The following is a 72089-nucleotide window of genomic DNA, read 5'->3' as shown; positions in this document are numbered from 1 at the left end:
TTCCCCTTGCTCCCAGGGAAGAGTTCAAAGTTGCCCCACAGCACCCCCAGTATCCCTGAGGCCATTTGTCTGGCAGGGACTGCCTGGGGCTGTCAGCCCCTTTCCCGGTGGCACTCACAGAGCTGGACCTCAGACAGGCTGGGCAATGGGCACTTGGCCACGGGGTGTCTGGCAAACCCAGCTCAGCCCTGCTCAGGCCAAGGGCAGCCCAGCCACACCTGGGATCTCCATGGGCAAGGCAGCCCACAGCCCGTGGCCTTCTGCTAGCAATGGCAAAAAATGAGTTCAACATCACAGTAGCTAGCAAATTAATTAACATTGATCAAATCTGGTTTCTGTTCACAATCTTTGTGACCAAAAAAAAAGCAACACCAAACAGAAAACCTACATCTTGTCCTACGAATAAAAATAACAACTGTATATTTTTGCGTAATGTAATGACTCCTGAATGAATAGCTAGGGCGGCTATTTCCTTGGCGTCTCCTAAGAATCAGTTAGAATATATTAAAACTATGTTTATAATACAAGCCATTTGAGTTACTTTTTAAAGAATTTATGATGTTTTTAGGCCTTTAGTAGAGACTGGTAGAACACTGCAGTAGAATCTAGTCATAAAGTGTGAGCTACCAATGATAATTTAAAATTAAAAACAATAAGTTATCCATCCCTTTGTAATTCTTATCTGTGCTACATTACTACTTGAATTAAAACTGTAGTGAAATACACATCCTGCGCTATGTTTTCCAAATTTGTTAGAGGGGAGTAAGCCTGGTTCTGATAATTACAGGCAAAGCTGATGCCTTTATGAGGCTAACAAGGGAGTTGTTGAATATTTGCTTAAGTGCCAATTAATTAGCATTGAAGTTAGATTTTGTACTCTGATGACCTAGTTAAAGAAACATTAATTATAACCAACAAACCTCTTTTTGGTATTGTCACATGAGACTAAAAGCTGCAGACGTCCTATGGAAACTAAATCAATATGCTTCTACAGTCACAGACTTGTACAAAGGGTCAACTATTAACATTTCTTCTGCAACTCTCAAGATAAGATAGAATAAACATTTCCAAATAGGAAAGTATATAGTTCAGATGTACCAACAGAAGGATAGAGAATTCAACTGCAATAACAAATGCAGACTGATGAAGCTTTTAAAAAGTCCCAGCAAAAGATAAGCTCCTTTAGACCATAAACACAAAAGAGTAGGAAAAGGTGCCAAGGGAGCAGTGGGAATCATTCAACTTCCAGTCTTAGAGAAGTGAAGGACATTTGAGTGGATGAGAAAGCTGAAAATTATAGAAAGAAAACAAGGCTGGTGAAAAGTTCAGTCTCTTCTGACAGTCAAATAAGTGAAAGTGTGTTTGTCACGGTTTAAAGCTGGGCCGGCTATTAAACCTGCGGCAGACGCTCTCTGTTAACCCTCCCCCCCTACACCCGAAGGGAAAAGGAAAAGGGAGAGAGGCTTATGGGTTGGAAAGTTAAAACAGTTTTAATAAACTATAGTAATGAAAAAGAGTATAATAAGAATAATAGAAATAATCAAATATATACAAAACCAAGATCAAGAGCTTGGAAATCCTCCTCAGGCAGAGTTGCTCCCCCCAGCACAGGCAGAGGGGAAAATGCAGTAGCTCCACTGCCATCACACCTGCAGGCTTTTAACTGGAGAATTGGCAAAGCTGGTACCAATCAGTGGGAGACAGGAGGGCCCCTCCCTCCTGGGCCCCACCTCCAGGAGGCAGTGGGTTAGTGATAAATAGGAAAGTGAGAATGACATGTATGGGATGGAATACCTCGTTGGTCAATCTTGGGTCACCTGCCCTGGCTGCTCCTCCCTGCAGGTGTGACCCCCTTTCTGCTCTTCACTCGTAAGCAGTGAGGAATTTAGCAGTGACCTTGGTTTCTCTAAGACTAATTGGCCTGGTTTGGGCCAAACCAGGACAGTGTTTCCTACAGAGGAAGCATTCAGCATATTACCAAGCACAGCAGCGATCATTGGGCATTCTTCTGAAGTGTTGCTTCTAGGAGCTGTTGTGAATAAATACTTCCTCTATGTGTAGTCTACCACTGGTGCAGGTTATTAAACTTTTTCCAGGTTAGGATGATTTTTGTTTATAAATGAATATTTCACACTTACTCGTTAATTCATTCATTGTGCACCTTTTCTCAGAAAACAAAGTAGCCTCATTCTTTCCCTTCCCACCACCATAAAGGAAGAAACAAATACCAAATACTGCAAGCTCAACTCTGACACAGGGAAGACAAGACTTTTGAATGACACTTGGTTTAGATCCATACTTACAACCTTCTCACACATTGCTGACACTTCCTTAGTTTTTATATTTTTAATATCAGAATCCTAGAATCCCAGAAACAAAACTACCTACTTTGATATAGACATTAACTTGTGGAATAGGATTTTATGCATTTAAAATTAAGCTCACATTGATTTTCTGCATTTAAGTTAAAAATGCTATTTATGTTAATAGTTTTAGTTTTTCTGATGTTGTCAGAAAATCTTATTTTTCCATATATTTTATTTCTCATCTGGGGTTTAAAAAAAGTAAAAAATTAAAATCCCATAAGATATGAAGAAATACAGCTCCTACATTTTTAAGTATGTAGAATTAAAACCTCAATACATCATAATAAGCACTAACACTGCTGTATTCTTTAAAGATGGGGAAGTTTCAACACTTTTTTAAAATGAGGAATTTACATCAGTTAGCAAACTTGAAAATGAAATTATTTTAGTAAGGGTGTAAGATAAAATACTGACGTGTATTTATACTCCAACATAATATACTGCTGCTTCTAATAACACATCTTACATTTGAGTTTTATTCTGTGATTTCACTGGATAATATTTGACAAAATTTTCAGTGTTTCTTGGCAAAAACTTGAACAGATCAAAACTAGGATATTAAGTATTTTGCTGTCTTCACTGTGTGTATATACAACTCCCGTGAACTCTAATGGTACTTATTACAGGCTGAATGAAAATAAATAATATAAATCTTTGCAAAATTGAGATTAGTAGTTTTTTGATCATACAAAATATGTATTTAGGCAGCCACACAGGCATAATGAAAGGGAAAAAACAATCTCAATTAATTCAACATATTTACTTAGACTACATCTATTAGTTTTAGTAAATACTGAAATTATATTAATTGCCACGGAGACCAGCTTCAGGGCAGGTAAGACTGCACTGGGGAGGGGACCTGCAGCAAAAAGGGCTGACGAAAAGCTCTATTTGGGGCTTTTTTGAAGCATGGAAAAGCCCTTTGCCTTTCCTGGGGGCTGTCTGTCGGTGGGCGGGCTGCTAAGATAGCCCGGGCGGAGACAGCATCACCCACCGTTGATCAGGTGATAAGAAGCCTCCGGGAGGGCAGTCACTGCCCACGGGGCACAGGGTAAGCAAACAGTGATTGTGTGTGGGCGGAGCGGATTGGATTTACCAAGGGGAAATCATGCTTGACTAACCTGATAGCATTCCATGATGTCGTGACTAAATGGGTAGATGCAGGGAGACCAGTGGATGTAGTCTACCTTGACCTTAGCAAAGCGTTTGACACAGTTTCCCATAACATCCTCGTGAGTAAGCTTGGGAAGTGTGAGGCAGAAGAACAGACAGTGAGATGGATTAAGAACTGACTACGCAATAGAGCCCAAAGAGTGGTAATCAATGGTGCCAAGTCCAGCTGGAGACCTGTAACTAGTAGAGTCCCCCAAGGATCAGTGCTGGGTCCAGTCCTGTTCAACATCTTCATCAACGACCTTGATGAAGGGACAGAGTGTCTTCTCAGCAAGTTTGCTGATGATACGAAGCTGGGAGGTTTGGCTGATACACCTGAAGGCCGTGCAGCCATTCAGCATGATTTGGACAGACTGGAGAGCTGGGCAAAAGGAACCTAATGAGGTTCAACAAGTGCAGAGTCCTGCACCTGGGAAGGAGTAATAAAATGCACCAGTACAGGCTAGGAGGCGATCTACTAGAGAGCAGCTCTGTGGAGAAGGACCTTGGAGTCCTGGTGGACAAGAAGTCATCCTTGGGACAGCGATGTACCCTTGTGGCCAAGAAGGCCAATGGTATCCTGGGGTGCATAAAGAATAGTGTGTCCAACAGATCGAGGGAGGACCTCCTCCCCCTCTACTCTACCCTGGTGAGACCTCACCTGGAGTATTGTGTTCAGTTCTGGGCTCCCCAGTTCAAGAGGGACAGAGATCTACTGGAGAGAGTCCAACGGAGGGCTATGAGGATGATGAAGGGACTGGAACACCTGCTTTATGAGGAAAGGTTGAGAGCCCTGGGGCTTTTTAGTCTGGAGAAGAGAAGACTGAGAGGGGATCTAATTAATGTGTATAAATATATGAGGGCTGGGTGTCAAGAGGCAAGGTGCAACCTCTTTTCACTTGTGCCCTGCGATAGGACAAGGGGCAATGGATGCAAGCTAGAGCACAGGAAGTTCAACCTCAACATGAGGAAGAACTTCTTTACTGTAAGTGTTACAGAGCACTGGAACAAGCTCCCCAGAGAGGCTGTGGAGTCTCCTTCTCTGGAGACTTTCAAGACCCATCTGGATGCATTCCTGTGTAACCTGCCCTAGAGTGGTCCTGCTCTGGCAGGGGGGTTGGACTCGATGATCTCCAGAGGTCCCTTCTAACTCCTAACATTCTAACACCGCCATTCTAACATCATCATTTTAACAATGATTCTATGATTCTATATTAATGTTCATCTCACGTTCATTAGGAAAAAAAGTTACATTATTCCCACAGACTCACTTGGTAGTTTACCTTTGATATTTATGGGAAAGAGATCACATTAATGTTGAATAATGTGGAACTGCAAGTGGGTTCTACCTTGATTATGAGCTTTCCATAAAACTAAACCACCTGGTTTAAAAATTAAAATGTACAACAAAGTAGTTCTCATGTGCTCTAGTTATTAGGTATTCAGAAATGTACCTAACTTTAAATGTGAGAGCAATGAGATAAACTATGTATTTAATTGCACTTTGTATTTGTGCTCTTCCCAATGTAGGATGTTACCATATAATTTATCTGTAGCTTCTTTTCCATCTTTGGTATGCAGAACAAGAGCTAAAAATACTCTACCTTTTGACCTTGAACATGAGGAACAGGGAAAAGCCTCAGGGAGTAACGCAGCTAAAAACTCTACTGTCATTTGTCCATAACCCTGGCTTTTCACTAGCAGCCATTCCTCATGGGAATGTAAAACTATATCTATATATCACTAGCAACCTAAAAGTCTTCTGATCATGTGTGCAAAAATATGTTAAATCATTGGTGGTAGTACTACCTTGGGTTGCTGGATGCTGTTAGTGTAACATATAAGACCGTCGCGGTACCTCACAAGACAAAGCCAGACTAACAAACTAGAAATGGGATTTATTTTTACAAAATGGTAACAAAATCAAACTAAGTTTTATTCGAACCGAAACCTCTTTGAGACTCCAACAAATGTTAAAAATCCACCGGTTCAGAATGTCATTCAGGAGCTAATATTACACAAATGACTTAAGAATTCTTGAGGTTTGTGGCCGATGACCCAAAATGTATAATCACTCACCTAATAAAGAAAGGGCTCTCAGCCTCGAGAAGTTTCCTTGGGCACCGTCCCGACTGATGTGGAGAGTCCCCAGCTGCAGATCTGCTGCTCCGAGGAGGACGGACTCAAAATGGCTCTCGGTGGGGCTCCATTTGTACCCTATTTGAATCTGATCTGTGGTCAAAGATGGTCATGTAACCCCCCACTGGCTGAGAACCCCAACTTCCTCACTGTCACGGTTTAAAGCTGGGCCGGCTATTAAACCTGCGGCAGACGCTCTCTGTTAACCCTCCCCCCCGCCACCTGAAGGGAAAGGGAAAAGGGAGAAAGACTTATGGGTTGGAAAGTTAAAGCAGTTTTAATAAACTATAGTAATGAAAAAGAGTATAATAAGAATAATAGAAATAATCAAATATATACAAATATATACAAAACTAAGATCAAGAGCTTGGAAATCCTCCTCAGGCAAAGTTGCTCCCCCAGCATGGGTAGAGGGGAAAATGCGGTAGCTCCCCCTGCCATCACACCTGCAGGTTTTTAACTGGAGAATTGGCAAAGCTGGTACCAATCAGTGGGAGACAGGAGGGCCCCTCCCTCCTGGGCCCCACCTCCAGGAGGCAGTGGGTTAGTGATAAATAGGAAAGTGAGAATGACATGTATGGGATGGAATACCTTGTTGGTTAATTCTGGGCCACCTGCCCCATCTGTTCCTCACTCGTAAGCAGTGAGGAATTTAGCAGTGACCTTGCTTCCTCTAAGACTAATTGGCCTTGTTTGGGCCAAACCAGGACACTCACCTTTTGACTGAAATGAATATGTGGCGGGAAGTTTTCACAGGCTTTTGTTGGGTCTTTGCTAGGTCTTTGTCAGGTCTTTTTCAGGGTGAGTGCATCTGCCACAAAGTCCCCCAAAGTTTTCACACTTTTGATTGCAAGAAAACTTCAATATTTGTACTCAGTAATTGAAAGCCTAAAGATTAAAAAGAAAAGGTCTGCAACATGATTAAACAGAAGCATACTTTGCTTTCATCTTCAACTTAAAAGTGTTTGTTTTGATGGCCAAAATAATAAAGGAGGTGAGAAATGGCTTTAAAGGATGCCTTTTTTTGTATATTAATTTCATATTGAAGATGCTGAAAAAAACTGACCAACCTTTTCTTACTGGAGGAAGTTAATGGTTATCACTACTTTTGATGGCATCAGATTTCAGACCAATTATAATTTTTGCCTGCCCAAAAAGCATCAGACACAGAAATGGCAGTAGAATTTAACATCCCTCTTAAAACTCCATTCTACAATATGTTTCTACTAAGTTACTAAACACTAATTTGTGGAGCTCCACCAGTTCAACTGAATATAATAAATATAATTTTCTTTAAAAAAAAAGAGGAGTAAATGAGTAATTTTGATCAAATGGGAAAAAGCAGAGGGAGCAAATGGAACTGATCCTCCATATGCAGTTTCAGAGTCATAATCTGGTGAAACACAAGGGCAAAAAATTTGTACCACAAAGGGACACAGAAGAATAGTCGCATAGTGTATTCACTTCACTCTTATCCTCCAGGAATTCTTCCTTGGAAATGGTAGAAATTATTTATAATACTAGACCATACATGGCCAGAACAAATTAACAACTTGCCACGCAGCTATTATTCCCTAGTCTCTAAATTTAGTACAGTAACAGTGAATCATTTGGAAATTTTTTTCTGTTATATACTGTAAAAACCTATTTGTTGTCTAACTCCTTACAGATACTCTATTTAACCTATGTCCTGATGGTCTTCCAAACCTGGGACAACATTCAGATTGCATGTTCATTAGCTGGTAAGTACTTTAACTTCAGTGTCATCCAAATTATTTTAAGTAGTTCGAAATGTATCTACTTAAAGCTAAAAGTATTTGCTCCTTTTATTGAATGCAAACATGTTAAAGAACTTTATTGGCCAATATAATTCCCTAGGATTTGGAAAAAGTGTAATTTGTAAGTAGAAAGCAGTAAGATTGATAACAAAGTAAATCAGATTTAGAAAAAAATAAGGACTAAAACCTGAATAAGATTAAACAATAATCAGGAAAAATAAAATCAGACCTTCAGTTCTGCACAGCAGAGAGAATATGATGTGCATGTAGCTACAATCGCACAAGTTCACAATAAGCCAATCATTTCCCGCTAAAAAGAAAGTACTTTTTTATCTCGATGGAGCTAATTATCCAGAAACATCACACTGGGGAAAGATTTGAAGAGAAAAACCCTGTTAGATGTCTTTAGATCTCATTTTATCTACATTGCAATCTCATTTTAAGCAATTCTCAATGAGAATAATATATTAAGGTAGTTTTTATTTGCACGTCACTTCCATTTCATTTTTATCATTACTGGGGCTATATTATTATTATTGCAATTTAAACTTGCATTCTGTTATTAATCAAGACCAGTTCTATGACAGAGTTCAAATATCCTGTCTGAACAAAAATATCATGTTTCTTTTTTCTAACTTTTCTGAGTGAAGGGTCATGTAAAATAACACTCATAAAATAACAGGAACAAGTAATATTCAAATGCTAAAGTAGGCTAAAAACTGTGATTCTTACATATGTCTCTGCCCTAACATTGTCTTATATGAAAAGTTCAGGTTATAGGCACGTGAGTCTCATCAAAATAAATTGTGTACTGCGAAATTTGAAGTAAAAGCCATTAAACATATGCTTTAAAATGTCATATGCATCTAGTGATCTTCTTATAACCTGCAATGATTCATCGGAAAAAAAAATCTGATTAAATATCATGCTTCTGAATTTGAAAATCAGTCTGAAATTCTTCAAAGGAGACAAATATAGGGAAAAAACAGGTCTTGTAAAGACCATTTTGTACAGAGCTTTGCTAAATTCCAGGAAAAGAAGTGATTCAGTTTATTGAGCTAGTCTACAAAAAAGGTTGTACTTCTTTCCTCTGCACCATAAGAAAGAAAGAGAACGAGAGGAAAAAAAAAAAATATTAGTGAGCGAAAGAAAGGAAAAAGGAGAACAAAAAGTAGCCCCCTTCTCCCCAGCAAACCCTCCCTTTTATAGTGAACTTGATGTTAATGATATAGAATACACCTGTGGGCCAGCCTGGGTCAGCTGCCCTGCATTTAGGTGCTAATTGCCCTCATCAGCATGGCTGGCCACAAACTGAAACAAAATCCCAATGAAACCAGGACACAGGGGCAGGCAAATAGTACACGTTTAAATGATGGAAGATTTTATGCAGAGACCCAATGATACAAGGATCCTTGTTTTTTTAGCTCTTATCAGACAAGTTGTTTGAAGATGGAATTGCACCAGTTCTTCAGCAAATGAAGAACATGATTAAACATTTTGTTATGTATTTAAATTAATGTAACAGAGCAGCACTTCTGCAAAGACACCTAGTAAATTATGCTCTTTTTAATTGCATATTTTTTCCACATCTTGTGACAAAAACAGTTGAGGAAAGAATGGAGATAAAGTCCAGACATATCTCCAATTCTTTGTGAGGATTGTTATCACATAATTGAAGGTGTATTGAATGGATCCACCATCCCAGTGAAGGATGCAAGGAGACAGTAAAACAGTAATCTTCCATCACTTCCATGGATATGACCTTTTGTTTTCTTTCCTGGTCTGCTAGCACGTTGGTTACTGATGCAGATCATGACATGAGGTTTAACACAGCACCCCTCTGAGAGTTTGTCAACAAGTTTCTGCAATGCGACCTATTTGTCAGCCTTTCCCCCTCCTCTCCTGATCGAGTATTCATTCTTCACAGTAGTGATGACAGATGTAAAGAGGAAGAATGTGTGGGGAATATTATGTTGCTGTTACTAATGTTGGGCACCATGTCGTGCCTGAGAGATACATGTTATGCTACGTTATGAGTAAACCTTGCACCCAGGTTTTTTAGCAGTTGTAAGTTTGCTTTTTTTAATAAAAATTATCAATCCTATTAAAAAACCTAATATATGAAAAGGGATGGTGTACAGAACTTCCTGAATTCTATCATTATTTCAGATATGGGTCAAATGAGGAGTATTAACTGAAATGGAATACAAAATGATGATACACTCTTTCCCATAACACACAAAATATTAGGATAGGAAATGAACTTATTGAATAGAAGTTATAAAACAAACACAAGAAATTTTTTTTTCATGCAGTGTACACCTATATTGTCAAATTCATTGCTCAGATTCAGATTTTTGCAAATGCCAGGGGCTTATCTGCAGTCAAAAAACACTAGACTAAATTCATTGAAGAAAAAATCCATCAAAATCTCATTTCTACACCAGTTTAGAATACCCAGGAGATTGCTAAAGAAAAAAATAATGAGGAGGACGGTGTCTGAAGGGCGGGCTTTCATTATTAGTCTAGAACATTGTCTCCAACTTTCTACAAACCAAAAGCTAGGAAGAAAACAATGCAGTGTTCAAGAGTTTGGAGTTTTTAAGTTAGTGTCACAGATATGTTTATTGTGAATACTATTACTAGTATATCAAATAATACATTGCAGCCACACAAATACATTTCCACTTGTTATGGTTTGGGTATTTTTTTTCCATTAAAGGGATTAATAATTATTATCTTCATTCCCAATAAAAGAAAACAAGAGCTTTAAATTTGGTTGTGTATCATTTTGTGTTGCCACAATAATATGACGGTATATAACAAAGAATAAAGATAAAATATTTTGTCAAATTATTCTACAGATAACATTGGTTTTGATAAACAAAATGAATACTAAAATTGTAGTTGTTCTTTTGCTTTCTCCATTGTCTTACTGCCCCTTAGAAACACACTTTGCCAGGTGTGGATGTGAGTTAGCTACTATTGATTTCCTGGGCATCCAAGGGCTACAGACATTCTGGAATACTTCTCCTTCTCTTCCATAGCAGTTGTATGTTGAGAATTTCAGCAGGAGCTGCATTTACAGCTTGGAGAGCTGCATAAAGTTTGGGAATAGTCATTTGACTGGATCCAGTATAGATACTAGTTAAAGCGTGAAGGTTTGAAGTTATATAGATCATGGCTTTTCAATTTGTGGCTGCTACTAGGTTTAACAAGATGAAAGAATCTTGTTCTTTTCTTTATTAGAATAATATTAGAAGATTTTAATAATCTAATTTGTTAGATTATTAGAAGAAAGGGGGAAAACAGGGTTTTTTTTTCTTTTTCAGTTGCAATATGAGGTTACAATGTAAAGAAAGCTATAGGGAAAACTATCAAGAACAGCATAACTCCCCCATAGAAGCATCAGTCAGATTTTCAGCTCTTCCCATGGAGGTTGTCAGAAAATCATAGCAATTTTCATGTCTGTTTAATGATGATGAAATGTGATGTGCTACTCTGAAATTCCTAGACGATTCCTTTTCGCTTGTCCATTGCTCCATTTCTGAACAGTAAAAGGAGGCTGCGCAAGTGTTATTCTTTTTACTTTGTTTTCTTCTTTTATTTTGTCAGGATAGTCCTTGCTAACCTAAAATTGAATGCAATGATTATCAGTAGGCTACTGAATAATTGCTACAATATATTGCTCTTGTTTATCTCACCCTCTAACCTCTCTTCTATCTGCATGATAGTTTTAGGTTAAAACATTCCTAATGCCTCCATAGAAGGTACAACAAGGGCCAATCTCAGAGAATTAACCCTGGCATTTAGGAAGAGTTTGCATCAAAGGTACTCAGCAAAGAGAACATATCTTCACTTCTCTCCAGATTCTAAAGTACTTGGTAAGGACACTGTAACATCACCCAGTATACAAGACCTGTTAATTATATTATTAAAAGAATCCCACTTTAATTTGCAAAGAGAGACTATATCTCACAGTTTATCCTGATGGTACTTCAGGCTTTGAATTTAACTTTAGCCACAGATAAAAGACAGAAAGCAAAATAATGAAATGAGCATTCAGCTCAACATTACATAAGAAGATCATTAGCTATCTGCACATATGATCCTATTTCAATCCAGTCCTTCAACACCCACTCACACTATTCTTTGTAAGAAAGCCAGTCAAGCCAGCCATTGAAGTGGAAAAAAGTGTATACTTTTTTGTAAGACTAAGGCCTGTAAGTACTTACTAAAACTAAATGTTTCATAATTAATCACACCTCAAGTGTTAGTCAGTAGCTCTGTCATAAATGCAAGAATCCTTCCTATTTATTGTATTTCCTTTTCTTCATATTTAAGTGCTGTTGTCTTGAATTACTGTAACTTATAGGGATGGTTAATAACACACTTTGCCTTTGCCTACTCCTCTACCTGACTGACTACAAACAATAAGATTATTAATTTTTCTGTGGGCCTGAATCTAAGCACAAAAGTCACAACCAAAAACAGAAGCAAGTGCCAGTATTCTGCTTGTATTCTCCATACTGCTTGATGTAGGAAGCTTGATGGAATTGGCTTTGTTATACAGTTACACTTGTTATGGGTATATATGCCACTTACATATTTGAATATACGCTTTTTTGTTTATAGTTCTTCAGACAAACTTGCCATGGAAATGAGCCATTTTCAAAGTGTGCTAAGTAGACTACTTTCTTTCCCAGTAATCATTTATGTAGTTAATTTCCTAAGATGGATTCCTGAGGCAACAAATGTAAGCATGATTTACTTTCAATACAATATACAGGGATATCGTATATCTAAAATATACAATATTCTAGGTACTACCAAGTCATTTATCAACAACCCAATAATTTGGTGTTACTTATCCTGGATTTCTTTGATTCAATAATATTCTATTTAGTCATTACAAAAAGGTAATTTGGAAGTAAACAGATAACTGTGACAGTTTCACTGACATATCATGTATTCTTCATAAAACATCCACAGTAACTGTATAGCAATTGTCATTTCATTGTTTTTATGCTTACAAAATACTATTGTGTAGAAGTCTTCCTGTTTGAAATACGTATTCCTAAGAACAAGAACAACAGAAGTTCCTTCATTTATACTTTTCACCTAACATCTAGTTAGAAAAAATTATTTCCCATTTATTTCTGCATGCTCACAGCTCAAAAATTATTTCACATTTATTTCTGCATGCTCACAGCTCACAGCAAACGACTTCTGAAAACAGAATCACTAATGCAAGGTTTAAAATAGATATGCTTCCCCTTAACTTAAGGAACACCAAGAATGTTTCTATGTAAATAAAAGTATTTTTTTAATATTCCTGTTTTCAATACTTTCTGTTCAAAATGTGTACAAAATACTGACTCAAAACTCAGCTCTAAGAGAAAAATGGTAGCCGAAGATCTACAGAAATTCATGAACTTGCTGTGCATATGTGATGCGATATATTTCAATATAGATGTGGCTTTATCAACTAATCTTTACATAATCTTCATTAGCCTGGTCTCCTGATAATTAAGCTTGAGAATTGAACATCTGCTCTACTGAAGACTGGTACATTATGGTACACTGAATTTAGCTCCTTCAATTTGCATTACTCTCCTCCTTCACGTTAAGACAAGTGTCAGAGAAGTTACTTGGGCAACGGTTTGCCACTGAAAACCGATAACCGTTTTGCTGGTTATATTGCTATAAAGACAACTTTTGTTTTATGAATGACTTAACACACATATATGCACCATAGAATTCATGGGGAAAAAAAAATTCCAGAACTCCCTATTATGCCATAAAAGCCAACAGAAGAAAGGCTTTTGAAAACTTTGTGAGGTGCTTCCCATTTTATCTGTTTGCTCAGTACTCCTTCACACATTTAAAACTGAATGCCGTTGCAACTTCTCTGGTACAAGCGGCTTTCCTGCTGTTTTGCTCTCTGAGCACAACTCCAAGAGACAACTGCCCTGGTGCCAATACCTCCTTCTGGGCAGATCAGAGTTTGTACACTTACTTTGAGAAAGCCTTGTCCCTCTTACTGTCATAGAATGTATTTTTAATGATTTAATGGCACTCTGCTGTAAAATATCTTCTATTCCTAATGCTAGCTCTCCAAATCTTACCATAACTTTTACGGGTATTTTCAATCGAACCAAAATGTTAAAAACTAGATTGCTGCAGCCATAGCCTTTTACACGTGCAAGTACTGAAATACTCTGTGATACACAGTTTTTCGTTTTCATTTACAAGCCAACTACAAGTGAGCTATTGACTATTTATGTAGCTTTTTATAATTTACATTCCATACTGTACTAGAGCGTACCACTGATCATAGAGTTGCTTTTTTTTTTTAAACCTGTCCTTTCTTACAGCACATAGTTCTAGAATATTTAGAGGAAAAAGGAGAGGACCATCCATTAAAGGATGGGATGGCAAATGTCTGATCTTTTGGGCTGCAACTTTTGAGTCCGAATATGATGAAGATAACAATGAAAAAGACAAATGTAGGAATTGTGCCAGCAGCCTGGGGGAGGGATTGATGAGAACCTGACCTGTTCTCTCCCAGAAAATTTATGGAAATAAAGCCTTTTTAATTCTATAACTGTCTAGAAACTAACTTTAGCTAGTGGTAGGAAAAGTGCCTAAGAACAGTCAAGAAGAAATTTAAATGCTTAGATTGAGTTTACTGATATCTCCTCAGTTAAGAAGGAAGGTAACCAATACCTTAGGAAATTAATTGGATGCCACTAAGAGGGACTAGAAAAACTGAAGAACTGTATTTTTGATTTTTTCCTAACACATTTTGTACAATGTACCATGCTGTTCTATGTGCTTTGTTGATCTGTGATGTAGAAAATCTTATGTTATCAATAAATTAGAATTTTAATAATGTATGTAGACTCAACTACAATCTATGTTCCCTAAATATTGGACTGAAGCACAAGCTCTTGCTGTTGGAAAAATATTTCATTAATACCTATGATTCCACTTCAAAAAGAAATGGACATAGCTCTGCAGCTGGAGCAGAAGTGAAACTAGAGAGCTATTCTGGAGAGTATTCCTGGATCCACATTCTGGATGCTACTTCTCATTTTCTCAAACTGAGAATGATTATGTGTCAATTTGGCACATGCTTCTTCCTCTTCTCTTCTAGCTAGAGTGTTCTGGCCATTCCAGTGGATTGACAGAGCCAAGATACAATCCACTCTCCACCTCTGCTGGTAACACTGCTCCCTTCAAATGGAATACTTATGTCTACTGCTCTTTATTGTTGTTTTGAACAATATACACCAGTACAACTTTATACCTACACACACGGAAAGAATGTCAGAGAGCATTTTTTTCTTTTTTTTTTTAAACGGAAGGAAATAAAATATTTCAGCAAGAGTGCCTACACTAGATTTAATATCTTCTCCTGTGAGAAACAAAAGCACAATAAAAGGAAAGAAGGATTATGATATACTGTGTCACAAGCAACTTTTGTTTGATCAAAAGATAGCAGGCCATAGCATTATGATTGACATAGCCTGCTAATGATGCATTTTCTTCACTTATGGTTTTCAAATATAATTTTAACTTTTTAGTTGGTGGTGGTGGTATTTAATAAGCTTTTTAAATAAATATAATTTAGCACAATCAGGAAAGAAATTAAAAACATAGTTGTCTGTTAGGTGTTAAAAAATGAAAAGTAAATGTTTTCCAAGATATTGTAATTCTTACTGATAAATTTCATCATAATCTGTACTAACAATAGATTTGTAGAAGCCATGTACCAGTAACCTAGTCACATATTTGACATAATGTACTTAGCATTTGAGAACTTAATTAGCATGGCACTCAAATTCAGTTATTTTCTTACAACTATTTGAATAATTTTTCTTGATGCTAAACATTCTATAGCCTTGGTTTTAGACTTCACTGTGCATTTATTTAAACTTTAGGTCAAAATAAGTTCACCACTGACAACAAGCTAAAGTTGAAGGTGCATGCATTAGACAAACCCCAGTTTCGATTTATGATCATGGACAGCAGTAAGTTACTGAATCTAGGATCCTGGAAGTCATTGATGTAGAACCTGGACAAAACCACACCAGAATTAGCATGACTTTTTATGAATTATTTCCTGGGGATGTCTTTTACATTATTTCTCATTTTTTTCCTGCATGATTTAAATCAGAAATTTTTCCATTGTTCATATTCTGATAGAACTATGTTGTCTACATTTGCCTTCTCCAATATCTAAAATATACACATTTATTCTTTCTCGCCTTGCACCTTATATTTATACTGCAAAAAGAGTTGAAGCACTTACATTGAATAGCAGAAATTCATGCAAGCTGAAGAACAAAAAGGTATAAATAACAAATACATGCTATTTGGCTGAAAAGCCAGTGCTACCTCTGGTTGTGAATGAATGAAAGATAGAATATGTCTAGAACTGTAGACAGTAGTTCTTCTTCCTTACACACTAAAAAACTTGAAGAGAAAGATTTATGACTTGAAAATGGAGTAACTAGCGGCTTTCCAAATATTTTCCTTCTCATATGAGTCAAATGCGATACATTTGTTACTTGTCTATGATATACACTTCCATACTAAAGCATTTACTGTATATTATTACTACCTGTTGTTAACTCCTGTACCATTGGAGAAACATAATAGAGTGACAAGAAAACAAAAAGCAGACAGTTTACTTGTGAGCAGAAAGAAACAATGTTTTCAGAATGAAGATCCTGTCAAATGGCATGCACGTTCAGTGCAAGCTTTGAAGGATCTGGCCCATTAAGTTTTAAAAAATGGTGCTCAGTATAGATTTGATAACTGAATTACCCAGGTTTGGAAATTGCCTGTCACTTCAAAACACTTCTTTGTCTGACGAAAATAGATAGTCTGCAAAACAGCTCTATGCTGGTAACATTCAGGGAGACAGCTCTGTATCACTTATATTGGGAACATCTTTGGAAGGACAACTTTGCGTACATAAAGATTAGAATCAGTTTTATAATAAAAAAATAAAAACTAAAATAAATCCGTGACAAAATGGCAGTAATAAGGGGCAGCAGTCGCACATTGTGACTTGGTAAGTTCAGACTGGGCATCATAAAGGCTTTTTTACCAGCAGAGTGACAGTGGAACTGGTTATGCAGAGTGCATGAGGAACTTGCATCCCTGGTGCCTTTCAAGGCTCACTAGACAAAGGTACAGCTGGTCTGATCTAGTGTTGGTAATAGACCTGATCTGAACAGGAGGTTTGGATAGATGACCTCCGCAGGTAGCATTCGATCAACATTTCTATGACTCTACTGTTATTTAAATTATGATAACTTTAAGTGTATCCTTCATAGCTGTATATTGCTTAGCATGTTTACTTTCCTTTTATAGTCAATGAGAAAAAATGGTTCTTCAAAATAAGATCTATCTGATTTCTTTTATCTGTTTAACAAGAGATGAATTGTGCACTAGACTGTACTGACTATTAAAATATCTTAGACTGAGAACTTGAGATGTAGCTGTTCAATTTTAGTCAAATTAGCCCCACCTTCTCTGATTATAAAGAAGACATACTGTTGATTTAGTTAGGAGCTGATGGCGTGTTTATGAAATGTATTCAGTGATTGTTTCAGGTAAACTTCATAAGCAGTCTGGAAGGAGATGGAGCTTTAACAACATAGTAGCTGTTCCTAATGAGTTTCGCTCTAATACTGCTTTAATGTTAAGAGTAATAGCAACAATACACATCCCAAGAAAATGAAGATGAAAGCCCTTTTGCTCTTGTTCAGCAGTTGTATTTCCTACAAATTTTCAAGAAATTCCAGCCTAAGAGGTAAACTAAGAAATATTTCTTTAACCCATTCATCATTGACTTTGCCTTTAGTATCCTAACCAATATCTATGCCTCGATGTGAGTATGACCTCTATTTTTGCATACTCAAATCTTCAAAACTAAATCACTAGATATTGAAAAATAAGAAATCAAAGTCTAGACCCAAACCTGTTAATCTGGATTCTATTCCATGTTCAAAGCTACAGAAAACTTACTTGGTCCTCAGCAAAGACAGTAAAACAACATTAATGACTGTTATTTTTTAGCAAGTAGAAATATTAAAGAGACTCAAGAAAGAATTTTCAAACAAAAAACTCCACTTTAGCTAAAATTGGCTTACATGTTGTTTTTCCCTGCAGATTGAATACTGACTCTGAAAAACAAAATGTGTGTTTTTCATCCAGGAGGATGTTGTCAAATCTCATTGACCAAATGACTTCTGAAGTGCAAATGAAATAATGAAGAATAGCATTGGTCTTTCAATGTTTCTTATGGGTTTCAACGTGCTTTTAGAATTATTTTTCACTGCTTGAATTTGTAAGATTTTTTTTTTACCATCTTACTGATACTCATTTAATTTAGCTTTGCTCCAAGGTACTTATTTTAGATTAGGTTGATTTAAATTGGCTTGGTTTATGGTCTGATTTTCAAAAGTCTCTGCTTATGTAGAAGCTTTAAAAGCATGTTCATGACAATGTGCTGCAAGTTAAGGATATGAATGAGTTACCAACTCACATTTCAGAGGCGTATTTTCCAGAATATGCATACGCAGCTATGGAACCAAAAGGAACAATTGTGGTTAGAGCTGGTCACCAGAAAGAATAGCAGGTCTACATCTGCAAACAAAGGGCACTCAAATGAAAAAATATAACTGAAAAATTGAGAAAAATTAGAGGCATTTGGATACTGAGTCCGGCATGAGAAGAAATGGCATCTTAACATAGGAAGTTAAAGAAGGTGAATCTGAAGTCAGTGAAACCCTGCTGATTAAAGGGACAGATTCTCAACCAATACATCTTCATTGTTCCCTTCAAAATGTAGTTGTTTTTTATTATTATTATTACTATTAGCGAAGAACTTCTGGATTCCTCATGTCCATGTCCCGATACCATGACTTAGTCATCTGTAAATGTTATTATATTAAGTTGAGAAGTATTATAATATTTTTCAATTTTATATTGTCTTCCAGTGAACTTGTTCCCCTCAATGCATTTTACTGATCAGGTTGTGATGGCTTATTTAATCAGGAGTAACTTTAGATAATGTGGTACCTTCAGAATATTGATAATTTTTAGATTATTTTGCTTGGAATGCACTGTTTCTGTTTCTCTATGTTCACATTTCCTTGTCCTCCATTGTATAAATAATAGCTAAATAATTACAGAAGCTAAATACATTTATTTGTGAAAGATAACATCTCTATTGCCTTCTTATCCGGATTTGAGGCAGACTGAGTTAATGAGACATGCACTTCAGCCTTGTTTTTCTGCCGTGTATCTAAATGGTAACCATTATAGATCTGTTTACTTCCTTTCTTCTTTAGCAGTGGCTCACCTTTGACATATCTTTCAAATTACACTGCTTATCTTTAGAATCTTCCATGTTGCTGTTCATTTCGAAGCCTCATTTATTTTTAAAGCCCTATTTTGACAGGTTTCTTGTTTTTAAAAGAATTAGCTGCATGAGAAATTGATTCAATTAACATTAATTCTTACACTCACCGAAATGCTTCTGCAACTGATAGGTTACATTATATAGCTGTATTTTTTTACTTGTTTTATGTTTCCTTCAGCTATTTAAAGCCATTCCTCCTCCAGTCTAGACTAACAAGTGTTTTGGTCTTTGTAGTATTCACCTTGATGTAAGAGAATTTTGTTCAAGTTTTTGTTTTAACTGATCAGGTCAGAGACTCAAAACTAGTATCTCACATATGGCAAATAAATTCCTTGGATAATAAACCAGTTTGGGTTGGAACGTACTTACTTTCTTTCTCTGTCACTCTCCATTTTGCACCAAAAGTGTATTAACCAAAGAATGAGAAAATAAAAATCTATAATACATACAAAAAGAGATTGGACTAAGTCCTGAAAAAATCTCTCAGAATATGAGTACATTTGATAGCTGTAGTAGGTGTTCGCAAGATGTCTTTTACAACTACCAGAATGTAAGACTTTTAGATTTCTTTGTTGTTTAGTAATGTTCAATTTAACCACCCTTTGAAAGCTGTGCTCCTTAGAGAAAAATCTGAGCTTCCTAAATAACTATAGAATTCCTGATTATCCAAGATTTTGGTACAGCTAATTAGGATAATGAGAATATTTTGAGGTGGGAAAAGAAACGCACAAAAGTGTGAAGAGGCACTCGGCAAATGATGCTGCTGGCTGAAAATTAACCTTACTTAAGTTAAAATCCTGATATTCCTTTGTTTTGTTTTTTTATTATGTTTTGGCTTTGTGCCCCTTCGGTGTTCCTGATTCTTGGTTGTACCAGAAACTAAAGAACTGAAAGCAGAACTGAAGTCCAGTTTGTTTTTATAAATCCAACCATCTAAAATTAATGTAACAATTCTCACATGGAAATCTAATCCTTTATTCCACTACAAAGCTGAACTCCTATATGTATACCTTCTCATGCAAGCAATTTTTAAATGTATAGAGACTACTGTCAAGATCATGGACCAGACATAAATGGTTCAAAAGGCTTATCAAGAAGATAAGGTTTTAGGTACCTGTATAAACAGTTCTCAACATTTCCTCTGAGTCCTTAAAATTTGGTAGTCTCTGTTTTGAAGAAATCTCTTAATTCTCATTTTTCAAAAGGTTTAGGTGGACAACCTGTGCTCTAAACAGAACACATTGCCAATTAGTAACTGTAGAGAAACATTACAACACATAAACAAAAGAAAAAAGTCTTTTTTCTTTTCCTCTTACTTTATAGAGAACCTCTGTGACTAATGTTACTCTCACTACCCAGAGCTACCCAAATCAAGGGGCAAAAAAAAACAATCAGATATTCTTCCACTAGCAGAATTGTTTTCCCATTTATTTTCTGGAAAACAAATTTTCTTTTACAAATTGCCTTTCAAGAGCTACCTTGCCCCACTAGGATTTCTTCTATGGCCTGCTGTTACATATTTTTAACTCTGTTCCCAACTCTGTTGGGATTTCTGGCTGACGTCACAAGCTCACAGCCAAATGGATCAGTTTCAAATATGGAAAGTAAATACTTAGTGCAACCACAGATATGTGGCTTCCATACACTGACATTTTTTTACATCTCTTTTTGTCATTTGTCAATCTTACTGTGCTTATCTTCTGAGGCGTGCAGAAACTGGCAGCTGATTTGGGAATCCTCATTTGTGCTGTAGTTAAAAGAGCTTTCAAGGAGGCCATTAGGGGCTAAAGAGCCAAGATCTGTTTCACTGCACAACTAAAACACATCGAAGATAAAAGAGATTTATCAGGAAATAATTGTTCTAATATAGAGCTAAAGATTGACAGGACAATTATGAGCATCTAGCCTCACTTTCTTCAGTCTACAGGATGCTGATTTTCATCCAGTTATTCCTATATGGAGCCAGTATATTTGTCTAAAAAATGTACTAACTTTAAGCAATCTTGTAGAAAAGTTTTGTCTTGATCTGAAGATATCAAAGACATATAGACTTTTCCAGTGGTTAATTTCTCCATTCCTCTTGATTATAAAATACCTATCTTTTTTTTTTTTCTTCTCCTCTATTTAAGTGTATCTCTCTTGAACTTCAGGATAATTACTCAGTGTTTTTTTCTGGAAGGTATTTTGGTACTCAGACCAAAATAAGAGGAACTTTGGTTCCTCTTATTTTAATTCTTTACGAATCTAGATTTAAATAAAATAAACCTATTTAAATGTTCTTATCTATTTACATGGTTTGGAAAGAAGCTAATCATCTCCACTTGGCTGTGAGTCCAACATTTTGATTTCAGCTTTTCTACTAACTTCACTGGTTAGCGTGCTATCAGAAAGGAAAATGATGTCTGCAGAGGTAAATGATGTCTTCCTACCATTCAATTTTGGATGTGGTTTCATATGACAGTACAAAAAATCAACAAAATGATCTTGGAAAATCAGCTACTATTCTACACAGTATATTTAGTAAAATGAAGTATGTTTTCAGTAATGTATGCAATTTTAGCACTTTTAAATCTACTGAAAAAAATGCAGAAAGAGATATAGCTCCTTTTGAGACAACTGAAGTGGTAATATCAAAGTGTGAACTAGTGTGAAACTTTGTGATGCATCTGTGCATCAACAGCTAAAATACATAAAAGTACTATATCTTTTTTCAATGCTTTAAGTGCCTCTGTCAAACTTTGTGATTACAATTACTTGAAAAATTCAGAAGCCCTCCTACTTGTATATCATAAAACATCTATCTTACAACTTGCTTGATGTGTTTCTTTTGTTTTAAAGAGAGCATGAAAATGTATTTGCTCAGTACCTGTACAGTCATCACAGTAGCAATATTCTACATTGCTACCCTGGTACTTTTACCATTGTTTTTAAGCTTCTAACAAGATATGTGAAGAAAGAAGAGCAAAATATCCATGGGAAATTAGTCAGAAAAATCATCTGTGCTGACATATCTTTGAATCTTGTTAAGTCAACCAGGCTTTGAAAAGGCTTCAAGTGAAACATTGCTGGTAATATTTACACCTCACTTTCCCAGTGCTGCCAAGGCTAATTGAAGATCAGGGGCTGGAGGGTGAGGGCAGGGCCCTGTCAGTGCCTGGGTTGCCCCAGCTCCCGGCTCCCACTTTGGGGCAGCCCCTATCCCTCCTGTTCCCTGTCAGTGTATGTCTAGTGACATACTGTTGTTGTCATCTGTGTGTACTAAATTGAACATAAAAGCAAGTACAAAATGTTCTGTAGTACAATCAAGTGTATTTTAGTGTACAGTATTTCTTCATCTATTATAATAAAAATACCTCAAAATTACATAGAATAGTTTACAATACTGTAATCATAAACATTGTAAAATAAACTACAGAAATACAAATACAATACCTTATATTCTTTATAGTTACTTAATATTCCCCCCATGTAATTCTCAATGTGTCTGTTAAATTAATTGGAAAAAATATGAGATTCCTTCTGTAGGAAAAGTTATACTTCTAAATGCCCATGGACTGCAGCTAAACTCAACTAAACACAATGTAGTTTAATGCACACAGCAGGGGTATCAAACTACCAAGTAGACATTACCTTTTGTCATTTGAACTGAGCCCATTACCGTGGACAGCAGTAACAAGCACAATCAAAAGCACACTAAAAGCACTGAAAGCAAATGATGCATATTCTGCAGTTACAGCAACCAAGGACTCTGTAGATATTACAGTTACAATACAATGTGGTTACAGCAGACAGACTGGTGAATAGTTTTATTTGTTGTCATTTGCAACAGAATGAATACAATCCAAGCTTTTGGTCAAGCATCTGCTACTATAGCCTTTTGAAAATATGTAATGTTAAATGTGCCTTGTTTAAATGGACCCACTACATGAGTTTTTATTAAAAATGTTATATATAACATTTATATAACATTTTTTATATAACATTTATATATTCCAGTTTATATAACTGGAACTGAGTCCATGTCCCCTTAATTCTGTTTTACTGACTCTGTTCACCAGTTTAAGAAGATGCTTTTCTTACACTACTTGTATTATCTACAAATAGATTTATTTTCTCTTTTAATCTGTAATTTCTGCACTCTCTGTTCTTTCCCATACACACTCATGGCTCTACTACCTTTCTCCTGCTAGGAACTTCCGTACACACCACTTCTGATTTCAGGCTCAAAAACATTTTTAAATACCATGTCCAGAACTATACTGGTCCTAGTGGCTATCTTTCTCTATAGCTAGAAAATAATAGTTTACATTATTTATGTCTTAATAAATCAGTTTTATACTCCAAATCACAGAATCACAGAATCAACCAGGTTGGAAGAGACCTCAGGGATCATCGAGTCCAACCGTTGCCCTGACACCACCCTGTCATTTACATTCAAAAAAGGGAGTGATCTTTTTGAAGAGCTGGAGAAAAATGGAGGAGCTCCTGAATGATCTAATTCACATTAGGCATTGAACTATTTCTGCAATATCCCAGATTTAGGGAAGCACAAAGATACTGAAATGATTCCACGTCTCCATTGTTCATGCAATCTCTCTCATTTTACTTTAATAGCCAGCTTTTACCTGAAAGACCTGCAAGGTAGGAAGAATGATGTGTTTAGGTTCTTTTTGGGGGACACTGTAAAAAAACAGCCAGTAATTTCCTAGCAACTTTTTTTTCCACATATTTCCCTGTTGCAGGGCTAGCATTTAACTGCATCTGAGAAGAGAGGAGTTTGTTCAGTTTGCGATTGAATGGGAGGTGTGCAGCCTCATGCTTTTTAAAGACAGAAAAAACTCAGACCTATCTGCATCCTGGAGAGCTTCACCCTCTTATTCATGTGTTAATCACAAGCTCTTTGAAGTAAAAACTCTGTGGTTCTGACTCATTTCTGACAGCTCTATTCCAACAGATTTTCCCTATTCTTACTTCAGCTTCAGGCTCTTCTAGGGTCCATGCCTCTGGCTCCAAAAGCTTCGGCTTTATCTGCATGGAGGAAGCTGGTGAGTATCTATCATCTCAGTCATCTTCTGTTCCAGGACAAGGAAAGATGCAGAAGCAGTTCTTGAAATCTTTTGCTTTCATTAGTTCCTGCAGCTCTCTGGTGGGTGTTACCTAATGCTCTGTCACAGCTGCACAAGCAATATGGCAGCTTCCAGGACAGTGGTCCCAGAGAACCATCAGTGAGTGAAGGCACAAAGCTGGTTAGATGTTTCAGATCAATCATATAACTGAAACAACAAACATAAAATCCAGATGAAGCGCTGGGAATGATGAAGTGCTGGGAAGAGGACATATGTGGAAAAAAAAAATATTTGGTCAAAAAGGTTCTCAGTTATGCAGCCACCTTAGAACATTAAGCTATTTTCTCTAGTCTCTCTTTCTTTTCTGTTCCTAGTATACAAATTGCAGAATAAAGCCAGGACAGTTACCAGCATGCTGTTATTTGATACCTTATTTTCCTAAAATCCACCACATAAATTGAAATATTATGTAAGAAGAGTAATGTAACTGTTCCGGAATTCTATCCCAGGAAGGAGAGACCAGGCAGATGCTGTTAAAGAGCAGCACCTTCACCCAGTGAAGTGCACAAGCACACACCGAAGGGCATATATGGGAACTGGCATCCTCTGTAAACATTTCTCCTTTTCTGTTTCAGAAGAATTTCCTTCAAGACTGCAACACGCACAGAGACTGTTTTCACCGCTTTATCATTTGTCCTTATTGCTCATCTTCACATTTAATGTTGTATACTTCATGTTTTGTCTTCTTAATACCTTTCTTTGAATGACATAATAGTCTGATATATTTCTTTTTAAAGACTTATCTTTATTTATCTGATTTATTGAACTTTGTCATCTACTTACTAAGCTATTAGAAGATTTATCTTTTTGTTCATTTAATGAACAGAAATGACAAACATAATTTTAAATTGCTGTTCTCATTGCATTAAATTCTCATTGCATCTTGAGAAGTGAAAATTAAGACTTTAGCATAAAACAACAACTTGACAATGGAATAAACAATTCATGCTTTTGCCATTTCTTCTGTAATTATTCAAATTAATTCACTTGGTCTTTTAATTGGATTCATTGAGGGTCGTTATTTTTCTTTTATGGAGAACAAAGAATGTTTGTTGTGTGGTTATTTACTAATGCAATACACCATAAACGCACACACACAAAAAGGAAAAATGACATTGAACTAACATTGTGTACTGCTTTATTAGGAAAATCCATCTGGATTAGACACATTTGAAAGTTCTGTTGTTAATACTTGTATATCATCATTTTTGCGAGAAGTAATTGAGAAGTTAAAATAAAAATGTTCAAAGTTATTGAAATGCATAACACAAAAAGCAAAGCTAAGTGAAGACACCTGAAACCTATAGTAAACTGTCCTTTGTTGTGACGTCAATAAGCTGTTCCAATTACAGTATTTCCCAGTGCACTGATATATGTTGTTGTTATCTGTTCTAGATTTTCTTCATATTAATCAAAACCCTTAAGCCTAAAGATAAGGCTAATTAGAACAATGTTCCCATTTTAATTTTCAGAAATAATGCAAGACCTTTTTTTTTTTGTGGAAGGCTGATTTGGGAGGGCAGTCTGCAGTGTATATCTGCACAGTATACCTCTTAGATGAGAAGGCCAAAAGTTGACTTTTGGTATTTTACTTTTAGATCCTGAGACATTAATTGTACAATCACATAGAATGAATGTAGTAAATGTTTTGCTGAGGAAGAAATGAATGGAAGCATTGAGTCAAATCCATTTCACTACAAATAAGCTGGCAAAATATGGTACTAAACAACTGGTTTTATGTGCAGATGAAAAATGAGAGTTAGAAGGACATATCTGCATGAAGAATAGATGTGTCCTATAGTGTATCAGTGGTACTGCTCTCCTGATCATCCCAGTCTCTTCTTTTCTTTCCCGTGGAAAGCAGGGGAATGGAAGGGTGGGAAACAACTCCATATCTAGCTGGTAGTTCCCCCAGTGTTAGTGGAGCATGCCTGGGGACTTGGAGGCTTTGAACTGCTCCCAGAGGCCCTTTTGCCACCTAGTTAGGGACAACCTGAGATAAATTAGCAAGTTTTGCATCAATTGCAAGTTACTTGTGATTGTGGACACCTCAGCTAAGACCTCTGTGCCTCAACCAACATACCTACATAAAGAAAAATCCTATTGTCTTTCATATTTCTAGGTGAATATGCAGTTCTCATGTGATGTGAGTATTGGAGTGCATTCACTTCTATGAAACATTACCACTCAGGGCAAATTCTTTTAGTTTATCTCTGCACAGGTAAAATATTGATAATAGTGTTCATGATAATTAACCTTGCCTTCCTTGAATATTGCTGTTTTTCTTGTGAGGAAAACCATTCTTAAAAGCTGAAATCCAAAGACTTCCATTTTGTTTTTCATTGCCTTTTTAATTAAACATTATTTCAGTCTCTGAATAGTTTATTGGGAAAAAAACTAAAATGAAAAAAAACCTAAAATTTATTTTAGAAACTACTTGCAGATTAAAAAAATACAACGAGAGGTGGCTATTCATCTATGAGGTTACCTCCAGGCTATCAATATGAAAGAATATTTTTCAGTGATTTGAATCCAAATTCATCTCCCCTGAATTAGTCAACCAAAAGGCAGATAGATGGTTCCCCAAATTAGCCAGCTGCCTTTCAATTGCAAAGAAACACCTTAAGGCCAGATAAGTCATTTCCTCTCTATGTCCCATAGACAGTACTTTGGATGGTAGGCACTCATCTTGAATGATCCAGCTCCCTTTTATCTTGACCTGGGCAGTTGGATAGCCTGAAGCTTGCAAGATGTTCTTATGCCAGGCCCACAAAATGTTTTGTTCCTCCCCTTCTATGATTCTGCACAGCACTTCAAAAATTTATACCAACTATGACAGCTCCCTTTTGCAAGGAGATTTACTGATTGTTTTCTAATATGAGGAACAGAAAATGATTAGTCATTTAAGTGAGACAGCAAGGAATAGCACCTACTGAGCTATTTCCCAGACTTCGAAAATCATGTTCCTAAACACACTTCTTTCCCAATTAATCTTTTTACTCCTGACTCTGCATCGAGAGGTAACAGTCCCACATTTGGATAGTAGGAGTATTATACAACTAAATGGTAATCTTGTGTGTTTGCTAGATGAAAAATTTAATGAAGGGATAGTTTTCCAAAAAGACCAAAGCTATGGGGAGGTTAAAAGATCAATAGGACCTTGCAGCTTTATGGTGTTTGAGGCAGCAGCCCCATGCTGTTCTCCAGACTTCCCAGATCTACCATTTTTACCCGAGACAGAAAAGAGGGCAAGTCTTGGGAACTCTCTCAGTAATATCACAGTCAAAGTCATGAATGTCATACTTCTCATGGCTATGAGGTCCATGTCTTGGTACTTTTCAACTGTCTTCAATAACCTAGCCAAATTCAGCTATGGTAACAGACAGCACCTTATCCCTGGGAAGGGAAACACATGCCATGACCAGGAATATCAAGCTGAAGATCAAATTAGAAAAACTGTATTCCAGCAACACACAATGAAAACACTCAAATATGTACTGATCCAGAACCTCATTAGGTAGGATAATGCATACTTTCCTAACTTCTGGGAAAGCCATCTGTCCCTCATCCCTTCTGCCAACAAAGTCTGCCTGACAGAATAGCATGGATGAGAACTCTGTGAATCTCAATCGGTGAAGGCCAAGTGCAGCTACCAATTCACTCCACTTTGGGATGGACAAAGAACAATTCTGCAATACTGATGAGTGTTTTCTCCCCTCACACATGCTTGCCTGACCTCTCCACGGCTGGGTTCCTTCCAATGAGGTGAAAACAAACCAAGTCCCCAGCCTTTCTGTCCAACCTTGTTCCTCTTTCTATATTACCACCTACATGCTCTGCCTAAAACAGATCTCTCTGCAAATTTATTAGAAGATAACTCTTCCAGTTATCTTTCTCACTTCTACTCACATAATTTTTGAAAATTTGCCTAAACCATATCAACTCTTCAAATCATCAGTGGGAGACAGCTGAAACACCCTTACTACTGCTTGAAGCAAGATTTGGAAAAAACCCCCCAATTCTTTCCTTTAGATCACTTTGATTTTTTTCTACCACCCCCTCACTTACAATCTGAATCCAGATGATCTGAGACTTGCCAGTCAGTAGGAAAAGTAGAAAACCTGTGGAAATTCAGAAAGCTTCTGTACATCTATGAAGAGATTGACATATGCAATGGTTCTTCCAATGGTTCCTGGATGTACATTTGATCGCAAGTCCTGTACCCATGCTACATGCTACAGGAGCTGTTGGGGCAGAATGCTTGATATGGATTTTTTCAAAGTCCTGTTGAAAATTTTGGAGGAACTAAAAGAAAACAAGAACCTTGCAAGAGAGAAACACAGAGCTGAAAAACAGAAAATGTAAGTAAAATATGTCTAGCTTTTCAAAAGTCTGCTGAGAGTATAAGACAAATATTAGTCACTTTAAGAACCGATGTATAAAGGCTCGGCTATTGGGGAAATACTTTGGGGAAACTGCTTAGTTCAAAAAACCTTTGTTTTGATGTGAAACAATTAGACTTCATAGCAAATATTTACACAGGCTCTTCTAATGGTGAACATTCTCTGAATACTGCCAGGTTGCTCACTGCAAGCAATAAGGACTCTTCATTAGCTTTCATTTAAAACAGCGTTCGGTAGCTTCAAAAGGATTTTTGGAATGACCAAAACCTCTTTGAAATCTCAGTATATACCCACAAATATTAGGAAGAAATCAAAAAGAAATTGTGTCCTAGTGGAGGTTGGTGAGTTGCAACAAGTGTAGCATTCAGTTTTATTTTTTTCCTACATTACTCAAAGTTTAATTAAATGATTAAAAAAAGAAGAAGAAATACATGAGGTAATACCACCATCAGCTTAAAATGAAGCCTCATTAGCCTTGTGCTATGAAAAGTGTTGTATATCTCCAGAGATATTGTGGAAACAGAATAAAAGCAAAAAAAAAAAAAAAAAGACATCCTGTTTTCCTAAAGTTGTACATAAATTACCTTAAAATCTTCATTTCCATCTTTCTTTACACATGATTAATTACAAATAGGTTAGGCCATGGCTGGGCCTGTTTCCAGAAGTTTTGGTCCTGTTGCCAGGAAAAAACATTGCTGGATGCTCTTGAGGGAAGGAGACAGACATAATGCTCTTGAAAGAAGAGGATATGAAGAAAAGAGAGATGTGTGTAAGCACATCCCAAAAGATCAAGGATGCCAACAGAGCACATGATATTCTCCAGATATTTTGAAGTCTGGGGCCTGCCAACACTCACTAATCACTAGATTTAATATGCCTCTTCATAACCACATGGCATAATCATTATAGCAAGGAATAAACGTGACCACTATAGCTGTGCTAGCATATCCAGAAATCACTTTTGAGAGCAGAACCACCAGTGACAAAGGACACCTGCTGCCTGAAAAAGATAGGGATTGATTTCTTTCATAAGTCATTGGCCACAGAAATGTGAGTTGGTCCACTTTCTCTCTTGTTTTTTTATTGTGATCAAATGATGTAACAGGACTGTCAATGTCCTGAAGGCTAAAATCAGATTAAGATACTATCGTTCTCCACCAGGTAAAGGATTTGTGATTACAGTGAATGTTAGATGAGCCTTACTTTCAAGTTAATGTCTGCATCATACACCTGGAGATGAATTAAGTGGGGGAAAAAATGACATTGCAATTCATAAAAAAAGATAAGGCCTTCTTATGATGAGATTGGTGAAAGTGACAAACGGACAGAAAAGAATATCTGTAAAACCCACAAATCTTGCATCATAAGTCACATTACTGTGGTCAAATTTGTTTTTTTCTGTAACCCTGAACAGCAAAATATCACCATGACATGGCATGACCTGGGAGGCTATAGAAATGTTAAATAAAATTTGAGACTAAAGTAAATTAAAAACAGAAAGGCATCGTCCTTTTTTTGCAGCTGAAGGCAAAAAAACATCACTTTAAGTGGCATTTATGAGAAAAAACACAATTAGGTACTGTAGTTTCAAATGAATGGGAGCAGAAAGAAGAATTACTGTAATGTTTATAATCTTCATTTTATTAAAAAAAAAAAAGATGTTTGTATTAATTCTTATTTTCTATTTATTAATGATTTTAAAACTGCATAACCTATGCACCTATGTTACCACCACAGAAAAAAAATCATCATTGCTATAAGTTCTGTGAGTAATATGCTTAGAACAGAGCATATGTTAATAAGAATATGCTAGTTAGCATATGCTTGTTGGACTTGAGTCCAGCTACCTCAATCTTGCAGCCATTTTCTCTGTAAGGAGTTATTCTTTAGGAGATGGCCAAGTTTGTAAAAACAGTCTGGAAAGTAGATTTTAGAAACCTGTTATTAAACCATTATATTTTTAGAGTACTTTTTCTGTGGGTTTTTTGTTTTTTGGGGTTTTTTTTTGGTTTTTTTCTGCATGCATATGAAGCAGTATTTGTAGAAAGCCAAATGCTGCAAGACAAGTTGCTTTCCAGTTTTATGGTACATTGCTCCTCTCTAGATTTTCTGCCCACAGTGTTTCCCATTTAAAAACTCCATCTCTAGTTGAAAATTTAGAAAGCAAATGCCCATTCCAATTTTGCTGCCTGCTTTATCGAGTAATTTAATTGTATTAAGTAACTATTTAACAGATGCACTCAGATTATGAAGGTCCAGTAGACCCTTCATATATACATGCACTTTACACAAATATTCATGTTATATTATCATAGACCCATAAGTTAATGAACTGTATATGTGTTTGCAAGATTTCCACACTAGAACACAGATTTTGCCATTTTATCCTAAATGAGATTACTACAAGATTTGGGCATTGTTCAACTTTTTAGAACGTTAATAATTATATTTGTTTTTCAGTTCAAATTGTTTTACCACTAGAGAGTCCAGTATAAATTTAATTGCTTTCTTTTACTATTAAATGGGAGTTACTTTCAAAGAAAATTCACTAAACCCTTTTGGCTTATAGAACTGAAATGAACAGAAGAGATATACTTGCTATGTGCCAGTAAATACTTTCATATTTCTTATGTGTATAACATTCATCATAAAATCTAGATCTGTCCACATAATGCATAACTAGTCTAATACTTCCTCACTTTTAGCTGTTAATTCACTACATGCTGCATGTCTTGACTGACTTTTAATTTGACACTGATACTTATCATTATATCATGAGGGGCTATAATTTGTTTGTTAGAGTAGACCAATCTCCAGTGATGAAAGTATAGCTGATTCCCATTCTTCTGACCTACAGGTGCCTGAATCTCACCTTTATGGAAATGCAAGAGCAGAGCTAAGTACCCATAGGACATCTTTTACACAAAAGAGATGGCAATCCTAAAGTTCTAGTCAGTGTATGCTAGGATCATTATCATGGCTCAAATATTACTTTTTTACAAGATAGATCTCAAAATATGCACTTTCTGTTGGTAGTTATGATCTAATCTAAGTACCTCTAGAATCAATATAATGAGCCTTGGAAATTTAAAAACGTTCAGATAAGGAAAATATACAAAGTAAAACCTCCCTGCTATAAATATTCAGGAAGTCAGTTTGCCTACATCAATTTTTACCGGTGGAGGTTTGACCCTCTGTTATCATTAAGGTACTATAGCTTAACCAGTGCTCAGTAAGACCTTGCATCTCACACCACTAAGTAGGTATCTCTATTCAGATTATATCACCATATGTACGGAGTTGTGAAAAGATTGACACATAATTAAAGTGATGATTTTAGCCTTCTGACAGTCTTCTAGAAAGCCAAGCAAAATAATGTAGGCCAGTGCAATTTTTTCATTTTCAAAACAAAGTCATTGTTTGTGTAACAAAGCGACGTTTGCATGCATCACAGCAGTGGAGAGAAGCGATGGTCAAAGAGTGAATTCTATCTGATGGGAAACATTTTTCCATGGCAAGTATTTCCTATGTGATCTACAGTGCTTTTGTTTCAAAGCAGAACAAAATTAAAATGCCAAGGGACTGATTATATTTCCATAGCAGGCTTCTTGAAGAACATTGGGGAGAGAGGGTGGTAGCAAAATTAGAATCTCTAACAAAATTACAGGGAGATGTTAAAAAATTGGAAGCAAGGTCCTCAGTAGCAATACCAAACTACACTCTCCAGCATAAGATTCAAGAGCAGGATGAAAAGGGCAGTTATCACTATCCCCAGCTACTGAGGATGCAGTCATGGTCTAAAATATTCAGATCTCTTAGTCACTCCATGTCATGAAACATCTGTTATTCATTATATAGTCTCATGATTTAGAAGCCAAACAGTTAGGTGATTTATCTAGAGCCACTTGGACCTGGCTAACTAAATCCTAAAATCACTCCTTCTGAAATTCTACATGTTTATTCTGAGACCATTCCTGTTGTGACTCATTAATGTACACAGTTGCCTGTTCTTCAGAAAGTTTGAGTGATGTGAAAAGAGCCACTTTTGCAGAAGGAGAACAACTCAGTTTCTTTAATGTTTTTAACTAAAGAGTAAAAGATTTCTTGTTCACCACAAACCAAACTTTGAATAGGTCAAAATGTATAGCATTAAGGACTGCCAGTGCCACAGATTCACCAGCAAGCTCTGATTGCTCTCACCAACCTGTAACCATCTTCCTCTGTGATCCTCCTTTGTAACCTCTCCCCATCTCTTCCTAATCTTTAGGCTGTGCTGGTCACAGAAGCACAGCCTGATCATAAAGTTCGTGTTTACCTGCAGGAAGGCAGTACACAAAGCTTGGGGGTAAGAACCTGCTCTGGGGCTTGGGGGTAGAGGCAGGGGGACTGGGGTCTGCCACCACCACTGCCGCCCAGGGATCGTAATCCCAACACAGCCATGTTAAGTATGACATCCTCAAATCATGGTCCTGCCCTTACCACTACGTGGCCTCCTTGCTGAGCTCCCTGCAGCCCTGGACCATGCCTCTGCCCTAGGCACACAGACCCCTTCAGCAACACTCCCAGCTGCATGCTATGACTTTGCCAGCACCTTCGAGAAGGGGAAAGAAACATCTTCACCCACAGGACCATCCTATTGACTGGCTCTCAGGAAAGGAGGTATCCTTTGAGTGAATCTGTGACTTGTTGCAACCTAAATTAGCAGCCCTTGAGGAGTATCTCAGGGAGCATCCAGCACCTGGGTTCATTTACGCCTCTATCACATCCACAGGGCTACTTACATTTTTCATGAAAAAAAAAAGAATGAGAAGGGGAGAGTTTGCAGAAGAATATTACGAAGACAGACAGTTACAGGGTGGTCAGGACAACCAGAAACGGCTGGTACACACAGGACCCTGACAAGAACATTTGTATAAAACAACGTTTAATAATTCAGAACTAACACCTTTCAGTAGGGTGGTTGTGTATGCATATATAATATGATATTGCATGGTTTATTTTCTACCTATAGATTTTTACTCTATAGTCTCTTGCCACAAGACAGATGGAAAGCAAGATAATTTTTTTTTTGCATATAATGAAATAATCTCCACTCTGCATGTGTTCTTTTCACCTATTTGTCGACTTCTGCAGGAAGCATGATTTTCAAGCCCAATGGGAAAAGTATTACCTTTTCTTCTTCCGTGTTTGTACATTGTCAACAGAGCTATGCTCTGATAGCAGAGGCCTTGATATATTTATGGTTATTTCCTTTTTTCTTTTTAAAGAAACATCACAGAAAGGATAAAAGATGAGAGCTCAAAACTATTGTGTGATTCACTAATTAAATATAGCACCTCCATTTCACACTAAACAGAGAGTTGGAGTCTTTGAAGTTATACACTGAAGTACTGGAATATGGCTTCAAGTTCACAGTAAAAAATCAAATTGTCCTGATTTATTGTACAGTTAAATCATCATCAAGTTAACTTTAGGCACTAAAAACTCAAAGGTATATTTTCTAATTTATGCAGTAAACCAAATGTATTTGTTTGAATAAAAAAAGTAAGAAAACAAAAGGAACCTAAGCTATCTCAGTGCTCTCATTCACAGAACTCGTGTTTTATCCACTCAGTCCAACATACTCAAGGTGCACAGCCACCGTCAGATCAATCCAACAACCACAGGGACTGCCACGGAGCAAGCAACTGCCCCTCCTGTTTCTTCATCTTCGTTCATGGCAGCAGCAGCTTTTGTGCATCCATGCAGTGAACTGAGCTGGGATGGAGATGCCTGAAAATAGTCCCTCAGAATCAACCAACCAACCAGCCAACCAACTAACCTACATGGCCACAAGAAGGCTGGTGCTGGGACTGAGGAAGCAGCAGCAACAAGGAACTGAGGGTGTCAGATAAGACCTCTCCTTTTATTTGGTGTCTACACTTGCCTCAGATCCACACACTCACAGTGACAATGGGGAATACCAGAGAATGAGTTGTTGTGTTGAGGAAAGATTTAAATTATATATAAATGGCAGAGAGCATCTCCAGTGATTTGGACCAAAAGGAGAACCAGATGCTCAAGTGATGTAAATCAACCTAGTTGTTTTCAAACAAGTGAAGTGCGTCATACTAGAAGTTCAGGTTAAATTTTCACTGCTTAGATCTGCCAGCCTAACCCAGACAAGGAGTAACTTTCAGAGCTGGTTATTAGTAAATTGAAATAAATCACTGGTTATCAATTTGTACATAGCAAGCAGATGGTTGCATATTTACCTTAATCTCAACGTATCTATATTTCTTTGCTATGATGATTGCTTTGTCTGTTAAAACTGCAAAGTATTTGGAACAAGGATGTTTTTATAATCTGGATATGCAGAAAGCTAAGCATAATTTGACATTTAAAACATTTTTAAATCAGCAACTCTCATGTGAAAAATAAAAAAGTATTAGAATACATTAAGAGAGGATCTCTCTTCTGCATGCAATTTCAGTGTAAGAAACTTCTGAATACTGAGTGTATCCCAACTACACATAACGTCACTGGTTTTGGACTTGGGAATACTAAGAAAGTTAAATAGGTCATCAAATGTTGTTATTTTCTGCATTAGTCATGTAACTCAAGAATATTTTGTCCTCAAAAGAATTGATCAAAATAGAAAATTATCAAATCAGAGATAATAGCCTTGTGAGACTACAATACGAATTAATAATGTCCTTATATCAAATGCCTGTGAGATGGTCTGATTTTATATCAACATTTCTTAAGACTACTTTAAATAAGTAAACACCAAGAAGATAAATATACAAGATAAAATAAAAATATTAATTAAAAACGTAAGGTGAAACATTATTTATGATTTTCCTAAACTTCAGTCAACAGTAATTACAAGCATCTGACATAAATTATGCATGCAACATCATACAGGAAAGTCAATCTGAAATTGTAATATATAAAAGTGCATCTAGAAATAGCTTGAAAGAGCCTCTCTGTGGGAATAAACTTTATACCTCAGCACATCTTTTGGTTAGGAACCAAAAGTCATAGGTTGGAAGAATAATTCAATTTCATTGTCTAAGAACTAATAATGAATATAAATTGAAACTCAGCTAAGTGTTTAATAGTTAAGCTGAAGTACAAAAGAGGAGTAGACGAACTGGTAGATAAAAACCTTTGGTTTTTCTGCATTCACACTTATCATTAAGGAAAGACAGAAATATCTTGAACTAAAGTTCAGAAAATCTGTCAAAGTGAATACGTTTCCCAGAAGCACAAAAAGCCGCACAACTGAACACCACAAGGTATTACAGAAGATAAGAACTCAGTAGCATTAAGAAAAATCTGGAACAATGAGAACAGGGTATTCTCTTTACGCTTATTATGGTGTGATGAGCACCAGATATCCTCAAAGGCTGATCTTATAAGGCTAACACCCACAATCACCCTATGCTGTAGAAAATCCCTAAAAAAATAGATAGAATTTGCTAGTCTTTGTACTGAATTTCCATGATAACAATGGATTTTGAATTCATTCTTAAAAAGGAGAATTCATTTAAGTGTTATAAGTACATATTTAAATCCATTTCTGTATGAATTTGCCATGGACAATGACCATGCAATGAGTTATACAGAAGAAAAAGCTTGTTAGTGTTCTCTCTTAGTCATAAAGAACAATTTTTATTTCTGTCCATAACAGTGTTTTCAGGATGGCTTTTTCGCCTTTCATCATGAAGGATAATTGTCTTTCTGGAAAGGAAAGGTATATGAAACTCATTCAACATTTAACAGCAAATATCATATAAATATTAAGAAGAACAGGGCATAGAAGAACTTTAGAGACAGCTGCACAAATGTTGCAAGACAGTCATGGCAGGCCCAAGACAAAAATATATGATGCAAAGGCTCTAACAGGCTGTAACTCAAAGAGGCCGAGCTCTGCCTGCTAGCCAGTTTTATTAGCTCTCCTGACAATAGCAACAAGGGCTGCCAAAGACATAATATTTACACAACAACATCTCCTTGGAATGTATACAAGCATAACCCTGACAAAGACACAGAAGATATAAGATTAATAGTCATTAAGGGGATAAAGAGAGATGTGTATACAGTGAATAAAATCAAAACAAGTGTATGGAAAAAGAAACATGACATTAAACAGACCGTCAAAATCTGATGAGAATAAACTACGGATGAAGAATAATGACAAAAACACAAGCTGAAGAGAAATATTTAGAACATACAGAGATGCTAAAAGGTAAAAATTTGAAAAATACAGTGTTCCTTTAACTGTAGTATGTTTGCACAGTGTGATATGGAGAGAGGATTTACCTTTCTTTTTGTTAACATGGGGCAAAAAAAAACCTAGAAGCAGCTTAGTATGTAAAGGACAGATATTGAAACAGGAAAAATACTGTAATTTGAAACTTCTGTGACCGTGAGAGTTATTTGTCTTTTAAAGACATTTTTGGAAGCCAAATTTGTGCCCCATGAAACAGCAGCCCAGCATGTGCTTCGCCCTCTGCATCACCTATCTGAATTGCAGGCAGCAGTGCTGAAAGAAAACAGACTTCACGAAACTTCATGGAAGGCAAAGGTCAGAACAAGAGAAGACCTTTATGAATGCAATTTCTATATCTCATCACTGACTAAGTGGCATTTCTCTAGTGAATGCAGTATGTACTTTCTGAGGTTGTACAAGGGAAACCATTATCTTGCCCACCACGTTTTCATGAGTGTCCTTAATTAAGACATTTTTTCCATTATATACTTGCCCTTCCATGTCTGTCACTTATCACAGATCACAGAAGTTAGATAGAATGTTTTGTCCCTTCTGTTCACCTGATAATAGCTTTTTAAACAGGAAGATACATGAGGTCAAGAGCGATACTGAGTAATGCCATACAGCTTTGCAATCTTGAACGCTTTAGATTAAAAAGTAGTATTTCATGCCAGCAAGCAGAGAAAAGTTGGCTTATTCAGTGACTACAAGGAGACTGCTTAGGACCTAACTTTGTTTAACAGCTTTTTCTCTCAATGGGAAACTAAAAATCAGGGAAGAAAAAATGCTATTTATGAGAAGTTTCTCAAACATAACTTCAATATATGCTTAATCAATCATCAACTTTATTTTCAGGCATCTGAGATGTTAAAGTTGGCTATTTTAATAGTTGAAAAAATTATTTTATAACTCTTTTTAGGATCACATTATCTTTGTGCAGGTACTCTTTAAGTCAACTACGATCTCATGCACACTTTTTTTTTTTTAATATTCTTTAGAGAAGAAAGGATTGAAGCTTCAGCAAGAAAATCTTTCCTACACATAAATCTTACTAACTGAGAAAACAATATCATTTTGTTGATTGTAAAAAATATGAATTATATTTACCACAATTCTTGGTCCCTGTGCTCCCTTCAAATTTCTAGTGCATGGTTAATTTACTTAAATAAAATTTGTTGCATAGTGCAATGGAAAAGTGTATAGGTTTGTAAGAGCTGAAAATCATTATAAATCTTGCTCTTTCAAACAACAGAGACCCCAACATGCAAGATAGATAGAAAATAATATTTGTGATTTGGCTTTTTGCTGAAGTGCAAACACTCTGGCAGTTGAGGACTGTTCATAAATGAAGACTACACCTGCAATGCCCTGAGTGTTCTTCATGTGTACACTGTGCCCTCAACTCATTTTTTTCCAGAAATAAGCTTAATTCCACAAAGATAGGTAACCTAAAGAAAAGTATGAAAGACCGTTCAAGTTGCTTTCCCATTCTGTTTCACAAGCTGCAATTATTCTGAGATTCCCCTCTCACTGTCTACAAGGAAGAAAAGGCATTCTTTCTGGAAGAAATGGACTGTATGATTCATCTTCTCCAGACCTGTTGTCTTCCATTCAGATCAGAGAAATGTTATTATGTGACCACATTTCCTTACCACTGCAAGAAATGAATACTCTAGTGGACTGTATAATTATCAACTAGGAATATTCAAAGGGTTACATTTTATTTGCCCAATAAAGAAAGAGTGTGAGGCAACGCTAAATGCAAAGTAAATAATGACTGTTGTTATTACTGTGAAACAGTAACAGCTTCCTCTAACTCAACAATTATCTGAGACAAGGAGATTTCTATAAGAAAAAAACTAAATACCTCAAATGATATGCTGCTGAAGACAGTGACCACCACATTATTCAACTTTACATGGTGCTGCAGCAAGCTTAAAATATTTACGTGTAGTGAAAAGTGGTTTTTTTTTAAAAAAAAAACCTTCTATGTAAAATAATAAGCACTCATTAAATTTATATCCAATGAGAGATGTTTATTCTGTGATAGATAGTGTTAGAATTTCTGTTTCAGCACAGGAAAAGATAATTTATTTTCACTTTTTGTTTATTCTGGAATACTTAGAACATTGATAATAGCTGAGAAATGACAACAAATGAGATGAGAGCAAAACTACTCCCAGTTGAGAGTTGAAAACTTTGCTAGTTTTCAGTAGAGCTCATTAGTTTGCTAATTAACATAAAGCAATGGGTAAAGAGCACTCAGAGGTTCCTTGTTTTCCAAGGTGTTGCCTAAAACATTCCTAGGCCCTAGACTGACTAAAAAGCTGGATTCAATATCAGTCCTAAGTGCATAAAACAGGAAGGAGGCAGAACTGAGGAACCTGAATTCAAAATCCAAATCCTCAAGTCCCTGCTCATCTGTCATCTAAGCCCAAAGTAATCAAGTGCAACAGGTCACAGGTGAATATTCCCCAGGAACCCGAGTTTCTGTCTATGTTTGCCCTACTCTGAGTAGCACCCTGCTTATCAAAGGCCTTTAGAAAATAGTTATGAGTATAATCTAGAAGGCTCATTTTGTGTCACCTGTGGTTAGGCTCAAAATCCTGTTATTACCAAAAGGCAGTCAAGAATTAATTTGTGGCCTTAGTAAAATCCTAATATTCTAATGAAAATACAGGTTACTACAAGTCCAATTACAATAACACTAATATTCATATGCCAAATTCATACAGGAAAGCCTCATTAATAACACCTTCAAAACTGTTATACAGAAAATCATAGGAACACTCACCCCTTTCCTCTGATGTTGTGTCCACCTCCTGAAATCCCTGTGGGTGCAGGCAGTACTGAAGAAATCTCAAAATATTGCTATGCACAGCAAACTTATTCCTGCTCAGGGCTACAGTCACACCTCTGATTTCAGCTTAGATTTCCTCAAAAGCTGGTGCAACTTAAGCTCCTATATAATTATAACACTTTATATGGGACACTGCAGCTGCTAAGTCAGTGAGTACTTTTGACATCCTTCCCTTTTCTAAAAGGGTAGAGTACAAGCAATAATATTTTCAACAACAAATCACTCAAACAGCATATTGTTGTGTTTTACTGCAATCCCCAGCTTTGACCTCACTCTCTCTAAGACTGAGTGGTCATACAGCTTTTCTCTTATCTCGGAAGTGAACCTTCTCACATCAACATGATAGATTTCATAGCTCATTTTCTGCCCCATGGTAATGTTCACTGGGAGCTGAGATAAGAAACATGTTCAGATTCAATTGTTTGATTATGATCAAATTACACAGATATAAAAATACAAACAAAATCTAAATATAATTTTGCTAAACAATCATGATACAACTGGATTGTTCCCACTTGCATCAACTAAAAATATGAAATCAGATAAATCCACAGCATTTTCACTGTTTATATTTGAGGTCTTCTGAATTATACAAAGACAATGAAGCCATCTCCTACAGGTACTGTACTGATTAGACAGAGTTAAAAGTCATAGCTCACTCCTGAAAGTTGCAAAGCACATGCAACTAGTTGAGTTAATTTAGGAAGAATACAGAACTTACGAATCTTTGAGAACCCCAGGAATTCTACCCAAACTGAAGTTTGGAAAAACATGTGAAACTGATTTTTCATCTCAGTAAAGACAGGAATGAATCCAGCTTGCTAATGCAACGTTATAAGCTCTGATTCATCATGCTAACAGAGAATATTTATTTTATCTGTTCCTGGCTGCCCAAGAGCCATATTATAAAAGTTCAAAGCTTGCAAAAACCCCCAGGTTAATTTTGGCTCTGTGTCTGCTCCTCCCACTTCTAAACCATACCTTGTGTAAAGCACAACCCAGGAGGGAAAAAATGTATGATGTAGTCTCTGAAGTATAACCTTAAGCAGAAATGTCTATGCAAAGTCAAACAACTTTACAGATATCTTTTGTGACCCACAATAGCAGTGTTTTCCAACTCACAGCTCCCCAAACATAGTAAGAACAATTAAATGTCCTAGAAGGACTGTCACTACCACGGAAGGTACAAGTTGACTCTCAGGTATTGTTTTCACATGGGTATAACTGTGTTTCTAGGAAGTCTTCCCTATTATGTCTAGTCATCTCCATTTTTCAGAAAGCTCCTAAAAATATATTTTGTATTATTTTTGGTAAATTAATAAAAATTCAGCATTAAAAATGTCTCGAGTCTCACAATACTTTGCTAACTGCACATTGATCTTATGTGTGATGGAATGATTAACTGACTTATCATCCCATATGGTTTCATAGAAGTACTTATTAATAATAAGGTTTGTTATCAGCGTGATATCAGATATCAATAAATCTTTTCAAAAATGAAAGGCAAATCCTTGCATCCTGAGCAGTCACTTAATCTATAAACATATATGAGTAGGATCAAGTGAGGGTTTGGAGAATGACATCTTTTTTTTGTATTACACATGGAAATTATACTGTGAAGATATATAAGATGCTTCCACTTTCCCAAATTTGCCTTTTATAGATTACTGAAAGAACGCACAAGCAAGCCTATATAGTTGACAGAACTGTTACTGCTTTAAAGAGAACTATCTTATGCCTATAACAGTAGCAGCAGGAAGGGGCTACCTGTTTGCTTATTCTAGCTAGAAAGTTGGAATCAGCTTTCGCAGGTGGTTTATATACAGAGCACCTGTGATTTTTGGCTAAAACAGGGATTATTCCTAGGCCACGGTCACACCAAAGGCAAATATTTCACAGTGACCTGGGGATAAACGATTGCCCTCTGTGACGATTAAACCTCTTACTGCTCCTAGCATACTGAATCATTGAATTGGTTAAAACTATGAAGGTTGTCCTGGAAACAGAGTAAGCAGAAATCCTCTATCAAGGTCAATGCGAGAAATATATCGTTTGACTCTACCAGCAACATCTGAAATGCCTGTTCCTGCTCTCCTTGTTGGAGCAATAGGCAACCATCCTTGTCATTAACCACACCAGTCCTAGCAATTGCCATTTAAGAGACTAACTTTGTGACTCAGAACTCTTGCCCAGTTCTTGTATTGAGTGACAACTATAGTAACAAGAATGAGAGATCCTGAAACAATACACAAGATGTTTGAACCCTTTACTCTTTTGTTTTTGAATCCATTATGTATCATGTTGTGATTCAGCATTCAGGTTCATTTGTTTTTAAAAAATTGTGTCGTAAAGAGTTTGCTATATCCTGAATCCAGAAAGAGTGCCATCCAATTTAAGAAGCACCTCAGAGTTTAAAGAGGTGATATTCAGAGTTACTACTGGAAGATGTGAGACTGAGTCAAAAGTCAACACCATTCTAAAATCACTAATTAAGATTTAAGAGGAAGTGTAGAATAAAAATGAGTAGAGTTGGGTAAGAGTAACATAGAGTAACAGTGATTTTTGAAGACTGAAGTGTAATAATAGTGACATTTTACTTAAACAAAATCATCCGAGCTCTCTGTACTTGTTGAGTTCCTTGCAACATATTCATTTGAAAGCTCTCGGTATTCTCCCTTTGTCAGAGTGAAGTCAGAACAGATGACTCATTTCCTGTACTAGGAACACTGTTTAGTATAAAACAGTCTATCTTCACTAGTGAAGTGTAAAGGTTTTTTTCCTTTAATCTTTTCATATAACAATATAACAATATATGTATAACAATATATAACAATATTTCCCAGCTTCAACGATACGAAACCCATATGAAACCCATACCCTATACTAGCATGAGGTTCTGATTAGATGATTTCATCATACACACATATCTCCTTAATATCATAATTCAGCTTCAGTCTTTGCCTTGATTTGGCCATGATATTGGTTTATTCTACATATTCCTGTGATGATACAGTAGTTTTAAGCTCAGCACCATGTTTCTTTTTTTTATTTTTACTTATTACTCTTTCAATAAAGAACATAAACCAATCGAAATTGCCAGTTCCTAATGTGGGACCACAGTTCTGAGGAATAAGGTGAATTAAGAGTTATCTGATTGCCACTTGGCCCTCTTTCTAAATTAAAACTTCTACTCCTCGCAGCTGGGTTTTAGATGATTACACACTCAGCCTGCTACCAGGCTGAGCTCTAAACATTGCAATGACACTCCTGCCTCCCACCTCTTCTGCTGCAAAGTGCAGAAATATCATTTCTGTTTAACAACAACAACAAAAGAAAAAAAGCTTGAAGAAAATTTGTTTACATTTGGGAAGGAATGTGATGAGAAGGAGGAGTAAATTCCATCCCAGACTAATTGGTATCACAAAAAAGAGCACACTCACAGTGTGCTAAAGACCTAAGCTCAAGACCCTTAACTGCTTCAAGCACAGCTCTTCTCACTCAGATTCTCACTTAGAATGAATATATTAAATAGTTCAAATAGACTGGGGCAGTGGGAAGAGATGGGTGGATATAGAGGCCTCGTGAAAGGGCAATCATTATTTTTTGACCAATTCCATTGCAAAGGCTCCTTATTTCGAGCACACTTTCATGCAACAGTGCAAGTACCACCATCCAGCTGCTGACGTCCTGCTACCAGATGGCTGAAGAGGCACGGTGTGTGCTATCAGGCCTGAAGAGCTGGCTTTTCTACATGGACTATTATGGCTGTGTTAGACTATTAACTTTATGGTGGTGTTAACTACTTTTAAGTCTTGTATGTGTCCTGTGTGAGTCACAGCAGGGCCCAAAAAGTCTGACCCAAAAATGTCAGACTACAGCTACTGGCACTGTGGTGCTACAGGCAATGTCCAGGAGAGTCTGGCTCCTGCTCTCATCTGTGTGGTCCATGGAGGGAACTACAGAAGGTGCATGCAGGCTCTGTGGCAGAGAGATGGGGTCATGCAGCTCCTTCTCATATTAACTCACATTATCTGTGAGAGGGGAAGCGTTAGGGAAGGAGTGCAGAAGGCCAAGACCTGATGTGTAGCTACGCTAGCAAGATAACAACATGAGAAATTACAAGGCATTACAGAGAGCAAAGAGGAGTGCAGAAGCTGGCCAGCCTTGACCAGTGACTGCACTAACAAGACAGCAACACAAGTAATGGCAGAAATGGGAAACATTAGAGACAGCAAAGTGAGGTGGTAGCTTCACAGAGCTGCTGACCCAAGGTAGTAATTGCTAGGGCAACTATGTCACACATACTGAATAAGGGTATAAAAACAGAATAAACAGAGGATGGGGTGTTTATCTGGGAAGGAAAGAGGAAGACAAAGGGCAAGAACTTGGGAAAAGAAAAAGAGGAAAAGAGAATTTAAGGGGTAGCCAAGCATGTGATTTGGACTGTCCAGGGACTGTCAGGTAGCTTGATGACTAATTAGCACAGTGGAACAGGAAAATGAATCCCTTGTGACTGTAGATGCATCTGATGTACACCCCTGAGGGGGTGAAGGGAGTGTGGGTGCTTTCCTTAATGTCAGCAAGGGCACATCTGGTGGAGATGGGCTGGACTCCTTAATGACCTTTGCTATGAGTGATCATAACTAACAGTGCAGTGGAAGGCATTTTCACAGCCACAAAAATTTTACTGGTGAGATAAGGAAATAAAATACAAATGTGAAGAAAAGGGAAGGTGGAGGTGAGGAAGACATGGGTTTTAAGAGTTATACACATCACTCCAAAGGGTATTGATCTAGCCATAACCCTCAGTAATAACTATAGAAACTTAAAGGAAGTAAGCTAAGCAAGTTTAAGTTAACAAATAAATAACAAAGATTAATTCTTAACAGGAGTTTAATATTTCTGACTCTTCACCAACACCTCTGAAATCCCAGGAGGATTCAAAAATCATTACAGAAGATTAATATAGAATTGTGTAATTAATCATCCTATGTCCATAATTGTCACCAAACATCCTTCAACTTCTCAAATATAGTGGTAGCTCCTGGAATGACAATCTTTCCTGAAGAATCAGTGGCATAACATAGCCCCTTTCTAAGCTAAAAAGTAATTTGCTCTCCTTTCCATTACTCATGTATTATTTTTTGTCTGGACAGATTCTAAGGGCAGCCCACATTAACAACTAAGTGACAAAGAAAAAACCATATTTATGACTTGCTTATTTACAGTCTAATAGCAAATATACAGTCTATAGCAAAAAAAATAGGGAGAATATATAAAGAGAAGTATAACGACAGGGCAACAAAGAAAAAAAGTCTGTTGTTTTAGAAAGACTCAGAGACACCAAGAAACTGCACTGTATTCTATAAAATAAACATATATTAATCTATTAAAATCCTAATGACATGTTAGATCAAAGTTTGAGTACTTTAGGCATATCCTAGGATCTCCAAAAACCAGTTAATTGACTTTCCTTATAAACAGGATATATGCTCATGATGCTTTAGGGAAACAGTTCTAGCTCTGAAGACTGCTTTCCTTCGATGTAATACAGCCAGCCCAGAACAGTAGCAAATTAAATCCTATGTGTGAAAGGCAATGTAGAAATTTCCAAAGACAGTTGTCAAAGGAAAATAAGGACTCAATCATTCACAATGTAAGTTTATGTTGTTATCTGATGTGTTACATATGACTCAGTTTAAAAAAAAAAAAAAAAAAAAAGATAAAAAATGCCTCAAGAAAAATACCCTACCCAGAAAGGAAGACCAAAAAAAAATGGAAGGAAATATGAAAAAAGAGCTGATGGAACCTTTGTGAGGGAACCAAGGAAATGTCTGGCTGAAGGAAGAGGTAAGGATCAGGGGAGGAGCTGGAAGACAAAGTCAGGCTGCCTGATAAGACAAGGTTAAATCCACTGGCAACAGTGAGTAAATCAAAAGACAAAAGTGAAATCAAATGGCAGAGTCATTTAATGAAATGGCAGCAATGAATTAAAACCAGGCCAAAACCCAAAAGGCAGCAATAGAAAAGTTAATCAAATGGCAACAGTGAGGTGAAAAGTGGCAGAGTTAATTAATGGCAGCACAACTCAGACAGACAGTCAAATGGCAGGAAAAGATTAAAAACTGGCAATGCTTATCAGCAGCAGATGACATGTAGACTGTGTGGAGAATCCAGAAGGTGGCTTTTGTACAAATGCTGTAATATCCTTTTGTAGGAGTCTCGAAGGTTCTTCCCTTGAGCCCAGCACAGAGTGGAGGAGCCAGAGACGGCTGCATCCCTGCACCTGTCAGGGCGGTGCACCACAGCCTGCCCAGGAGATACCGCGGTGTGGGGACTTGGTGCTTATTCCCCCAGGGGACAGGAGAGATGAAATGGTGAACTCACTCTCCTGGGCACCGTTTTAGAAGGGACTGTAGTGCTGCAAGCAATTCCTGTCTCAACCTACCTCACGAAGCCAGGCTGTGTTTATTTATACAGCACTTTACTGCTAGCAGGAAAAGGAACATGAGACTTCATGGGGTATGCAGCAGACAAGGCTGTATTTGCTTCCAGGAGATTAGATTGATGTGTACCACACACTAACTGCACAAACCACTGTAAAAATATGCAAATAGCTGTTAAAGACAGGTTTAGTTAACTATTTATTCATTCTTTCTTTCTGTGGCCCACATAGGACTAAGCAGCACCTCAGAGTGGCCCCTTCCATATTTTGTCTGTAGCTGACTCTCATAAAATATCCAGACAACTCTTTAGGGGAAGAAAAATAGCACCAAATAGCATTTCTAATTTAGAAACAAGTTATTTGAAAAACAATCCCATATTCCTTTTTTTTTTCCCTATTTTTTAATCTAGTTACCAATGTATAGTCTTCCCATCTAGCCTGTGAGAACTTTATTTCTATAAGAGCCATTGGTGAAAAATATTGAAAGCCTTTTGAAAGGCCAAGTACACTAAAGCTACTGTATCATTCCTATCAGCATGCTTTTGACTACAGTAAAAACTAAGAGACTTGCGAGTAATGACTTACTCTACAAAAAGCACATTTGTTGTTCCCAGCCTGTTGAATTATTTATATTTCCATTCATTGTTTTTTATAGTTTCCACCAACTTGCTTGAAACCATGACGGTTGCAAAAGTAAAGCCAACAGAGCTACAGTACACTGACAGTGGGTTGCAGTCAAGCAGAATATTATTACTCATCTCATGTTCTTCAACATTTGTATCAAAGTGAGACAAAACATCAGATGATTTTTTTGAAGAAAATTCAAAGTAATATATCAGCAAAATGCATTAACTGTCATCCTCTGTGACTAAATATGGGCTTCCTACACATCAAGAGCTGCAGAAAGCCAAAGACACAGAAGTGAACATGGGAAAAATAGATCTGGATTTTCTGCCTAGTGAGGTCCCATGATGAATGGCTTAATGAAAACTAGCAGCTCCTGGAAAAACAAATCTACCAAAACTAGAAACAAAAATAGATACAGTGTACAGCTAAACATAAAACCCAGCATCTCTAGTAAAATAAGCCACCAAGACCAACATTTCCATCACAGGTTGTGCCCTTCAGTACTTCCTATTCAAGGATGTGAACCTCGTCTATAAGACCATCAGTCAATCAGTACTTCGATGCACGCACTACAGTGACCTTGTATATATCAAAGAAGCACATACTCATCTACCACAAAGCAGCTTAATAAAATCTGGTCTAATTACAAGGAACATCAATGCAAACTATCCTCATTCAAGGTGACATATTTGAGCAATGAGAGGAGACTGAAGTGGACAAGGGTCAGGGCCTGATCACCTTCAGAAGAGCTGGTAAAGACACACCTGTTAACTCTACACCAGAAAGGCTTTAGAAAACAATGGCAAAGCTTACCAGGTCATAAGGATAGTCAACGTGAAACAGTTTAAAAGGGGCATGATAATCACGTGTCTATTCTACCTTTTCCAATATTCAGGATATTATTGAACCACTGCTGCATCAACAACAATCTTTACATTAAATATTGTTCTCAGATTAAGATATGACAGACAGTGCTTTAAAGTTACAAGTTCATACAGATAATTATATTTGTACAACAGCACAGCTAGAGCTCTCCATCCTTTAACTTTAGAAAAAAACCTCTTACAGTGTTACGGTGTAGGTCTGCTGTAAAATTAAAGAAAGCAAAAAATATTATCTACACATAATTATGGCTAGCATATCCTAGAGCTACCACAAAGACAACAAAGTATGTCTTTGTTTTTCTAAAATGTCTGTAACTTTAAAAATAAAGCCATAAGTTATAAGAGATTAGGATATAGAACAGTACTTATTTTTTTAACTTGAGAAATTTTAGCTGTATTTTTTTGTTCAAAAAACAGGTGTCAGAGCTATTCTTCTTAAGCATTTGTCTACACACAAGCAAAAAAGTGGCATTTTGATTAAGTATCTGTAAAAAATGTCTACAATTAAAGTATCTATTATTTTCTTAAAAACAAGGTGTGTCTGCTGTAATACTAATTACTGTTCATTGAACAAAAAAGAAAATCCCTTAAACATTTCTGACAACTGTGTTCAAACTATCATGCTAATAAAAATAAGACCTACACTTACAAGATGCGATTATATCACTTCTAGTTTTGTGCCAAAGAAAATGAACTTAAACTAATTTTTCAGCATTCAGAAGCTTCAAGTAAGAGAGGAGGACTTGCTCACCTGGGTGCAGATGCTCCAGGGGAGTAAACTGCCAGAGCTACCCAACTGCATGAGAACGATTTGAACAGCTGAGGACATGTCCCTTAGAAGTAAATACTGGAAAATACTAAGACGGTTTTGAAGATATAGCTTTCCCATGACATTTCACCATATTTGCATTAAGGCAGCACTTCAAAGCTTAGCGATGCTTCTTTTCAAAATAACTGCCACATGCAATAGCCACATGTAAATGAAAAAACATTTACTGTTTGGCTGAGACCTGAGATCCACCACCTCAAGTGAAATTGGGAATGAAAATAAGCTGTTCTGAGTAAACTTAACCCTTGTATATCACCTGGAGCCCTTCTCCTGTTTTCTGCAGTGTTCGCTATTGTTTTGTGTAAATTAAAATCGAATCATAGATCGCATCTGGACCTCTGGGTGTTCTTTATCCAGAGTGCCTGACAGACAGACAGCTGTGTGTAATGTATGGATGCAAGGGCAAAACTGGGAATATATTCCTGGGGAATTTGAAAGGCTCAAAAGCCAACAGTAGTGGGAAGGGAGATGGAAAGACATAAAGCTTAGCCAAGACCTACTATTTAAGTAAAACAATTAAAATGTGATTAAAAGGTTTGGAAATGATCAGAGGAGCCACTCCACATGCAGACTTGAGAGCAGCAGACAGTAAAGCAGTGATAGAGAGTTAAACTTTGTCTGATAATGATAACCTCGTCCAGCAGGAAAGTCACAAGAAAAAAATCCACAGCATGAAGCTGAAGAAGACAAAGCAAATGGGTGTTTTACATTTATTGCATTTTCTCAATCCCTGTTATGACCTGGTCGCAACTAGTTCATAAATCCCTTGGAGTAAATTAAGGCGAAACGACACCAAATAACTGGTATGAAATTAAGAACAATTTATTAATATAGGGAAAGTTGCATGGTTGTAAGTGTCTTGGGTTTCTAAAGGCATTGAGAAAAGAGAGAAAAGGAAAAAGGAAAAGAGAAAGAGGATAGAGACTATGAGAGAGAGGAAAAGAGAGCTCACCACCCTTGGATCCAGCAATGTAAGTTGTCTGTAGAGTTGGTAAATTGCTTGCAGATTTGCTCCTCCGGTAAATCACTTGCAGGATCGGTCCTCAGGTGGCGGGCAGGAGCGCGCGCCAGCATCCCTAGTGAGAAGGTCTAAATACTTGAGGTCATTTGCATGCGAGATAGTAGAGGGTGGTAACATCCCTCTTGTCTCCCCCCCTCTGCTCGCTTCTCATGTTAATTGGGACGCCTGCGCTTTGTAGTCTTAGATTGTTCTCGAAATGAGTCAGTGGTCCCCCAAGGGGTGTCTGGTGGTCGTGATCCCCCCTAGTTGTGGTGTCCACTGTATGACCCCGCTTCTGCACAAGCGTGGTTGATGCCTTGCAAAGTTGTTGCACATGTAGGCTGGCCCCAAGGAAAAGATACCATCCGGCCTCCGCAGGACTTATCTCTTCCTCCCGCCAGACTTGTAAATCACAACAATTAAGGCACAGCAGGGGTATTGTTCTGTTCCCAAAGCCCTTATCTCTTGCCAGACTTGCAGGCCTCTGTAGTACACATGCCCTCTTCCAGTCAGAGTTGTCAAACAAGTTGTTTAAGGCATACAAACTCTGTCCGTCACATTCCCAAATTCACTATTTTTAGTGTACTAATAAAGTCTCACCTTATCTACACACATTTACTATAAAACTTATTGTATATGCTGGTGTTTACAAGTATAATGTAAAGTGTTCAAAAGCTCCACAAAAAGGCTATTTTAGTTCTGCTTGCTTTATACTACTCCAAGTAATAAAAATATAATTGCATCTATAATCCTACATGCAATAGCAGCAGGGTGATCTTTTTTAAAAAAAAATTATATTCGGATTCTTTTACATCCCATATGCCTCTAAAGAATAAATAAATGCTTTGCTCAAGTTCAAAGCCTGATTGGCTCTAGGAGAAAATAATGCGATGTGCCTGCTCATGTTCCCGAAAATCAAAATTAGATTTTTTTCGCAAGCATCCTCTTTGTTTTGAAGTCTAATATACCAACTACACTGAAAAGAAAATAGAGTCAGCACCGGATGTGTGTCAAAAGATGAAGGCTCTCTGAATTGTTAATTGGTGCCTGTAACTTGTAGTACTCATTTTTATTACAGTAAAGTCTTTTTAGACATGTTTCATTAGTCTTGATTGTTTCAGCTTTTTGGGGGGGGGGCAGGCTTTATGTTTTGCCCTATTCTTCTCTTTGACACATCACCTTGAAAGTGCATTATTTTGTTGTTTCTCACACAATCTCATGAAGTGAACAATACAGCAAAATCATTTTTCAGTGTGATGATGGCACTTAAACTCCAGTCTTGAACACTCAAACTGGCTGCATAGTACGCTCACATGCCTGAGATTGTAATACACTGATTTTCATCTTGTCATTAACTACAACTTGGTTCCATTTATGCTAATGTGAGCTGGATATAAGCCTTAAATGATTATTTTCACTTTCTTGTCTGTGAAATTGAGATGATACCTACTTATTTTGCATGCTTACTTGGAGAATGGAATAATAAAAACTTATCAGCACAACTGAAATGTCAAGATTTTTCAATACATTATTGCTGTATATTATTTTTCATATACAAGAGGAGTAAGTCCAGAGGGTGAAAGGAACACATAATAAAACACACTTCTTTTCCTCATTTTGCCTCTTCTAAAATTCTTAGGAAAAGAAAAAAATGCAGAAAGAAAATGAAAAACCTATGGAACAGTACATTGAAAGAAAATGTCGTTTAGTGTCGCTTAATAAAAGTATGGAATCTCTTCCCACTTACATTATCTACATAAGCTGGAATCCTTAGTACATTTGGACTTTAAAAGAATGATACACAGTACTTGACTCAATGCTATTTTTCCATTAATATATGTGACTACTTCTCTCTTTCCTTCTTCAGAACAAATCTAAAACCTCTCAAGTACAAATAATCAAAAAACAAACACGAGGAGAGAATATGCCTTGGAAAGAATGACAGCTGAAACTTTCTGGCATGACTTGCTGCAAAGAAACATGGGATTTCTAGGACTTGTGTGTTCTAGTTGGTTACAGAAAAATTATGTGGGGGCAGTAGATACTGGGTACTTTGGTCAGAGAATCCTCCATGTTTAATTCTGTTAGTTGGCAGCCTGTGGCTGATGTAGCCATATCTCTCTCCATTGTTGTTCTAATGCAGATAAATAAATTATCATTGCAGCAGAGTCATGTACCCTTAACACTAGTTACAGAGTGCCTTTTTCAGTTCAATTAATATTTAGTTATACATGATACATGAGCAGAATTATAGGAGAGAAAAACACACAGACATGCATAATAAGAAAATACCCAAGCATGCAAAGTTGGCCAAAGGACTACTGTGTACGCCTACATTCTTTTTGCATTATACTAGAGAATAGTTCAGCTAACAGAACAGCCCACAGCCTCAGCCACTTGTGCAGCTGTTGCTGAGCCCCTTCTAGACATCCTGAGTACAACTGGGATTTTTGGAGGACTCTGGGACTCTTGAAGTTCTTTGAGGTCCCTGCTTCTGCTGGGAGAGGATAGCTACAGAAGGCTGTGTCTGCTGGCAAGATCCAGCAGCAGATGGGACTGCTGAGGACTGTTTGTGTGATCAGCAATGGTGGTGACACCCTGCAGAGTATGGTGCCCAGCACCCCTTGGAGTAGCAGCTGCTCCCACAACTCCAGCTACCCAGCACACCAGAGACCTTGGATCAGCTGAGCTCCTGAGGGAGGATGCAGCTCTCCAGGTTTAGAACTACAGGAAGTGCATGGGGATGTAACTGGAGTGAATCCAGCAAAGACTCACTAAGATGATTGAGAGTGTGGAGCGTCTGATACACGAGGGGAGGCTGGGACATTTAGGAATATTTAGCCTGGAGCAGAACAGTCTTCAAGGGGGATTTTATCAGTGTGAGTGTGGTTGAACACTAGAACAGGTTGCCCAGAGATGTTGTGGAGTCTCTAAGGATGGATGTAGTCCTGGACAACATGCTCTGGTTGACCCTGCTCTGAGCAGGGGGTTGGACCAATGATCTCCAGAGGTACCTTCCTGACTCAGCTACTGTGTTTGTAAAACACTCATAGAGTTTCCATTGCATCAAACTTTGGTCTGCTCTAGTACACATGAAACTCCTGTTACCATCAGTCGTAGTGATTATTTCTGTGTTTCTCTTCAGTCATGAAAGTATGAAATTATGAAATCCATTATGAAATAATGAGAAAGCTATGTGACAGCCAGCCAGAGTGATGCTTTCATGAAATGATATTGATCTTCTTTATGGCATGAGGTGTGAGATAAGAGGGTTTGAAAGTCCAAGGCCTGCTGAGCTAGTGTTGGGCCTGAGTTTATTTCAGTAAGCATCCATACTGTCTGTCTGAGGTAGGTCTGGAGCAAATGACCTGTTAACTTTGCCCAGGTTTCCTCTGGGAGGTAGGTAATTTGTTCCAGAAGTAAGCCCTGTAGTGAGCAAGTGTGAATGAAGCGCAGATGATGCAGGCAACAAGAACTTTGAGAGAAATATGGAGCAAGGCAAATTGACAGTATGAACATACTCTCTCATAGGAAGTAGATTGCTGAAATGGATGTACAGAAACAGCTAAGCCACTTACACTTCACATGGTCCAAAAAGGCTTACATATACCAGTATGATTTCAGACAGTTCAAGCCACCAGGGGGAGACTTGAATGAAGCTCTACCCATCACTTGTAGCATAACTAAATTGCTGTAAACACCAGTGGCTACTCCTTTAGGACTGACAGATTAGAAACAAAGTGCAGCAAGCTAAACCCGTGCCAAAAGGAAGCGCCCTGCCGTACGAGATATTCTGCCGTAGTTAACACCAAGGTACTACTCTTCCCGCAGTGAGCTCTAGTATACAGATTTCTTGGCAAGAAGTAAACAGTGTGATCAGTTAGAGGTAGAGAAGCAGAACAGATCATAGCTCAGCTCGTGTCTTTGGGGGAAGCTGGTTACCTAAGATGTCAAGTAGGCAAACAGTTCACGCCACTGAAGGCAAGAAGGAATGTGTAAACAACAAAAAAGGCATTGTTAATATCATTTTAACAGTCATGAATCCAAATCTTACACTGTTTCAATATAGCCTAATATATCAATTTCTATAGTACATAGATAACTCTATTACCACGTTTTGAAAACTCTAACCATGGGGGTTTTTTTATGTTAATCAAGTAACACAGATCACAATATAACTTTTTTAAGGGTTAACCTACTCTTGAGGTAGTATAGTCAGTGACTCTTTCATTCACTGAAGTCTATGATTCAACACTATTTGGCCTGTAAATTCCTACGTTGTGCTATTTCACATGTTTTCAGAAGCATGCCCTTGCCCACAGTGTCACGCAGAAAATGCACCAATTCTTTAGCCCTCTTCTCATCTGCCTTCCTTGATGGTTCATGGGTTTGCTACAGAAAATACTCCTCTTCTCCCCTAATTTCTCCTTATTCTTCATTTTTCCCCTGAAATTAATGATCTTCTGCCATTTAATCCATTTAATTTTGTTTTCACCTTCATTGTTTGTCATTAATCCTGCTACGCAGATTTCTTTATGTCTTTGTAGATCATCTCCCTTATACTTACTCATTCTTTTGGTTTTTTGCTACCTTTGTGTCTTCTCTTATTTCTCCAGCACTTTCTAGTTTACATCCAGATTATGTTTTTTGTTTTCTACAAAAAAATAAGAGCAGTTTTAACCCTGAGTTGTCTATTTTCATGGAAACTTTCATTTTAGCCTACTGTAACACATTTCATTCTTTTCTGCTCTGAGTCTGATTTTCCTCCATGGTAGTATCCTGTTTACCTAAGACCAATGGGCAGATAAATATCACAATATCTAACGTGAGCGTTGCAGAGAAATAATCTGTTGAGTATGTTGATCACGTAAGTACCGAAATGACACATCATTCATAAGCTCCTCCAGTGAAAACTGGCACAATCTGGACTTTAAAATCTACTTTAATAATACACCAAGGATTTATATTAGTAGATCAAATTACTGGTAAGGAAAATCCTGAGAGATTTCTTTCAAGAAAACAGACATGTATAGGTACAAACCTTAGTAATTAAGTGTTCATCATAATTTCTGTTATAAATCCAGATTCTAGGCAACTTATTCTACTTGCTTAAAATTAGATCAAGAAATTTGCTCATTTTATATTAGTTTTAATATTCACAATTAAGCTCTGCTTGAGCTCAGGTGGAAATACATTTTTGTCCTTTTCAAAAAAAAGGACTCTTAAAAGTAGCAATAAATAGTTTTGCATAGTCCGATAAAATGAATAGTTATAAATTAGCTACATAACTTTTTATACTTTACCTTCAGTAGATAATTTTGCCAATCAAAATGAAAATAGATTTTCACAAGTAGGACTAACAACAAGATACAATACGTATATTAATATTTATATTTACTGATGGAAATCAGTAAGACCATTTGATAGATGATGGGAAAATTTGAACTCAAGTTCAAACATAACTGTCAAACCTTGCCCTTGAAAGGGAAAAAGAATGAAATGAACTATTTTGATTGTTCCATGAACACAGCCAGGTTCATGCGCATGGAGAAGAGCTTACTCTTGATTCTGGAGGTTTACCAAAAACACTGATTAGAATATCATTAATGTGGTTAGTAGGAGGCTATTTACTGTAGTGAAACCTTCAGTGATCACTTACTGCTTCTCTATTAGGAACAGTAACTATAATTGATAGTCCTTATTCTATTAAACCATCTGTTTTTATATTTGATTTATAATAGAGTTGTGTTATCTGGCTTGCCTTGGCAGGTATTAAGAGCAGTTCCTGAAGTTTAGGTGGCAAAATATAATCTACAGTCATCGAAAATATACTGACAATTTTAGGAAGAACTTAAAGTTTATAAGAGGATGTGTCTGTCTCAGATACTAGTAATGTCACCACAAAAATCAATCTTAATTAATGCCATGCCACTTTTCTCACTGCATTCCTGAATACTTTTGTTCACTCCTATGCATGCTAATTTATCCAAGCCCTTCACAGCAGATTGTGAGTGATTAAGAGGGCAGCACTGAGACAATCATACAATAGTCTCAGTACTTTTTTGTTAATATTTTGTCAAATACATCATCATCCTTATCTTTACCCTTTCCCCTTATCTTTTCCACACTACATGTGCAGTTCATTACTTTTACTATTCGTTTCACACTCTGATTGTTAATTCATTCTTTGACATTTTTGATATATGGAATTAGATAACCATCATACTCTTTCAGACTTGTCCGGTTTTGTCTTCTGAAATTCTTATATCACAGCTGCATTAACAATGTAATTAGGTAACATGTTAACATATTGGCCTTTATGCATTATTCATCATTTGTCAAGCTATGATTCATCATAATGGCCTAGTGTGAACTTTCAAACCATCTCATTTGATCAGACTAATCAATTTGCTGCTGTAGATCAGTGTTGCTATGTTAATGAAAAGCATGCAATTGAAAAGTATATCAAGTTGCACTCTAAATTCTCTGTTATTATAAATTTGCATATGGACTGATATACGTATGCATGTATATGTCTATAAGTATCTGCATATCTACAATAGGAATCAAATAGGACTTTTGAAAATTTATTAGTACTTATTTGTAAGGAAAAAGAGGAACATCTATGTCCTACTTTCACGCCGTTCTCCCTTTGCCTAACACGCCAGGATCCCTTTCTGAAGTGTTACTGTGGCATACCACCCTATTTTGGCATATTTTGACTATAACTTGTGTGTAATACTCATGTACCAGTATGGAGTACCCACATGTCATTGACACAGCTGGTGTAGGCAAGATGAAGATTCAGTGCTGCTAGTGTACAGGTAACAGCATGTTGACATTGCTATATTGCCAGTCTTAATAAAAAAGATTAAAAAAACAATTGTTTAAAGTATTTCTATAACTATCTGATATCAGCAATACGCAATTACCAGTCATATGAGTTCCCTCTATATAATCTAAAATTATAAAGTCCTCTTTAAGAGAAAAATCTGAGATATCCTTCTTAAATTATTTTTTCCTCCTAATCTTTGACACTTTAGCTTTTGTCTTCCTTGTAGGGTGAGTACATTGTACAGAGTTCCATCTTTTGTTTCCAGTATTTGGTGTGACATGTTTAAAACTTACAGAATGATGTAGGCTGCAGTGAAGACATGCATTTGATAAGTGAGAGCTTATTAGGGTCTCTACCAATTTGCATATTGCTGAGGCTTTAAACTTGCTAAGCATTTGTTCTGCACAGTGTTCATCCTGATCTGCTCATGATCAGTATAAAAGGAAATAATTAACAACAAGTTACATTTTAAAGGGGAAGGAAAACTTCTGTGAGATTGCATAACAACAGATACAGCAATAAACTTCGATTTTTCCCATGTAAATGCTGTATATCTAGTGCTACTTGGGTAAAGGCAGGGTAAATGTGTACTTCTTCGTATTTAGCATTGTAAAAAAACAGGACTATTCACTAATATGAAAATATTAAAAATAGCTAGCTATCTCCTTGAAATAACACCTACAGCAGTTTTCTGACAAGTTGAGCAGAGTGTTCCCAGAAAAACAAAACCAAAACCTTCTTCCATGATACCCCCTACAGCATCCTTGTGTGTGCCTGTGTGATTGAACATGACAGATATCTTATGTACAAATTGTGCTAGACACACGCCTGATGGTGTTGGCGATATGCAGCAAAGAAAGATGACCAGCAAATGTCTCCAGAGAACTGGAAGGGTATCATTCTAAACTCTGGGAACAATGCAAGGTCCTTATCATTACAAGAGCACAAATGAGGAGTAAGATTAACTACCTAGTGAGAGCCAGAGGTATATGAGTAAGGCTAATTAAATCTTTTTTTTTTTTTTACAGAAGATAAAAGCCAGAGAAAATTCCTTCTCTGTACTCAAATGGAGAACTCAAAATGCTGGGGTAATCCTCTGGATGATTGTGCATAATTTGAGAAGAGGAAGGCTTGCAGCCAGGATTTATGCTACTTTTGAAAAAGATACAGTACACCTGATGGTAGACTTTTGGTGACTTGAAGAACTAGAGGATCCTTGGCTAGAATATTTTATGGTTAATTATTGTCCATTTTGATCTAAAAGTTCTATCAAGAGCTCTCCTAAGACCTGAGCTGTGTGAAGAGGCAAGAGAAAAGAGAGAGGAAAATTAATAGCTCAGTAAAGTCCTCTTGAACTGTGTTTGAAATGGAACTAAAGATACATTCTACAAATGTACTGTAGATAAGCACTCAGATCAGCAGGTACCAATTACTGAAGAAAAGCAGCAATTGTGTCTGATCTTTGCCCAAGAGTTCTGCTTGCCCTTGCGGTCCCTTTTATGCCCATGCACCAGTTTTCACTAATTGTTCAATCAATTGCTACTGCTCATTAATACCTCTTCAGGCTATTGGCATAACAATGAAGGTATTACACCAAGCTGTAAACTCATTTTTTTATGACATAAATGTACACGGGAGAAAATGGCAAGCTCTTAACACAATCTCATAATAGAAGCAAGCTAAGGTCACATTACTTCCTCTCCCTTTAAAATGTGCAATGGAAGAGTTTGAATTACAGTTATCTAAATGACCTTAATTCTGTAGTTTTCCAGCTTCAAAGTGCTTGATCTCCCTACTTAATCTATAAAACATATGCATATGTACACATATATATGCACATACACTTGTGCATATATATGTGTAAGAATTCATAACAGAATGTTTCATAAGATATTCAAACATACTAATTGGCCCATAATCATTCTCTCCTCTTCGCATTTGAAATAATTAGAGATTTTATGTTCTGATCACTGTGAGGTGCTAATGACTTTTTTAAAAGAACAGTTGTAACCAACAGAGTTAATCATATGGTACACTCTGGTTTTATAAAATTTGGTTAAGATGTTGAATAAACCTGTATATCTAATACCATATTCCCCTCAAAGATTGATGAATAAGAGAAAGTGGAATATTCAGGTAAGAAGAGGAAAAAGCCAGGAGAGTAGAAGTGCAACTAGACACTCGCAAAGAGAATTATGGGTTTACTCCATGGCCCCATATATCAACCTCTCAAACAAAAATTGTTCTATGCATGCTGGATTATCAATTCCTTGTTTGTTTTTTTACTCTAAACTTTTTATAGCTTTGCCTAATGATCTCTACTAGTAATTAATATTCTTCACCATGTCGCTTCTAAAATGAGATTTTAAACTCCTTGGGGAAGGTTCAAAAACTTGATTTTTCTGTGTAAAGCATCTAGCAATCTTCTGTCCATTATGTTAGTGGATAAAATGTGGTTCTCTAAGCATCTTTATTCCACAGCACAGACACTTGTTAATTCATCACACACTGAACCAAATTATTTTCAAAATTTAACATCAACCCCTCAAAAAAATCTGTTCCACACAGATTTCTAGTAGTTGAATGCAATTTACTCTAAATGTTCTTAAAAAAGAGCTTCAGAAAACCTCAGGATATTTGAGTGCCACTGACTCTTAATGAATATGAACACAGGTAACTAACATCACGATATTTTCAGACTACCTGGCATAATTGCTGGAAGGCCAGGGAATTAAATGGCTTATTCAAAAGTACAAGGTGTCCACGCAGCTCTAAGTTGAGCTCAATGCACTATCTATCTCCTTAATTCTTTCTACCCTTCCATAATTTTCTTCTTGTAGCCTTCTCAGACTCTTGCTAATCCATATGTTTGATAGATTCTGAAATGTCCAAAAATATATTTTCTTTCCAAATTTCATATTTTGCATCAAAGTTTTATTCTGCATAATTTCTCCTCTCTTGTACTAACAAAATCTCTTTACTTTTCCTAATCAGAATTACTATCCTAGAGCTAATGTTTAGTTTATATTATGAACTCTTCGAATTAGAAAGAAACTCAGTCTTTTAAGTGTTATGGTAACATGCAGTAACAGTAGTACAATTTCCATTGAAGTCTAGGACATAATATAAGAAAGGCATGTAAGGAGAAGCAGTAAGATGCCCTGCAGTCTCTGAGAGTTCATTTCTGCCAGCCGAGCTATCAGCGCACAGAACTAACCCTTTTACAATGGAAAAATAAGGGACCACTCTCCCTACCTCCATACACACAGACTTGCTATCTTAATGGCATCTTACAAACATCAGTATCTGAGGAACATGTTTAATAAAATAACAAGATTTAAAAAATGGAAATAATGTTTCATGTATTTATTTAGTTTCATGATACAGTATTTTAAAACAGTCTTGAATTTTTCAAAATCACATGTCACTACACCTGTCAAAAGGGAGATTTTCAAAATGGTACCTAAATCAGCACTTCAAATTTAGGAAGTATCTATTCTAATTTAAATGAAAAAGAAAACCTTAATATGTTCTATTTCTTATCTACCTGAACATGAAGTAAAGCATAAGAAGTAAATATTAGTTAACCATTTTCTACTTTTACAGAATTATCTGAGACATTCAAAGTATTATCATTAATCATTCAACAGCAAGAGAGAAGTGCATAACGACTAAAAATAAGTACACAAATAAAAGCTTGCATATCTCATCTGGCATATTTATACCTTTTCTTGTTTTTAAATTGCAGTAAATGTGACAATTAAAGGATAGGAGAGGGTTTTACAAAGACATAATATTTAAATTAGCCTAAAAAAATGCTCCATTTTTCCAATTAGAGCAATAATAAATCTTGTCTGTAAATCCTACATAATTATTTTGATACACATTTACAGAAAATGAAAACATTAATCTCTGGCAATATTATTGACAAGAAAAATATTTTTATGTAAGTATGTGAAGAGTTCAATATACAGCACTGGTATTTACTTTTTAACTGTTTTTTTAATCTGTTGTTTGCATTACAGAAATTTGGTTATATGCATGTAATGATAGTGAGCACACAGTAAAAACAGGTGTAAAGAATCAGTGCCTCTCAGTGCTCCAATACTAAAAAAACCCCTGCAATCAAAACCACAAACCCCCCTCCCATTAAGTATCTTTTAACAGGGAAATTCATACTGCAGCTTTTTCTGAAGAACAGGCATTTAAATAGTGTACAAGATTAAATGAGCCTAAAACCTTTATTTCCTAATGGCAGGAAAGCCTGCATAACAGTCTCTCTCCAGTATACTTCCTTTGTGCCAGGGAGCCCAGCACTGGACCCAGCACTCCAGATGTCTCTCACCAATTCTCAGCAGAGGGGAAGGGTCATCTCCCTCGATCTGCTGGCAATGCTCCTCCTAATGCAGCCCAGAATATTCTTTATATTAGATAATGTTGACTATTATCTAGAAAAGATAGTAATCAACAACTAAACAGCATTATACTTTTATAAATAAAGGTTAGCACATGGAAAAAAATACAGGAAACAATACACATCTTACGCAAAATATTTTCATGCCCTTTTCTATCCAGACATTATAGTGAATGAATATTGATGGCTGTGATTATGTTGACACTGCAGCTTACTCAATGAAGACATTTTTGAATAGAGGACAAACAAACTTTTTTATGAATGTGAGAAAATTCCTTAAAAAAATGAGAAATATTAAAAGGTTTAAGAAACTGATCTAAAACTTCCATGAACGTATTGGTCTACCTCCACAGAAACACCGATTTGCAAGGTAGGTGTTAGCATATCACAGTAATAGTCTGTGTGTATTACAAAAAACTACTCCTGGTTCCCTGAATATCCAGGGATATAGTCCAGAGACTATAGAAATTAAAGAGTATTTTCTGTGTCATAAAGGGGACAACTGGGGAGAACTCTGAGCAAGTGCCAAACAAAGTACTAATGGCAATAAATACAGCAGAGTAGTATCAGTGTGGAGCTAATTATCTCTGCTGGGATACCCAGCTAATCAGCAAAATTGTCAGGCCGTGCTACTGCAGTTGTACAGCTTTTGCAAATTAAGCTGCTGTGCCTGTCCAGAACTGCAATTGCTTGGACCTCTGTGGGAGGACCACAGAGCATCATGCTGAGCTGCAAAGGCATGCCTTACAGTTCCTTAATTGTTCAGAAATTCTTTGAGGAAATCAGAAGGAAAATGCTTTACTGACAAAATGGATTATTACAACCTATTTTTGAACTTGAGGAGTTTTTCATAGCATATTCTTGCAGTTTCAATCAGCTCAGATTATATCTTTATTAATAAAAGTTCTGGGCTTCTCTTTCTGATGCAGCATGCCCTGACTGAGTACTTAAGCTTTAGAAATCAGCTTTTCCATATTTTTGAAAGGAAAATTCCTTTCAATTCCAACCTATCCATATGTCTGAGCTTAAAAATACTAGGATGAAATTTCCCTAGAACAACTAGCTTGAAATTTGGAAAAAACCACTGTACTGATTTCTGTTTTATTAGCCTGTGCTAAGGGTTCAATTTTATGAAGCTAAATAAATGGTTGGGCAGTGGTAGCTGGAATAAGAGCAAATCGTCTGTGCCCTTCAGACCTTTGAGAATGTTTTGACAAAGAATTCACTGCCACAAAATATATGCAAAAATATGCCAGGCGTATATCCCCATGCGCAAAATGAAACACTAAATACTATTAAGCTCTGGGTTAGTAGTCCTGTCCTTGAAAGAGGCACAAGCATGACAAGGTGAGGACCATAATTATTATATGTCAGCTACTCAAAGTTTCTTTGACTCTGGATTTGTTTTTCTTTTCAAGTATATACCTGGTTCAGTTGTCCTCCCTGTTTGTGCTATTTACTAACGTTGTGCTGCTTTGTTGCCATTTTTAAGTAATCCATAAATTTGAATTCAATCTCTTTTCCCTATGTTCTTTCCTATCAGTTGACACATGTAGAAAAGATAATCATGCAAGGAGTTTAACGTATTTGTAAGTAAAATACTTAGTTTGAGTTATCATTTTCATGTTTATCTAAACCCTGTGACTTGGAGCATCTATTATGGCAACAACACAAACCCATAAGGCTGATTTGTTTTCACAGAGAGCTTATTTTAAAATGTAATATGCACTAGATTTGTTATTTGTAGTGACTGCTGTGGTTTATGACTCAGTGAAGGTAACTTCAGAAGATGAGGCAGACACTGTGTGATTGATAGTGAATTATGTCAATGGATTGCCAAGAAAATAAATGCTATCTGGCTTCATGTTACATGAAACGAGATTCTGATTTTTCATTCTTACCAGTTTAGATCTTCAATACTTTTAATCTCATGTACAGTTTAGGTACTCACAAAATTTACAGGTGGTATTTCAAAAAAAGTGTAAGTAAGGGGCTAATTGACAATATGGGTTTTTCTGAAGTTATTTTCCCAAGTAATTTTAAAATAACAAGTCTACGGACAAGATGGCAGTCATATTTTTAGGCCAATTGGTCTAATAATTAAAAATATTTCAGATACATACCAGGTTACTAAACATGAACTCAGAAGGAAAAGAAAAGTATTTACATCAGAAAGTCCTTTGAAAGGTTTTGAAGGTCCTTACGTTAAGTGCAAACTACTTCTCTTATACATATTATCACATTCACTGCTATTATTCATTAGCCTTTTAACAGCAATCACATCAATCTGAGAAACTTCAGCCTTACAGTCAGAGAGCTTTTTCTGTTTCCATCATGCTTTCTGGTAATCTACTCAATGCTTGCAACACAAAACCATGACGTGAGTTTTACCATTTCTCGTAATCTACCACATGCTTCACCATCCTAAGCCCAGCAACGTGTTGCTTACAAATGGAGACAACTCACCCAAACTAAACCAGCTGTTAGGAGCTCACTCGTTCTTTTTGTTTCATTTACTGTAAATGAGTTGTACTTTTAAAAGATCTTAGGTTGACTTCCCTTCTCTATCTTTTATTTCCTAATGATCACTGAACAGGAGGTATGTAAAGAGAAGCAAATGCTCTTTCTACATAAGTTTAATGGAAAAGGTAGGAGTCATAAGACATTGCATATTATTGTTTAATTGCCTGGCTGATTAACGGCTCATTATTTGCCTAAAAGCTTATTTGCCGTATCTTTCATTAACTGCATAATTTCTAAATTGCCATATGGTTTATACTTAGCTCATCTCCTACACTTTCATTGGAACCTGCATACTTGTACCTCTATAATGATTTTTTTTTGTTGTTGCTTTCATTGTTCTTCCCACATCAACGGAAAATCTTAATTTTACTATTTTGCTATTCCTTTTGTTTCTCCCCAAACATTGCTTCCACTTTTCGTGTCCTTTCTCTGTATTGCTACTTCCATTCAATAGAATTTAATTCAATTGTCACTCCTTCTACACAGTTTTTGCTTTCCCCTATGTTTTGCTCTTCCCTGTGTTGACCAATAGGCCTGAAATAAACTGCCCTAAGTTAAAAAGGTTATATTAGGCTGATTTAAAAAATACTTTAAGAGTCCTTATCTAGCTAATGTAAAAGTCAAGTAAGATAATGTGAACTGCATAATTTATAACAAAATTAGTGTAAAGTGATCTTTAAGGCTCAAGTTAAAGTCATGGTTATCATGACAAGAAGCTGGGAGATTCTAGACATGAGGTCAGTAGAAGCCCATCCAAGCTGTGCTATGATAGTGTTTTCCGTTCTTCTTAGATCCAGAGGTCAACGTACAGACAAGCAGAGCCCAGTACTGGTTTTAACAGGTGTAGGCAACCTGCTGTATTTTCTACCTCCCTGACAAATCCTGCCAATTTCAAATAGCCAAAAAAGTAAAATAAAATAATTCTATCATGCTCTAGAAGGCGAGCAGGCAGTCTCTGAAGTAGCTTATGCATGCAAAATTGTCTATAAAGTGTCAGAAAACCTGCCATGAAACAGTTAAACCAGCATCCTAGGAGCAGAAAGTGCTCAGTTTGAGCAATCATTGAATCCCATACATATTAAGCCTCACGGTTCAATAAGCCTGCTACTACTTCTCCTTTTTTAGATGTTATGCATATGACTAACTTCATCACTTCTTTTCTTTGTACAGGCAGGTAGAAAAACATAGCTCAATCTAACATAAAGTCTGCTTCAGTCCTGTTCTATGATTTTTCTTTTTCTACTTAAGTCTTTTTAGAGAAATCATTGCACTTCAAAAGTCCAAAATACATTACCAGCTGAGGATTGAAACAGTGGTAGCAAGTTACATAGGTGGAATATAACCACTCCAATTTTTTTTGTTTACAAAATCCTATTAACCATCATTCTTCCCCCGATCTTATTACATAAATAGATGCCTGACAGCTAACCGAGCTGGTTTATAAAATCTCTGTATTCCCATGCTAAATCTCATCGGTACAAAATGCTTGTTTACTGACTTGAACAGAGCAAACATTCTAAATTTTCCTTCTGTGGGATGTGCGGGTCAGTTGCAGACATGGTTTAAAAGAAAAAAAGATATGTGTAAAACTTCTACTGTCCACACATACCTGCCCCACTAACCACAAGGGAAATTAGTTCACCTCCAGAAAATATTCATTTTGTTCCAGTCTGCCTACCTGAACTTTTTGTGTGAAATGACAGAGACAGACCTTGCTGAGAATTGCAATATACCACTAGGAAGTTTATTTGCAGAGAGCAGACATTTTATCAGAATGACAATGCTACTGAATTCAAAACTACAAACAGTTTTAGTCTGTAACAAACTGAACATTGTGCAGACCTCAAATAGTTCTGGTTGAAAAGGCTACTCGCTTTTTACCACTTATAATAATAAAATGAAGTAGTATTCGTACATTGTGGATGCTCATGCCATAGAAAAAAGAGTTTATCAGCATGTTGACCACCTGGTGGTAGTCCAAGAGGAAGGTTTTTTTTTCCCTGTGTTTAGTAAATTATTTTAACATCTGTTTCACAAAGAATTATATGGATGCTGCTCCTTGTGGCCACAGCTACACTCTCCCGTTGCATCCCCTGCAATGCCATGGAATCAAAATTTCCACCACGCTATACCATGTTAGATACTCCTATCATACCCAGCATGATGGAAGAATCCACAAGTATCGAGACACTCTCCAGTGAATTTTCGGGCTGTCAGAACCCAAAGAGTGCTGTGGCCTTCCTGTCACACCCCTGCTCTTTCACATCACAGCTCACAGCCCCGTCCTCTTCTGCATGGTGCACTTTTCTGGAAGTGACACATCACAGGCAGGACACACAGCCCACCCGTGTAGTCATATCCTGGCTGCAGACAGACACCTGATGGGGGCCGCTCCACCATTTCAACACCTCTACAAGACAGTCTTTCAGTGCTGCCCACAGTGCACACGGGGCTGCCATCCATGAGTGACCATTTTGAACTCATCATACGCATGTCATCTCTGAGCAGCCTTTAAGTAGCTGCCTGTTTCCTCCTGCCACATGCAAAGTGGAGACTGAGAGGCCCCACATCTGCCCAAGCCTGATGGGATGTCCATGCAGCATTTCTAAGGCAGCCTCTGGGCTATGCATGGTGCTGCCAAGCCCAGGCAACCCTGCATGCACACATGGGAAACCAGGACAAAATGCCAATCCAGGAGAACATGTGTGTGAGGACAATAAGGAAATCCCCAAAAGGAATCCCCAGAATGACTGGGTGAACCAGAAGACCTATCCTATGGGCCTCTGAATCAGAAACCATTTTGAGGAAAGCTCACGTGGTGGGGAACAGGGATGGGGGCTGCGCAGCTGCCTCTGAGGCCATGGCAGGCTGCAGGCAAGTCCCATACATTTTTCCTTTTCCTTATGCGATGGTGTTCCATGGAAAGTTTCAAAAACCTCCAGCAACTGACTGAGGAGGGAGAATACAAATGTGCGCCCTGTGCTGCCTCCAAAAGTGGGTCTTGCCCCAGTGCCACATCCATGCAAAGTACGTTGGCCCCAAGGAAAAGATACCATCCTGCCTCCACAGGACTTATCTCTTCCTCCAGACAGAGTTGTAAATCACATCATTTCAGCATTTATTTATGCAATTATAACTTGTGAGATGAAATGATCTGTCAGACTAAAGGGCCCATCTGTAGTACTAAAGAACTGCCCATGCTGACAGGCAGTTCTAAAATAGTCCAGACAAGTTATAACTGCTCCAGCACAGAATTGAATCCCTCACGTTATCTTTCACTGCTACACTGTAGACAACTAAATTTAGACATCTAAATGTAGCAAAGCAATTAAAAAGCATAAATATATCTATTCAGAGCCATTCTAGATGTCCTAGAATACCTGAGATATCTGCTTAGAGCTGCCCTATGTGACAGAGGCTCTATGGGAGATTTGCGCAGTGACATCTTGGGGCGGCAGGATACCTTAGGGTATATAAAATGTTGCTAGACAGCTAACATTAAACAATTAAATTATTCTGTACAGAGAACTTTCAACTACCAACAGATAAATAATTGGCATCATTTGGGAGTTTATGGGATATTTGAGAGATCCAGGCAGAGCAGATCAATACACCACAACATTTGTGTCCAGACTGTGCTGTTCTTGAGTGGGACTCCTCATGATACTTGAAGTGATACTGCAGAGCCTATTTTCAGATACCTGAATCCTGCTCTGTGCATCTAGATGTGTACTGTGTCTGTAGACAGAGGCAATGCAGTTCTGGGCATCACAACTGGAATTAAAATAAATATTTTTTGAAATATGAAATGCCCTTGCATATCCTGATCTCTGGCTGATCCAAAAGGGCAAACCTTTTCTAGGTCCTATGTCTTATCTGCCAATTTGATGCATATTCATAGGACAGCTAAAGTGATCACAGGTAAGTATATAAAGCACCTGAATGCTCCCTGGTGCTTAGACACCTACATTTATTTGCCTGCACCCTCAGGCTGAACTCTGCCTGAGCAGGATAAGGACAACATTGATCCAAGAGAAGTGGCAGACGTCGCCCTCTCCTCACCCTCCGAGGGGTGTGGTGGCCATGTCACAGTGGGCAGCAAGTCAGTGGTGGCCATGTCACAGCTGGCACAGGGGCCACGAGGTGGCGGCTGCCTCCTGAGTGAGAGGTGCCCCTTAACAGACAGGAGCAACCACTGCCGCTGTGGCTTCTTGTCCATCTCAGTGCACTTCAGCAGGCATCAAGAGCCACAGATGTGCTTCGCAGGAGAGCTGTGGGCTGGGCCGCACATCAGCTCCTGCCTAGTTCGTAGCCTGATCCCAGACATCTGGGATGCTACCCTCAGGCAGGGAAGCATGCTGTGCCAGAATGCTGAGGGTTGGGGAATGTGAAGGTGCCGCACTGCTGTCATGAGGTCCAGCCCAAGATAGTAATTACCCCATCTCAGCACTCCCTGCTGCACTGCATGGGTTGCAGCAGTGGCAATGGTTATTCAAGGGTGTGACTGCCATCTGCCCAGTCCTGTGCCCATATTATTCTGCCCAGGAAGTAACAGAGGCTGCCTTGGTCAGACATGCTGTCTATTAGTATATAACAATACTATCCACTGCTGGCTAATCAGCAAGACTGAATACACAAGAGCACAGATACAGGTACACAAACTACATGAAACATTTCCTGTGATGCTGTGGACCCAAACCTACTCTTCCATTGATCCAACATTTCCATGCCTTCATTCTACAAAGGAGCCAAATTATTAAAAAAAAAAACATATTATCAGTACTGTGACCAAATCAGAAACAGTGTCTCTGGAATCATGTTTCATTTGTACACCCTACAAGATGCACAGGTTGCAGGTGCAGTACGTCTCTTGACCTGTGGGATAGCCATGGCTCACAGCATTTCCTCTTCTTTCCCCATCACTCCTCCCCCATCCAACTCCAAAGGGAAAAAAATCATCATTTTCTGCATGTAAGTTGATGTGGTAGGGGGTGCATACTGGCAAGTGTTCGTGATTCTGAGCCTGCCAGGTCCTTGCCATTACACAGTGTTTGGCACTGCTCTCCAAGAGCTGCTGGTGGCAGCCTTGGGAAAAAACATTCAGCCAGCTTCAGCCTCATGATGGCTGTGAAGATAGTTAGGCGCAGCTGCTTGTTCTGTCGTGAAAAGGTTGTCAGTCCCGCTTTGGAGAACCTAAGAGCCAAAGCTCAGGTTCTGCTGAGACTTCACCTCATTTGTTATGAGGCCCTGGTGGAGACTTTTGAGGATTTTTGAGGTCCTTTTCATAGAAGTGCATCTTCAGATGAGTCATGAGCAGGCACGTGTTAGATGTCAAGAAGCAATCAGCTCCAGAGCAGGGATAAAGAGCAGTAAGGTAATACATAGTCTTGTGAAGGCCAGGGTAGAGAACCTAGGCTTTCTGTCCATGGAAAATTATCAGGAAAACTCTGTATTAAAGTATACAACTACGTTAACAAACTTTGAAATTAGGTTGTGTTTGAGAGGTGTTAAGAGTTAACAGAGAATGTATATAAGTTTACTGTTAAAACTGCATTTCCATGGGTCTTGAGAATGTCTGTAATACAGGAAGATTTTTTTGGTTCCCCATGTCAAAGACAAAGTAAAGCAAAGTATTTTGCTGAGACAGTATTTTCTATTATAAAACTGTTTTGATTAATATTTTGCAGCAATATTTTTCATCAAATATACTGAAAGATATAATTTTTTTAAGGAAATATATTAATTTTTTTTAAATGTCTTAAATTACCATACTGTCCATAATTTAGGAGATGGATCACGGAGATACATGACTTCAGACACCCTCAGTGCCTACATGCTCTTATTTGAGTCTGGTCAGTTAACCTCAGGATAACATGAAGAGATGAGGCTAATTTACTCTCCAAAATATGGCCTCCTGTGGACTGGAACAGGGTGGTAAAAAAGAATCATAGTAAGTAATGTTTTTACGCTTCACCTTGATAAACTCTTATTTAGATGTAGAAGAGAGAGATTTTGAAAAGTAGCCTCTGCCAAGTTTAGGACACCAGATACCACATTGGAAAATTGCCTGGTTGCTCTGTGGAATTTGTAGGAAATGAAGAGGAAGGCCATTGCATCAAGTGAATGAGGACAGAATTACCGCGAAAATAATTTGTGGGTACTTTATTGAATTATGATATACATACAGAGTGTGGAAATTGGATTTCCCTAAATCTGCTGTTCTTGAATTTGAAACTTTAACATTCTTTCAGTATTTTTGTTGAAAAACATTGCTGCATAACAGTAATAAAAGTAGATATATGATAGAAAATACTTGTTCAGGAAAACACCTTTCAGTGGATTTGCAGAACAAATATATTCCACGCAAGAAGATTTCTCCGAAATGAAAAAGATATTTCAGAAAAAAATATCCAATATGCATCCTAAGCAAGTAGTTACATTTGCTTTTTTTATTACTGTTTTACATTGTCTTTTGACATATTAATAATGGCACAAAATCTGACAGGCTACAGGGTGAGACATTATAAGTAAATGGAAAAAAAAATACTGTCCAAAATATTGAAGAAATGAATAATTCTGGTCACATGTAGAATAGTCAAAGGGAAATTCTGACACTGGCTTCATGCTCAACAGGGCAGACAGATGACTTTCAGGAAATCTTCATGGACAGTGGAAGGAGATGTTCAGCAGCCCAGATCTTTGTTTTCTTGTCTCCCAGTGAAGAAAATAGAAATGCCGACATGCTTAGTATTTGGAGAGTTTTACTTTCAGCTGGTAAAGACAAGATACTAAAAGAGCAATATTCATGTTCATATTTGTTCTGCTTCCCAGAAAGCTGGTTTTAAAAATGGATTTTCTTACAGGACCACTAACATCAGATGAGCCCATTTATTCAGAAGCTGAATATTTTTTTTCCTACATTTAGAAGTTTTATATTTTTCATAGCACAGAAAATACACCACATCATGACTATTTTTACTTTCTATTGTGTGCGGTGGCATAACTGAAAGTAGGAGAGACATGTGCCTACATACTTACAATGCATCTTAGCTACAGGATCTCAGAACGTGGGAAATAAATTTGCTAATAGTCTTGACTTCTGAAGTTTCAGATAGTAAAAAACTCACATTCCCAATGCTAAGTAGACCCCATATGACAATTTTAAAAAAAAAAAAAAAAAGAAGATAAAAAATAGAAGTATGATGCAGGAATTGAAAATTTGGATCAACTAACTTGTTAGAATCTTATTTAAGGTGCAGCTTTTGTGTCACTGTGAAGGACTACTTAGGACTCTGCTGCTAGTACACTTCTAAGTGAAATAGCATATATACTTTAAAAAAAACGTCTTTAGTCTGCAAAAGATAGCATTTTGTTGGAGCGATAATAGCTTTGGCTTAGTGGGAAAGTGGAGGCTAATTAAAAGGAACAAAATATTATTCAATAACATTCCCACGTAATGAAAAGATTATAGCAGCAATGTTTATGGACACCATGGGCATGCAACTGACTTTTTAAATATTTACACACAGTAAAATATACAACTTGCAGCCTTTTACTTGGAAAAAAGTGTCATTCACCTTTAAAAATCCAATAGTGTAGCATAAACATAATGTTCAAAAAGTCCACAACCATGAAAACAATTACAGAGTAATTGAATTATTTCATATATATAAAACACTTGACCTTGCAAATTGTGGCTGATGATGTAAACAGCTTTAGAGAACCACCTCATACCTACTAAAAGTTTTCCAGTGGTTCAACACCGCCCTTAGAAAGGGACTGCAGCTAAGTAGTAACAGCAGTTTATTAGGGTGACCCATGCAGCTCCAGGACAAGTCAGAACTAAATATCAATCCTATTTGCCTTATTCCCACATTAGTACTAGATGAGTAAACACAGAAATGAAAGAATATTTCTCATGTAGAACAGGGTAAAGGGGAATGGAATATGTCTTTAGGTGAATAAGCAAAGTACTCGGGTTAGCGGGAGAATCAAGACCAATTACCTCAAAGGTATTTAAAAAGGGGAAAAAAAATCTAGGATTGAGGATTAGTTTAGTAAGATTGAAGCATGAGAAAGAGCTCTCTCTCACTTAGCTACATTGAGTAAAATAATATGGTTATTATATGTAGAAATGTACAAACTAGACAACTGCACAGCTACAAGCTCAACATGGTTTGCTTCTCTCTCACCAATCTCAAAACGCTTCTACTGCATCACAACGCTTTTCCGTCTTTGGAAGGAATGTTCATCTCAGACCACATAAAAATGATAGAAAAGGCATTAGGATTTTTATCTTCATCTTAACTTCATTATTAATTAATATAGGCTCTACTAAATATTTAAATTATTACTGGTGAATGATTTTAGTGTTAATATGCATTTGATTAATTTGTTTTACCTACTCATCTTTACAAGTGAGTCATGATTCCTATGTACGAATCAATCTCTTTTGAATATGCACTGCCAATGCACTAAGTGAGTGCAGTAAGTCCCTGCAAACAGAACTGCTTTTGGGGCCATTCTTTCACAATGGGTTGTAAAAGAAAAGTTCTGAAATTGGTTTTCTTACCATTATTTTTCATCATCCAGCTTTCTGTCTCTCCCCACTTTCCACTTACAAATTCCTTTGGTCTGACAAAGTAAAATTTATTTGGCAACAGTCTTCAGATTGATGATAGGGCTTGTTTTGTACAAGATGATTAATTTCACCATAATGCTTTTAATTAACATCTCTGTTTCTTTTTTGGGGGGGAAAAAAGCAAATGTGAATCTGCCTTAGAGTTCATGTACATTTTTGTTTAATCAGGATCTTTTGGCAGGAAAGAGAAATGAAATACAATGGTTAGTGGGCTGTATACACTTTGGGCTATACAGAATAATGATAAACCTTTCATACAAATTATAAAGTCACTGTAAACTACTTTGCATTATTTTACTTTTTAGTAGACTCTCTGACTTTCATGGGACTTTTGACATTTTCTTCGTTTGTGTTGTCCCATTCATGT

The sequence above is a fragment of the Nyctibius grandis genome, chromosome 2, assembly GCF_013368605.1.
Source record: "Nyctibius grandis isolate bNycGra1 chromosome 2, bNycGra1.pri, whole genome shotgun sequence".
Taxonomy (NCBI): Eukaryota; Metazoa; Chordata; class Aves; order Nyctibiiformes; family Nyctibiidae; genus Nyctibius; species Nyctibius grandis.
The sequence above is the reverse complement of the archived record's forward strand: the minus strand, read 5'-3'. Positions refer to the sequence as shown.